This window comes from Ursus arctos, unplaced genomic scaffold, assembly GCF_023065955.2.
Source record: "Ursus arctos isolate Adak ecotype North America unplaced genomic scaffold, UrsArc2.0 scaffold_23, whole genome shotgun sequence".
NCBI lineage: Eukaryota > Metazoa > Chordata > Mammalia > Carnivora > Ursidae > Ursus > Ursus arctos.
The window spans coordinates 39,834,031-39,903,296 of NW_026622908.1; the positions used below are offsets into that span (position 1 = coordinate 39,834,031).

Consider the following 69,266-nt stretch of genomic DNA (forward strand, 5'->3'; position numbering starts at 1 on the left):
AAACCCAGTAAGTTGGCCTTCATCAAGTTTTGTTTCTTTTGCTCTTCAGTGACTTTTTAAAAAAAGATTATTTATTTTTATTATTTATTTGAGAGAGAGAGAGAGAGAGAGAGCACAAGCAGTGGGGAGAGGCAGAGGGAGAGGGAGAAGCAGAATCCCTGTTGAGCAGGGAGCACAACCAGGGGCTCCATCCCACGACCCTAGGATCATGACCTGAGCCAAAGGCAGGCTCTTAACTGCCTAAGTCACCCACGTGACCCAAACTTTTGCTATTCAAAAGTCACTGTTACAAAAACAAAAAAGCAAGCTATAAACTTGGAGAAAATATTTGCAAAACACATATCTGGCAAAGGATTTCTCACTAGAATACATTAAAAAAAACATTTCAACTCAATCATAAGAAATAAAACAAATTAAAATGTGCAAAACTTTTGAAGAGATACTTTACTGAAGAAGAAATCTAAATGGAAATAAGCACATGAAAAGTTGCTTAACATCATTAGTCATTAGAGAAGTGCAAATTAAAACTATAATAATGTACTACTACGCATTCACTTACATTGGCTAAAATTTAAAGTATGGATAATACCAAGTGTTTGCAAAGATGTGGAGCAACTGGAACTCTCCTATATACTGCTGGTGGGAATGTGAAATGTTGTAACCACTTTGGAAAATTGGCTGTTCTTAAAAAACTAAGCAAATACCTTATATACAACCTAACCATTCCATTCCTTGGTATTTGTTCAAGAGAAATGGAAGCCTATGTCCACACAAAGAAGGGGCGTGAGGAAAGTTTGGTGGTGATGGGTATGTTCATTATGTTGATTGTGTTGATAGTTTCACGGGTGTGTGCATCTGTTAAAACTCATCAAATTGTACACTGTAAGTATGAGCAACTGTCTTCTACATTTCAGAAAAGCTGTAAAAATATATTAGTTAAGATGTCTTTAATTGCAGATCACAGAAAAATCAACTCACAATGGCTTAAAGAGGAAGGAGGATTTAAGTTGAAACTCCCACACTTAACAACTAGAGTAGAGGTAGGTGGCTTCAGGATTGGTTAAATCAGTGGCTCAATGACATCATCAAACCTCAGGTTAGTTCCATCTTTCCACTATGTCCCTCTCAGTTGTTGCCTTAATCCTTGCTCTGGTTTCCCTGTTGGGCCACAAGATGGCTGCCACAGTTCCAGACATCCCATCTAGACTCAACATTGTTTACCACCTAAATCTAAACCTTGACCAATTCAGGCACTGACAGGCTGTTTAGTTTCTTCTATGGATGTGGCTCATGGAACTTGCTTCTGGATATAGGCTGCTGTTAGGGAAAAAGTTTAGAAGAAGCAGGAACGGGCCTCACTAGAGCTGGTCAGGGAGACTGAGGCTCAATTTCATCTAGCTTATGATTCCAGCTTTTTGCATAGAGTCAGCCACTGTTCTATGACTACAACATGAGCCACGTGGAGACAGTCACATCTCAGAGAACATCATTAGATGGTTTTCCTAAAAGAAGAGGAACAATGGGGGCAATGGGATCCATCCAGAGTTTCTCGTTTACTTCTTATCACACAGTTTTTAATACATATGAAGGTAAGTTGGGGGTTTAACAAAGAGTAGTCTAGGAGTTCCAAACTTAATGGCTAGAAGGACCATAAGGTAACATACCTGTGTGAATCTGATCAGGTATAAGACAATAGGAAGTGGTGAGGCCTATGGTGATTTAGACAGTAAAACCCTATGCCCACCAAAAAATAGAGCATGGGGAAACAAAACCCCTATGGTCCAGTTTGACACCCCTAGAGGAGTTCGAGAATAAGGGATGTCCATTAGTTTCCAACTGCTGTTGCATCAAATTGTCACAAACTTAGTGGATTAAAACAGCACAAATCAATTTTCTTATAGTTCTAGAGGTCAGAAGTCTAAAAGCAATGTGTCAGCAGGGCTTTGTTTCTTCTGGAGGCTTCAGAGGTGAAGCTGCTTCCTTGCCTTTTTCAGCTTGTATTTCTTGGCTTGTTGTCCCTTCTTGTACCACCCCAAACTCTGGTTTCTGTTGTCACATCTCCTATTACCTACTCTGGTCTCCTGCCTCTGTCCTATATTCACATGAGGCCAACCCAGATTATCCAGGATAATCTTCCCATCTCAAGATCCTTAGATTAATCGCATCTGCAAAGTCCCTTCTACCACGTAAGGTAACAAATTCATGGGTTCCAGGTGTTAGAATATGGACATCTTTGGAGGTCCATTATTCAGCCTCCATGTGATATGAAAGCTGAACTGATTGGACATCTATTCTTTAAGGGGCTGTTAAAACTCTTGGGAAAGGAGAGAAGAGCCCAGTGAAGGGGCTTGGTGTGGACTAAAGCCTGGGTTGTAGGGGTGGGTCCTGGGATACAAGGGTAGAGCCCAGAAACAAAGCTGGCTTCTGGTGAGCTCTCTACCAGGGCCAAGCAGTTGAGAAAGCTCCTGAGTGTGCCATCCTGGCCAGGACGTGCTCAGAGCCACAGGTAGAGAAACTAAGGGTGGCCACAAAGGCCCTACCAATCCTGGCCGAGGATAGGACTTTGTGGTCAAAACTGGTACAGCATCTGAGACCACTGAAGTGAGGCATGACTGTATCAAAACTCAGGCTCAGGGCCAATGTGAGAGGATGGGATGCGAGACAGGTCAGAAGTCGCTTGCTGGTGACTTAAAAATGGGAGGAATGTAGGGTTCCCTTTGGTCAAGAGTACGGGGTGAGCAGAGGAAATCTCTGGCCAGAGCTGAGGAAATGGGTTCTGTGCAGATGGTGTGAGCTGTCTGAGTCAACACCAGCAGTTGGGCCAGTTGGGGGTGTGTGCAGCTGGGGCAGGTCAGGGGCTGTCTCCGGTGGAGGCAGATGCAGAAACTAGGTGATCTAAGCACAGAGATGAGAGGGCCACAGGAGTCAGAGCATGTCAGAGTTGCTGGCAGAGTTTTGAGGCAGGGATAGGACCAAGTCGCTGGTCCCAAGACCTCCAGATCTACAGAAGCAGAGCTGGATGCAGGTGGCCTGCCTCCCAGTCCTGGTCCTGTCTTCCTGCTCAAGGCTGGTGAAGACGCCATCCTAGGTGCCCCTTGTCAGTCATGAGGTCAGTGCTGCCGAGAAATAGTAGCAGAGGGAGGGCTGGTGGCCCTTGACCATCTACTGGATCCTACAATGGCCCAGAAATTCTTGGGGGTGCAGGAGGCATATCTGCACACGGGGAACGCCAAGTCCCCCGATGTTCCAGGAGGTGGAGTGGGTTATCATAATTTCAGCTCTGTCCACTTTGTCCTGGAAATCCTGCTGTCTGAGCTGCTGTGAGCTGTCCCAGGGCTTTGTGGCTTTTTCAGGAGAGCTGTGGGCTACCTACCGTCTCCAGGTTTCCCTGATTCAACTAGAGCCCCAGGGTCCCACCTGGAAGACAATGTGTACACCTTCAGAGTGTGGACCTTACCAGAGGGATGAGGGCCTGGGGGGCTGAGTCAGCCGTAGGGGAAACAGTGATGGGCAGTGTACCAGGAGACAAGCGTGGCCAAGCAAGCACATTTACAGCAGGGCATGGCTGGTGCCCTGACTCCTGCCACCTATGGATGCTAATAGGGCTGTCTTTTCCATGCCCCCCCCCCCCCCAGGCTTCCTTGAAATGAGCTTCCTTGCTGATGCAGTGATTGGATATCCTTGTCTCTTCCTGACTGTGACCCCGAAACTGCTTTCCATCCCTCCTTTCACATGGTTTCTATCAGGATTCTTTTTCTCCTCCCCCTTAGCCTTCTCTCTCTCTTTTCGGGCCAGGAGAGAGAAGAAGTCAGGCCCTGGGGGTGCAAGAGGCCGAAGTCTCAGTGCTTTACAACTCTGGGCAGTGGAGGGTTCAGGTCCATGAATTCCAGAGCCGGATTATCTGCATTCTAACCCTGACTCCACAATCTACTAGCGGTGTGAATTTGGGCAAGTGACTTAACCACTCTGTGCCTTGATTTTCTTGGCTGTGAGATGGGGGATAACAATAGTACTTACCTCTAGAAAGTTACTGGGAAGATTAAATGAATCAGTGATTGCAAAGTGCTTAGGACAGTGCCTGGCACCAAAGTAGCACTCAGTGCTGGTGCTCTCTGGTTGGGTTCTACCCTTCCCTCTCCCTCTTCCCTCTTTCTTTGTCTCCACTAACCCGGGGCCTGCAGGTGGCAGAACAGCAAATAATATCCATGGAGGGCGGTGGGAAGGATTAGGGTAGCTAGTGGGCGGAACCTCCAGCCGGGAAAGCTGGAAGTGGCAAACTGGTTTTGAGTTTGGACCCTGCTGAAATCTAGATGCGCTGGGGCCAGCCTCCTGACGTCACAGCCTCTGTGGTCCTTTTTCTCCCCCTTTGCTGGCTTCTTTCATTCAGTCCCTTGTCAATTTCCAGTCCGATAGGGAAGGGGAGGAGCTAGGATATTTAAAACTCACAGAAATAGTTGAACAGGCTAGAGAGGGAAGGAAGAGGATGGAAAGTAGGCGCAGGAGAGGGGGCCCAGGTAAGAGATTCTTCTCCAATTCTCTGGGATGGTTTATAAAGTCCTGGCGGGTTGAGGGCAGGGGACTGGGCTGTATGAACTTTTGGGCCGCTGGCTGATGCGGAGTGGCTATACATTCGAGACAAGAGAGAGAAAAGGAGACGCTGCACACAAACCTTTTAATGACGCGGTCTTGGTGGAGTCTGTTCAGGGCGGGAGACCCCAGGGAGGTGCTTTCCTGAACCACAGCCTGGACCCTTGGGCCGCCATTTCCCCTTTCCCTTCCCGGAGTGGGTGGCTCAGGACCTGTAGGACCCTCACTCGCTTTCGGGCTCTGTGAGGCCCCTTCTCAGTGCTCAGAGTACATTCTCCCGTGCTGAGGCCTGGAGCGGGACCATCTGCTTCTGCTGCTCTTGCTCCTGCCGCCTTGGTTTTCCTCTTCTCCTGGGGGTAGGAGAGCGGTATCCTGGGTACCAGCCTCAGGCCAGGGCTAGGAGCTGGGGGCTTCCAGGGAGCTCTCCACTCAGCCATGCCCAGCTACCATCTCTCTGCCCCGGCTACTGCTCCCCGGAGCCAGGAGCCCCCGGAAGGACTCTAGGAGATCCCCAGCCAACTGGGAAAGTGGACAAAGAGCCCTGGCCTGAACGAGGAGGCCTGGGTTTGAGCCTCAGTGCCACCCTAGCCTGGGCGTGTGACCCAGGGTAAGTCCCTGCTCCCACCTGCTTTCCATGTCCTGCACTGTGTCTGGCAGTGGCTGGCCCAGGGTCTCTGGCAGGAGGGCAGTGACAGCGCTGGCGGCCACGGGGACCGCGCCGTAGATGAAGAGAGGCACGGAGGGGTAGAGCTCAGCAGTCATGCCCACCAGGGGGCTCATGATGCTGCCCACACGGGCCATGGTGCTGCCCATTCCCATGCCTGTCTGCCTGTGGGGCCCAAGGTGGGGTGGTGTCAGTCACTGCTCTAGCATGAACGCTGAGGTGCTGGCTGAATTTGGGGTCAGGGCAGCTCAGGCCGAGGCCTCCTCTATTCCCCCTTTGATTAGCAAACCAATTTGGCATTTGTTTTGGAGAGTAAAAAAATAAAAAACCAAAAAACCAAAAAACAGGTTGGGAAGGGCTCTGGCCAAAGAATCAGGAGACTGAATTTTGCCTCTGCCCTTAACTTGCTATGTGACCCGAGGAAGAGTCCCTTTTCCTCTCCAGGCCTCAGTTTCCTGAGCTGTTAAATGAGACAGTTAATTTAGGCCGATCGTTCTCAGATCTCCTGCGGGATTTTGTGTTATAGTTGCCCCAGCCCACACAGTCCTATGGGATTAGAATCTCCAGGAGAGAGGACCTGGAAGTTGCATGTTAAGAATATGTTAAGAACATTTTCTGAGAGAGCAGAGGTTAAAAACCTTGACTTGGGAGACAAACTGGGTTCAAATCCAAGCTTCCTCACTTATAAGCTGTGTGATGTTGGGCAAGTCACTTAACCTTTCTGCGGCTCAGTTTTCTCATTTGTAAGATGGGGATTGTCCTAGTACCTACCTTACAGGCTTGTCATGAGGATCCAATGAGTTGATATTTATAAAAGGTTTAAGACGATGCCTGGCGCATAGTAAGTGCTTTATACGGTTACTCTTTCCCCTGAAATCCTGGGAGGGCTCAGGACAGAAACCATGATCCTGCTCAGTCCCAGCAGCCTAGGGATGCCTGGCCTTTCTGTGACATCTCATGTGAATTTTGTGTCCCATTCTTATTAATAGACACGGGTGTCTTGTTTCTCAATGCAAAAATGCCCCCCCCCCAATTTTGGTACTCAAAACGCAGTGCTGTGTTTATCCATACAGCTACTAAGCACCAGCATTATGAAATTTTTGTGATAAGAAATTACTTTCCTGTTTGGTCTTTGGTTTCAGACGTACCACTTGGTTTATGGATAAAATGTAGATTGGGTGGCAGCTTCTAACTTGTTCTTTGGAGATCAAGGTGGGGGGAGGGAGAGTTCGATGAATTGCCTCTGAGATAGGTCTTCTTGGCTCTCTACCCTTCCCCAGCTGGGGCTCCTTTTGAGATCTTTTCCTTGGATGGGGTAAGGGCTTAGCGGGCAGGCGCATCTGTGTTTTAGCCACGAAATGTGTGCTGAGCAGCTGACATACACCTTGCACTGATGGGGGCTGGGAGTGGGCCTTGGGCTACGGCACGCTGGGCGGTGCTCTGGGGTTTGACCTATGGGTAGGGATGTCTTGTCCCAAGACCCCTCCCACTAGGCTCCCACTCACCGGATCACTGTGGGGTACAGCTCCCCAGTATAGAGGAAGATGCAGTTGAAGGAGGCGGCCAGGCAGCCTTTCCCCAGCACAGCAAGAGAGGTTCGGACAATGAACTGATCTAGAGAGAAAGGAGGGGGTCAGTGGGAGATCGGGAGTGGGGGCTGAGAATCTGGGGATAGGGCTAAGGATGAAGGGCCAGGGTACTCGTGGGTGCTCACCCTGGGGTACCACCCCATTGACCAGGATGCAGATGCCTGCCAGCAGCAGTGAGGCCATCTGGGCAGGCCGGCGGCCCAGAGAGTTGATGACAAGGAAGCCCACGAGCTTGGCGGGCAGGTCCACAGCACCCAAAATCACCTGGATTAGGTAGATGCTGACCCCAAAGCCCTGCAGGTCCATGACCAGCCCGTAGTAGGCAAAACTAGTGGCAAACCTAGTGGGGGAGGGGTGATGGGTATGGAGTTGGTTAGGAAGGGTTAAGGGGGGTGCTCATTCAAAATAGGGGTTAGCTACTCTATGACCCTGCTTCAGAAGCTGGAATCTGCCTTGGCTAACCTTTCTTCCGACATTTAGTATGCATTCAGTCTAAGGGTGGGGTAGTCCTCCAATACCCCAAATTTCTCAATCTTCTGGTGTATGAGGGGATTTTCACTTAGTTGTCGTATAAGATTTGTATAGTTTTAGTCTTTATCTTATCTATTGATACTGGGCTGAGGGCGGGTGGATTTTCCAGCCACATCTTTAGAGTCACGGTGTGGGGAAAAGCCAGAGCTTTTCAGACCTGTGCATGGGTCTGGGATGGCTGTTGTGCTTCTTAACAAGTCAGGAGCCCATGAAATGAAGCTCAGGTTATTGGATAGGACCCACAACCTGGAGTAAATCCCAAATTGGAACGAAAAAAATTCATTGGTAGAATTGTTGACCGTGCTTCTCCTAACTGTCATGAAGTTACTCTGGTGATGGGCTCAGGAGGGGAGCACATCAGAAGGGTAATGGGGCATGTTGCAATTGGAAAGGAACATTTTTGGCTGATACCAGCCTTGCCCAATGTGTACTTTTGGAGATGAGTTTTAGGCATCTTATCGCCTGTGCTTGTGTTTCTGGCAGGCCCTGCAAGGCCAGTGAAGTCTCCAAATGTTTTGCAAGCTGGACTGGTCTCTGCCTTCAAGATGTCATTCTACTGACTCTGGGGCTGACCAATCCTGATGAGGTATTTCCATATTGAAACAGAGTTGATAAAAGGAGAAGAAGATGGAGAAGTTGGTGCCCAGTGTAGGGACTGGAAGTGAACTGTGGGGATGTCATCTGGTTCTTCAAGACTGTCCCTGGTGGAGGATTACTGCTGCTCATGGCAGGTCTGCTGACTTTTCCTCCCTTTTGTCTGGCTTCTTCCACCCATTGAATCCACTCTCTCCCCAACCAGCCTTTTGTCTCTTGCTCTGTCTCTGTGTCTGTCTCTCTATCGCTTGGTCTGTCTGGGCCTACCACAGCATGGAGAGGCAGAGGAAGAGGTGGCGAAGGGCGGGGCAGCGCAGCAACTCCAAGGCGGAAGCCTGGCCTTTGTCCATGGTCAGCTCCTTCTGCAGACTGGCCCGGAGCACCTGCCAGGATGGGTGGGGCTCAGGGCCTGGACTCTTCCAGAAGCTCCTCCCAGCCTAACCCCTTACTCAGGGAAGCCCTCTGAGACCTGGGTTCTGAGTTTGAGGGTGGACTCCTCTTAGGGTGTCATGGGAGGTCTTGGGGGGTCTTACCTCCATGTTTAGCTTGGTCCCCTCTTCCCGCTTCCCATTGATCCAGGCCACTCTCTGCAGGGCCCGCAGGGTGAGGTCTAGCCTCCCGGAGGAGGAGTACCAGCGGGCCGACTCGATGAAGAACCTGGGAGCAGGCGGTGGGGGTAGGTGTCAATATGGCTTCAGTTCCAGTCGGCTGGGCTGGGGGCAGGGGGTGGGCTTAACAAGTCAGGAGCCCATGAAATGAAGCTCTGCAGTGGGATTTCATTTAAGGCTGGGAACCCAGAGGTTTTGCCAAATCCCTCTCTCTAGGACCACAAAGCAACATCCAGCTTGGTGATGACCCATTCCCTAACCCAGGAGCTCAGCTTTGGGGTGCTGGGTAAAGGCAGTGGCACAGGCAGGCTGGAGAGTCGGGGGGAGCTGAAGAACTGGATCCCTGGGGGGCAAATCCTTCCTCCCTCAGTTCTCCCATCTGTCCCGTGGAGGCACTGGCCTGGGTTTGACCTCTGGCCTTGACCTTCTCTGAGTCTGTGCAGTGGAGTGTGCAGTGGGATCTGGGGGATGTCTTGTCCCTTGCAGCCCTCTGGGCAGCCCTTGGGCACCCCTGCCCACCCGGGGCCACATACCAGGAGTAGATGAAGAAGGCGAAAAAAGGCACAGAGACCGCGAGCTGCAGGTGGCGCCAGTGGGGCATGGCCAAGGCCATACCGGCCAGGAGAAACTGGCCCAGGCTGTAGACATAGCCAGTCAGGGTGCCCACACAAGCCCGCGTGTGGATGGGCATCCATTCCACATCTGGAAAGAGGGCGGAAACAGAGTGGTGCCACTGACTGGGCTGCCCGGTGGGTGGAGACCCCTGGGCCAGGCAAAGACCCCTCTCTCCACCCAAACTTTGATCTGTCCTGGGGCTCAGTGGAAGACACATCAAATGAGGATGTGTACCATGATGGGGGACATGGGGGACTTTCGGTGGAGGGAGGAATGGGTAGATGGGTTTGGAATCCCTAGAAATTGCCCCCTCCACTTCCCCCGCTGTGTCTTGCTCTTCCCTAACCTACTGTCCTGGCGAGGACCCCTTTTCCCTTTAGAGCTTCTCTGACCACTCAGTGCTGGCTTTTCTCAACCTGGGCCAATTCAGTGGCCAGAGCAGCTCAGAGGAGACACTGGCTTTCCTCTATCCAGGAAAGTCAAGGTGGGAGTGGGACCACCTCTCCGCTGTGGTCTGAAGAGGCCCAGCTTTGTTACTTGTGGGCTCCTGATACGGCTGCTGGGGCAAAGACTTGGACACGTAGGCTGGGTTTTGGGGCTGAATTCTGTAGGTGTCCTGCCCTGGTCCTGGCCCCATCCCAGTTAATTCCTGTAGTCCAGAGAACCCCCAATCCATAGATTCCCTCCTGGGCTTGAGGGATGACCTTGGGTAAATCCTTGCCCTTCTTCCCAGTCTCAGGTCCCACCTCTGAGAACCAGGGGGAAGGGGCTGATTTATCAAAGATGCACGTTGATGGCTCATGGACAGACCATGCTCAGGCCGTAAATGTGCTTTGGTCTACATGATGCTGGCTTGTCCTATGTTAAAGATATTAGAATTAATTTCCAACATTACAAAATTGGGGAATTTTACATTAATAAAGAGGAGGGAGTAAGATCTGACAGCCCTGACCCTTCTGGCTCAAGCAGCTGAGTGGCTATGGCCCCTCTGGATGGGGCTGTGACCCTCCTTTGTCTACAGTCCTCACCGTTCCCTAAGTCCTCTTGTACCTATTTGGCTTCAGTCGTTTATGGGAACCACCTGGCCCTAAAAATGGTATGAGTCCGGGGAAAGGGCTGTAATGTTGGCTGCCCCAAAGAGGGCGGGCAGGACCCGGAGGGGATGGCAAGGAGAGGAAGCTGGAAAGGGGCTGCTGGGTTGGGGGGTCAGAGAGGAGTGGGTAGGGACCCGCCCTGCCCTCCTGGCATCCCTCACTCAGTGTCATGCAGTTGAGGGCGATGCCAGCCAGCGACATGCCGGAGAGGAGCCGGAAGGTGCAGTAGACGGGGAAGTTGGGAGCAAAGGCCGCACAGGTTCCTGACACGGCCGTCTGCAGGTAGTTCAAGATCAGCAGCTTGCGGCGGCCCAGCCTGTGGGGGGAGGGGAGAACAGCAGCAGGGATCCTGAGGGCTGACCGTGCCAGGCCAGGTAGGGAGAGGAGTGCCTGGCCTGGGGGAGGCTCTGGGCTGGGGGTCTTTGGAGGACCTGTGCGGTATCCTGAGGCTGGCCCTGTAGGTCCTCAGACCAGCCCCAGGTGGTCAGGCCAACTTCCCACCTGGTTCCCACGAACCCAGCTGAGGCCCAGGCCCGGCCCAGCCCCATGGCTCTACCCAGGACTGACCTGTCTGCCAGGTAGCCAAACACCATGGCTCCGAGAAGCACCCCTACCATGTACAAGGACTGGGCCAGCTGGCGTAAGGCCCTGTTAGAACACACAAGATCCCACTGTGGGGAGAGGGGGCAAGGGTCAAGCAGAGATGAACCTGGGCCACGGGGCTCCCCTTCCCCTCCCTTGGGCTGGCCCTCTGAGGCCTATGTCACCCTCGTCCCCTAACATTTCCCTTTGCTTTTTGCTTCCCTGGTCCTGGTAGCCAAGAGACTTATCTTGACTCTGATGTCCCCCTTTTCTCTAAAGGCCCCCATCTTGAACCCCTTTCTTCATCTTCCCATCTTGGCCTCTGGAGAATCTGAGATTGTGTGTGGGGGGGGGTGCATGTGTGTGTGTGTCTGCATCTGTCTGTCTGTCTGTCTCAGAGGGGAGGGCATGTCCGTTCGGCCTCTGGAGCAGGGGGCCCAGGGATCCTCACCTCAGTCACGATGGTGGAAGGGAAGGTGCTGTTGTCATAGATCCAGCCATTGGTGCAGGGCTCTGTGGCCCCCGTGCTGTTGGCCTCTGTGCCGTTGGGAAAAGGCGGTCCCTGTTGGGGGACGGTGAAGAGGAGGCAGGACTCGGGCTGCCCCTGCCTGTCCCGGGGCAGCCAGGCCTCCAGCTCTCCATCCTGGCTGAGGTTGGCATCGGCAGGCGGGCGGCAGTGGTGCCTGGGGATGGCAGCGGTGAAGTTCTGTAGGGTGTTGTGGGAGGCCATCAGGAGCAGGGGGAGGACCACCAGAGTGACCTGGATCTGCTGGAAGCGGCCGACACCCCCCACCTGCTGCAGGAGGTCGTTGAAGGCCATGGGGCCAGGCCTGGCCGAGCGGCTGGGGGCTGAGCGCTTCTGTTCGTGTGTCCGTGTGCTGCCGTCCTTAGCGAGAGCAGAGAAGCCGCTGTTGCTTCTGCAGCTGACTTGTTCCTTGAGCTGAATTGGAGCTGGCTCTGTGGGGGGACAGGAGCCTGGCTGGCTGCCCCTCCTTCCTTTGCTCTCTCTGTCTTCTGTCCCTCCCTTTCCCTTGAGCCTCCCCTCACTTGGGGGTGGGGTGCTCAGCTTTCAGGGTCTGTGGTAACCCTGACCCCTACATGGGCAGGATTTAATCCTTGGCCTGGAGGGAATGAGTTAAAGTGTGACTTGGTATCAGAAGGATTAACCCTCTGAGTATCCTTGTGTCAGTGGAAATTCTCCAAGTGGGGATAAAGGGCAGGAGAGTGGACTGGAGTGGGGGTGGTGAGAGGGAAGGTACTGGGAGGGCGTGTCCAGGCATCTGGGGGCCGGAGGGGGCCAGGTGGGACCTTATTGTCTTCTTTTTTGTGAGAAGACTGGGCTCTGGGAAGTGTGGTGGCCTCGTGAGGGGCTTCTGTCCTTTATAGTGGACAAGATCCAAGCAATCTGCCTTTGGGAAGGGTTACGAGAGAAAATACAGAACTCCCAGTATCGGATCAACAAATACATTTTATTGTAGTATAAGTATATCCCTAATATTACATGGGAAATACTTATACTAAAAAATTATTCATTGATCTGAAATTCAGATTTAACTGGGCATCCTGTATTCTTATTTGCTAAAATTGGCAACCCCAGTCTCTGGTCTCCTGGGGACAGCTCATATCTTATGGGACCACAGCTTTGTTCAGTCGGAAGAAATTAAAAAGGTCAGAGGCTACTTTTGAAGGAGAGGGACCTAAGACCAACATCGTACATGACGTAGATTGATTCTTCCAGTGTCTCAGCTTTTCCCTTTTGGCTTATTCTGATTCAGAATTTTCCCTTTGTCTTGTCTCTGTTCACAATTTTTTGTTTTTGTTATTTTTTCAGTGAGCATGAATGTATTTTATTTGTAGCCACAACTCTAAGACAATCACTTGATTTCCTCCAACGGTTTAGCTCCTGAGCCCTGATCGCTCGAGATCAGGGCAGTGCCGAGTTCTGATTGGATGGGCTTCTATGAGCTCTGATTGGTTGGATCCTGGGTCGGGAATGCCAATAGAGCGCGTTGCAACTTCTAGCTTTTATTGAATTTTATTTTATTTTATTTTATTTTATTTTATTTTATTTATTTTTTAAAGTAGGCTCCACACCCAGTGCAGAGATCAGTGTGGGGCTTGAACTTGCGGCCCTAAGATCAAGACCTGAGCTGAAATCAAGATTTTTTTTTTTAATTTGTCAGAGAGAGAGAGAGAGAGAAAGAGAGAGAGAGAGCACAAACAGGGTAAGCAGCAGGCAGAGGGAGAAGCAGGCTCCCAGCTGAGCAGGGAGCCCGATGCCGGGCTCGATCCCAGGACCCCGGGATCACGACCTGAGTGGAAGGCAGATGCTCAACCGACTGAGCCCCCCAGGCGTCCTTGTGAGCTGAAATCGAGATGCTTAATCGACTGAGCCACACAGGCACCCCAACAACGTCTTGCTTTCAATTTGCGTGGTGTATAGTATATAAAACACGGACTCTGGAGTCAGTTTACCTGGGTCTAAATCCTCATTCCACATTTGCTGGTTGTGTAGCCAAGGCAAGTTGCTAAAATCCTGTATCTCTCAGTATTCTTGTTTGTAAGATGGATGTAACAGCCATGTCTGCCTTGTTGGGTGATTAAGGATTAAATAAGTGACTCCTTTAAGTAAAGATCTTAAAGAAGCCAGTGCTTTGAAGCTCAGTGAGTATGAGCTGTTCTTATTATTCGTTTCTGGTAAAAAGGTGACAGTATCATGCGGATTTTAGAGAGAAAATAGGCCTAAGCGCGTCTTACCCTAAGAACAGTGATTCTCTACTGGAGGTGATTCCCCGCAACTCCCTCCAACCTCCAGGAGACATTTGGCAATGTCTGGAGACATTTTTGGTTGGATTTAGATTCGAGTAAACTGACTCCAGAGTCCATGGTTTATATACTATGCACTATGCAAATTAAAAGCAAGACGTTGTTGGGGTGCCTATGTGGCTCAGTCGATTAAGCATCTTGATTTCAGCTCAGGTCTTGATCTCAGGGCTGTGAGTTCAAGCCCTTCACTGGGCTCTGCACTGGGTGTGGAGCCCACTTAAAAAAATAATAAAATCCAATAAAAGCAAGAAGTTCCAGCATGCTCTATTCGCGTTCCCAACCCAAGATCCAAGCAATCAGATCTCATCAGATCACTCAGGTGGTTAGCACTCCTGGCATGAAGTGGGTAGAGTCCAGGGATGCTGCCAGACATCCCACAATGCACAGGACAGCCTCCCATAATCCAGAATTTTCTGGACCCCAAATGTCAATAGTGCTAAGTTTGGGAAACCCTACCCTAAGAGATGTCCCAGACTTTTTTTGAATAGTGATCATTCCCATGCCCACTTGGCCATGGATATTCCAGGCATACAGATGACTCCTACCAGAATATTTGTAAGAATGCCCCTGCTCTTATTGGAGTAGGGAAAATGTTTGCAGGGTGAGGAGGAGAACTCCTCATCCTCCATGTTCTGCTGGAGTACAGCAGAGTAGCCTGGACTCTGAAACATGGTGGCCCTCTCCCTTCCCAGGCATACATAACCAGTTTTGCCACTGGAGGAGCCAAGTCAGGACTCCAACCTTCCTGGGTCCAGGCCAACACTCTTCTCCACCATGTTCTAACTTGGTTGTTGGTTTGAGGTTTCATGCCAGACTCTTCTGTGTTGTGTGTTTCCATTTGGGGTCTCTGGCTGTCCCTCCCTGTTATCTGCCTTCTATTGACTGTCCATCCACCCCACTGCATCAGATACTTTGGCATATGTCTGAACAGCATGGATGGTTAGGGTTCTGGAGTTTTATGGGAGGTAGCCAGGCCCTGTATGAATTAGCTGATGCAAAGGGCCATGAAGGGAGGGGGCATTTCTCAGTTCTTCCAGGCATAAATCTCCAAGTCTTATTGTTGGGGGGAAGCAGTTTTATTCCTGACTTCTCTTGTAAGGACTCAAGATGCCCTGCTATCGTTGGGCAGTTTACACAAACTACACTCTAGTGTATTAAGCTGGGAGGGTGTTTACTGTCTGTTGCGGTGCTGGGATACGTGAAGTCTTACACTGCTTCAGACCTATTAATCTAACTTCAAAGTCAGGTTGTTTCCTGCTGCTTAGATGTGTGCACTGCCCAGCTAAAGAGGTCTTAGGGCTCATCCAGTCTCATCACGTACAGAAGAGAAGAGGGAGGCCCAGAGAGGGATGTAACTCAGCCCAGCCTCCCTCCCACCACCCAGTGTGGGTTCTGGGCTGGGACCCAGTGGGTGTCCAGATGCCTGACAACATTCTCCAGGCCAAGGTATATAAGAGCCTTGTGGCCTGGGGATGTGAAGACAGCTGGACAAACAGCTTGGGGGCTCTGGGGCCAATCTCCTGACAGGACTTGGTGCCCTCATGGGGAGTGGGAGGAGTGCTGAGGGCAGTGGGGGAGATGGTGGCCCCTACAAGCACCCTCCCTTTCTGAGCGTGTGCCCAGCCCTGCCTTTGAGACGAGCCCCTCCCTAGGTCCTGACCAGCTCCAAGACAGGCTAAGCCTGGAAAAGGCTCAACTGGAGACTTCAGGGACTAAACTGTGGTTGGCTCCTGGGGTCATCTGGCTAGCAAGGAGACTTCCCACCAGCCTCCCAGCTCATGGAGAGTTTCTGGATAGAAATGCACCCATAACGGATGATTGGCTGAATGAGAACTATCTTTAGGGACATTCTGGGTCATTGAATACTCAGAGTTGGACTCCCTGGACTGACTGGAATGTGGACTTCAGTTCTGGCCATGCTCACCGAGAAGGGGTCAAATCCTGGACTTCTGATTGGCCAAGAGCCACAGAACCACATACCGTCAGAGACGAATGCTATCCCTCACATGAAAACTTCTCATGGTACAGATAAGGAGACCAAGGCCCAGAGTAGGCAAGGGATTTGTCCTTGATAACACAGCATACCCATCTAGAACTTGGCCCTCTTGATTCCCCATTGCTCTTTCTCTTGTGCTAGCAGCCATCACATATCGCAGATTTTCCGAGACATCCAGGTTTTGTTTTATTCTGTTAAACAAATGGGATTTAAAGTGCACGACACCATGTGATTTTGATTTTGATTGTTTTGTGAGACTTTTCAAATAAATGGTTTACAGGTCAGAGAAAATATTTTTGCTCAGATCACAAGTCCTAAGTGTGAGTTTGAAATGATTGGCCTGGAGAGAGGTCAGGCAAACTCCAATGCCTGCCAGGCACATAGCAACCTTCTGAGCAGGGAGCCAATTGTGAGTTTTAGGTCTCATGGCCTGGTTTCCCTGGCCAATGAACGGTGCAGAAATTAGAAATTCATCCCAAACTGCCACTTAAAGGCTGGACGTGAGGCGAGTAACCAATGAGGTGGCTCGGCATGACGAGTCTGCCCAAGAGAGGGGCTCCATATTGGATGACAAGTCTCTGAGCCAGTCGGAGGCTGAGCTCAGGGACTGAGAGTGGGGAGTAGGGCAAGCAGAAGGAGCTGGAGTTGTAGAGTAACAGCAGAGGTGGAGAAAGGGTGGAATCCAGGCTGGGGACTTGGGAATGGCAAGAGGAATGGGCCATGTACCCCCTGATGGGCATCCCAGTTCACCAGGAGTCCTGACCATGTGACTGGGAAGCACTTTTCTGGGCATGTTCCCTTCACCTTCCTGGGTGTCTTTGCAATAAACACCCTGAAACAGCCCAGGAATGGTTACAGCCAAGACATCCCAGGAACCACCCGGAATTCTGGACAGCTGAAAAATGGGGGGGTGGGGCGGCGAGGCTCGTGTTCCTCACTGAGCCCAATTCTCCTCTCAGGCTGAGACCCAGCCAAGCCACCCGGTGGCCCTCTGAGCCCCAGCCAAGTGCAGTGGGGGAGGGATGGGAAGCAGTCAAGTGCTGGGCATGTACTAAAGGCGGGGGTGAGGGGAGGCTGGTGCAGTCTGGGAACTGACAGGAGTGGAATGAGGCTAGATTTCAGGGTGCAAGGTGGAGGGTGTTGAAACTGAAGCCATCCAGGCAGGTCGGGGCCTGAGCGGACCGGCCTTGTAACAGAGCGTAGACTTCATCTCACTGGGAAGTCATTGAAAAGTTGAAGCAGGGGGTGTAACATGATCTCTTGCATGTTTGTTTGTTTGTTTTTAAAGATTTTATTTATTTATTTGACAGAGAGACAGCCAGCGAGAGAGGGAACACAAGCAGGGGGAGTGGGAGAGGAAGAAGCAGGCTCCCAGCGGAGCAGGGAGCCCAATGCGGGGCTTGGAGCCGAAGGCAGACGCTTAATGACTGAGCCACCCAGGCGCCCATCTCTTGCATGTTTGTTAAGCTCTCTTCCAAACATCGGAATACAGATTTGAGAATAGTGAACTCTGTGGCTGACAATCGCAGCCCTGAGTGTTTCTGAGTTGTCTGATATGGTAGCCATGAGCTCTGCTGAGCACTTGAACTGAGCCAGTCCCAGCTGAGATGTGCTATTAGCGTAAAACACACACCAGATTCTGAAGACTTAATATGAATTAAAGGCTGTAAAATATCTTTTTTTTTTTTAAGGGCAAGAACTTTATTTATTTATTTATTTTTTGATGATGATGGCTTTTTTTTTATTATGTTATGTTAGTCACTATACAGTACATCCTTAGTTTTTGATGTAGTGTTCCATGATTCATTGTTTGCGTATAACACCCAGTGCACCATGCAATACGTGCCCTTCTTAATACCCATCACTGGTCTATCCCATCCCCCTACCCCCTCCCCTCTGAAGCCCTCAGTTTGTTTCCCAGAGTCCATACTCTCTCGTGGTTCATTCCGTCTTCTGTTTACCCCCCCTTCATTCTTCCCTTCCTTCTCCTACTGATCTCCCTGCTATTTATGTTCCATAAATGAGTGAAACCATATGATAATTGGCTTTCTCTGCTTGAGTTATTTCACTTAGCATAATCTCCTCCAGTCCCGTCCGTGTTGCTGCAAATGTTGGGTAATCATTTCTGATGGCTGAGTAATATTCCATTGTATATATGGACCACATCTTCTTTATCCATTCATCTGTTGAAGGACATCTTGGCTCCTTCTACAATTTAGCTATTGTGGACAATGCTGCTATGAACATTGGGGTGCATATGGCCCTTCTCTTCACTACATCTCTATCTTTGGGGTAAATACCTGGTAGTGCAATTGCTGGGTCATAGGGTAGCTCTATTTTTAACTTTTTAAGGGACCTCCATACTGTTTTCCAAAGTGGCTCTACCAACTTGCATTCCCAGAGGGTTCCTCTTTCTCCACATCCTCTCCAACATTTGTTGTTTCTTGCCTTGTCCATTTTTGCCATTCTAACTGGTGTAAGGTGGTATCTCACTGTGGTTTTGATTTGAATTTCCCTGATGGCTAATAATTTTGAACATTTTTCATGTGTCTGTTGCCATTTGTATGTCTTCATTGGAAAAGTGTCTGTTCATATCTTCTGCCCATTTTTTGATTTGATTATTTGTTTCTCGTGTATTGAGTTTGAGAAGTTCTTTATAGATCTTGGATACCAGTCTTTTACCTGTAGTGTCATTTGCAAATATCTTCTCCCATTCTGTGGGCTGCCTCTTAGTTTTTTTTGACTGTTTCCTTTGCTGTGCAGAAGCTTTTTATCTTGATGAAGTCCTACAAGTTCATTTTTTCTTTTGTTTCTCTTGCCTTTGGAGATGTGTCATGAAAAAAGTTGCTGTGGCCGATGTCAAAGAGGTTACAGTAAAGGCTGTAAAATATCTTTATCAATAATTTTTATGTTGATTACTTGTGAAATGGTAATATATGGATACTTTGGGTTAAATAAATATAAAATAAAATATATTACCATATATACACGCTTAAAATTAATTTTACCTCTTTTTAAGAACTAGCTACTAGGAATTTTAAATTCCATAAGTGGCTTGCATTACATTTCCACCAGACAGTGATGGTAAAGAATATTTGAGGAAGGGGTCTTAGGAAAGAACTCTGGGGAACATCAGTGTTTAGGAGACGATAGACGGAGAGGAGCTACTTTTGGAATTGTTTGGTTTGGAAACCCTTGAGTTTAGCTTAAACAAAACAAAAGCTATTCGAGAATTCAGGATATTTTCTCGAGCTCAGGGCCAGAAAGTATATCCAGGGACCTGGGACCTGGAATCCATTAAGAATCAGTGTGAAATTCTCACCGAGTCTCTTTATCTGGGCCCCCGTGTCTTTGGTTCTCTGTTTCTCTGTGCGCTTTGCTTTGTTCTTTCTCTGCAACTGGCTTTCTCTGACCCTCCTGCATCTGGGCCAGCCCATCCTCATGCTAACTTGTCTTCCCAGGACAAGGACCATGGCATGGACTAGCACCTCTGTGACTCAGATCCCCAGCCCAGGAGGGAACACATGATGAACACGATTTGGATCAGGAGGGCCCTCTGGTCCAGTCGGTCATGACCAGAGGTGGAGGTCATGTAACTGTTCAGTTGGCAGGTTCTGGGCATGTTGACCTTTGAGGAAGGGGTGGGAGCAGGACGGGCAAAGCTGCATTTTGTAGCATTTACAGGAAACCCTCCAGGAGACTCTGAAGAAGCAGCCACAGTGTGGGAGGGAGCTGCATGTCCCTGGCATCTCAGAAACTAGGGAAGGAGGGCGTGGCCAATAGAACCCGAGTCTGCTGAGGGGCCAAGTAGCAGGCGGGATGAAAATGACCTGTGGGTTCAGCGCTGGGGGTGCTGAGTGCCATATGCGACAGCTGTCTCGGGGAAAGGGGGAGAGAGCCAGAGTGCAGTTTGAAGATGTACGAGGTTAGAAGGTACAAGCCAGGGAGGCACCCAGCTCCTTTATAAAGTTTAGTTGCAAAGGGGAGAAATTTCGAGATAGTGTGGCCCCTGCAGGGAGATATGGCTCCAAGGAGGGCTGGTTGGTTTGGTTGGTTTTTGTTAAGATAGGAGAGGTGGGAGCTTATCTGACTGGTGATGAGAAGTGAGCCAGGAGAGAGCGAATGGGTGGAGGAGAACTGAGGGGGAAGATGTCCGAAGGCTGCCTTCTAGAGGGGCTGGATGCAGACCCCCAGTGGGAGGACTGACTTTCTGCTGGGATTGGAGGGAACTCAGGGAACATGGGGTGACTTTGGCGGCCTTTGGCTATGGCTGTGGTTTTCTCACTTGAATAGGACACAGAGCTGTCTGGCGGCATGGGCCTGGAACGTGGATCAGAGACCTGGGGCAAGCAGGTGGATCGGATCGGGCCTGGAGGAGCGCAGGCTTCTGTCTGCAGTGGGCTTGTCTCGTCCTCTGCTCACACGCACGCTACATGCACACAGGGTATTTCCAAGCACAGGACTTGCTATGGACTGTATTGCGGCCTTGCCCAAATTTCTATGTTGATGCTCTAACCTCCAGTGTGATGGTAATTGGAGGTGGGGCCTTTGGAGGGTAACTGGGCTAGATGAGGTCATAAGGGTGGGGCATCATGGTGGGATTAGTGTCCTCAGAAGAAGAGACAGCAGAAACCTTGCTTTTCTTGCACTCTCCGTCTTAAGTGAGGACACAATGAGAAGGTGGCCGTCTGCAAGACAGGAAGAGGGCTCCCACCAGGGACTGAGTCTGATAGCACCTTGATCTTGAACTTCCCAGCGTCCAGAACTGGGAGGAAGACACGTTTGTCGTTTAAGTGGTCTGTCTGTGGCATGTTGTTGTTGCAGCCTTGGTGTATATGTAGCTCTGAGCACTCACACGTGTGCACACAGGTTCCCATCAGCCCAGCCTTTACGCATCCATGTGCCTATCCCTGCATGCAACACACATGTCCACGTGGTGGCCTAGCCCCTTCTCCATGCCACCACCATTCCTGAGCAGTGTGGCTTGAGTTCATTGCCATTTATTGAACCCTCCCATCGAAGAAAGAGGTGGGGAGCAAGAAAGGGAAGCCGTCTTTGTTTACGGTTGAGCCAGGGGGCCTGAGGGGACCTCAGGGGAAGGGGGCTGGAATAATGGGGGAAGGTGGCAAGTGGGGGAGGGCCGGACAGGAGAATGGCAAGGCCTGGGCTGAGGGAGGATGAGGACAAGGGTAGGGCATGGGAAGGCCTGTGGCCAAACCTTTGGGCTGGAGCATAGACCAGCTCAGGGCCCCCCAAGGTGCCCTCAGAGCCCAGAGGCAGGCGAAGAATTGGCTAGGATTCCTTTCTGGAGGGCAGGGAAATTTCGTTGCCCTCAGCTGGGGTCCAGGCCTGGTCCACAAGGCTGCAGAGGGATCCTCAGGGATGCTTTTTCCGCTTCTGGTTCCTGCTTTGGTTTCTTTGCCCAGCAGGACCTAGGGAGAGAGATCTCAGGAAAAGCCCCGGGTCTGGACCTGCTTCCCCAATGAGGAGTTCCCCTGGGACCAGAGGCAAGGGACTGACCACGTTTCTATGTCTTCGATAGTCTCTGGCAAGGGCTGATTGAGGGTCTCAGGCAGGAAGTAGGCGGCACTGCCTCCAAGGAGGGTGACGGTCCCAAATATAGCATTGGGGATGAAGGGCTGCAACTCCCCTGTGATTTTCACCAGCGGAGCCATCATGCTTCCTACACGGGTCCACATGTTGCTTATGCCCATACCTGTTTGCCTTGGGAGAGTCCAGAGCAGAGATTGGCAGCCTGTGCGCAGTTCTCAAAGGATAGCTCTGGGACCCCCTGGGCCGGGGCAGGAGGACGCCACAATCCCACCTGACCCCGTATCCTTTGGCTGGGCCAGTCCCAAGCCCAGCACCTACCGGATGACTGTGGGGTACAGCTCGGTCGCGTAGAGGAAGAGGCAGCTGAAGGAGCTGGACAGGCAGCCCTTCCCAAACACAGCCAGGACTGTCCTCAGGGTCGGCAAGTCTGCACCGGGAAGAAAATGCGATGGGCCTTGGGCTCAGGAGCACCTGAGTGTTCTCCCTTCTCAGTGGACTTTGTCTCCCTTTTTGCTTTGGCTGCTGGAAAGCTCAGATCTAAATTTAAAGCTGAGTAATAGTCCCTCTGCTATTTCTAGTGCTTTGCAGGCTGTCCTGCTGCATTTGCGTTTCTCCCTGGCTCTGATTCCCTACTCCCATATTTTGTTGTATATATGCTTGTCCTAAAATAGCTCAAGTTCTTTTGGAAGGATATGGGTGTATCAACACACAAACATCCACATAAAAGTGGCTTTTCCAGGGTCGTGGTGGGCGTAGGTTGTGGGGTCTTCCCCAAGCACTGAGTTCTGTGGTTTTCCCATGCCAGCTTGTCTTCTGTAGCGATGTTACCAGGCCATGCCCAGTTCCTGAGCAATCCTTCACACTGGTCAGACACCACCATACTTTGCCCAGCCTGAGTCAGATCTGGAAAAGAGCTTTGATATCATCCAGCCCAACTGAGTCATTTTCTAGATAAGCCCCAGAAAGCGCAGGGACCAGCTCAAGGTAACACAGAGAATTAGGAGCAGAGCCTCAGAATTGGGGTCCTAGGCACCCCACTTCCCAGCCTGTGGCAGCCTGTGATGCCCACAGACATGCTGGGCCTCTTCCAGAGGGTTCTGGCTTGGCCCTGGCTGCTCACCTGGGGGCACAAAGATGAGAGCCAGGATGAACCCCCCTGCCAGGAGGAGAGTACTGGCCTGGGTGATGTGTCGGCCCAGATGGTTTATGGAGAGGATGGTGATGAACTTGGCGGGGATGTCGATCCCACCAAAGATGAGCTGGAGGATATAGAGGTTCACTCCAAATTCTTCCACACTCATGGCCAGGCTGTAGTAGCCAAAACCAGTGGAAAACCTGAGGGGAGGGGAGTGATTGATTGGCACCTGCAGCCAGACTGGGGTCTCTCCCCAAACTGGTCATTGGGTCATCGGGATGATGACCCAATAGTTTCATTTCTTATCCCAACTGCGGCTAATCGGTAGGGGCTGCTGGAGAGCTGTTTTGAGCTCTCTGAGGTTGTGTCTGGGCTCAGTGCTGGGATGGATTGGTTATGTCTGACACGGGCATGGTCTAGGGTGGCAAAGAAGCCACATAATTGACTCCAGAGAATATCAGAACTGGCGGGACTCTGGGAGACCAAAGGAAGTAGTAAATGATCCCTCTTGGTTGGGTAATAGTTTAACATCTAGAATGGGAGAGGTGAGAGTCAAGTTGTGCCCCTAGGTCAGATGCCTCCCCTTTCCCTCTCAGAATCATGGGATCCCTTTTGAAGTCCCTGGACGTATTGGACCCTATTCATGTACGGATAAAGAAGGGTCTCAGAACCAGGTCACAGAAAGGGCTTTGCAGGAGCTGTAGAATGTCAGACAGAAGAGAAGACTTGGAGAAGCATGCTTTCTGTCTTCAAGCCCTGAGGGCCAGCCTCGCTCTGTGGGGTCCCAGAGGGCAGAGCTGGACCAGTGGGGGAAGTGATGAAGAGGCATAGAATGGGGACACTGCCATGGCAGGGATGTGAGCTGTGAGCTGCGAAGGGGTTTGGAGCATTTGCCTGTGGGTGGGATGGGTGTGACCTGACAAGGAAGCAGACCCTGATGGCCAGAACTAGGTGTGTGGCAGGGACACAGGAGATTTATTTCCAGGGTTGGGGCTGGGTTGGGGCAGCCCAGGGAGGGGATCTCTTGACTCTTCTTGCAAGTGCCCTAGGCCTTCTCTTTAGGAGAACCTGCCAGAAGCCTTGTTCATCACCCCTGTTTGGCAGAGGTGCTAGGATGTGGGCAGCAAGGGGTGGTGGGTTACCAGGCCATAGAAAGACAGAAGGTCACACGGCGCATGTTGGGTGTCCGGAACAGGTCAGCTATGCTGTACTTGGCCTTGGCCAAGGAGATCTCCTTCTGCATACTGATTTTGAGATCCTTGGGGCAGAGGAAGGGGGGGGTGCCATTAGTGATCAGCTGGTGGGCAGGAGGAAGGAAGGAGGGAGGTGCAGGCATCTCTAGGGGACTTTGCTTGGGGCATTGGATGTGATGTTGGCTTGTGAGCAGGGAAACAGAGGCAAGAGGAGGGTTCCTGCTCCAGACTATAATCCCTCTCGGCTCCTACCTCCACACTGAGTTTTTCTCCTTCTTCCTTCTTGCCATTGAGGGCAGCCATCTGCCGGAGTATTTTCAGGGCTTTTGAGAATTTTCCAGATACGACCATCCAGCGTACAGACTCTGGTATCCACCTGGGTGCCAGAACCAAGTCACAGTGACTCCACCCATGCCAGAACCTTTTTGGAGGGGCCGGAAGAACATCAATATCAACAGGGCCCAGGGGTAGGAGGTCCAGAAACCTGAGCTGTTTTACTGCAGATTTCGTGAAATTTGAACTTGGCCAAGCTTTGCACCTGGACTGCCTGCAGCCAGCACAAATTCTAGCATTCTCTTCTTCCCCTTCCAGAAGAGCCTTTCCTCTGCCCCCTACCTGAGCTACTTGTTATCGTTGGGTGTCTTCCTTAGCTAGGAGCCTTGGGCCTAGTCCAAGGCAGGTGGATCCTGGGGAAGGGACGGCATGTTCAAGGCCAGACAGCTGGACGATCCTGTACATTCATTCCCCCAGCCTTCCTTGGACTGCACCCCAGGATGAAGAAGGGGCAGGCCTGTAGTCCTGGGGCCGCTTGAGAAGGTGGCTCAGGTTAGGGTTATGGCCTTGGGGATGGGTTTGAGGCAGAGGACCAATTCTGCTGTAGTAGGGTTGCAGCATGAGGTCCTGGGATTGGCGAGTGGGGAGCTGACCTCCCTTTCCCCACCTCCAGCTGTACTTTTGGGCTTGGTTTGCCCTGAGCAGACCCTGAGCGTCACTAGGCAAAGAGGAACAGAGGAGGAGGAGGTGCGGGGAGAAATGAATGATATTTTTAAAAGTTCTCTCTGCGGGGGTGGGGGGGGTCAGCTGTGGCTGTGCCTCCACAGGGACCCAGGGCTTGAACTCCATCCTCCCCTCCCCGAGATTAGTAACAGTGGCTCCCAATCAGTGAGTCTTCCTGTGGAGCAGGCACTCAGGACCCTGGGTGATGGGTATTATTATCTTCATTTGCTGAGGAAAATCTTGAGGCTAAGACTGGGTGAGGCTTGTCCTAAATCCCAGGGGAAGGGGCCTGAACTCTTGACTGTTCCCTGCTGACCCTCTGCCCTTATTTCCTCCCTACTCACTGCTCCTTGTCGGCTTCCATCCCAGGCTGTGAACATTCACTGGCTCTACCCTGGAACCTCTGACCACCTCTCTTTCTGCAAGATTGTCCATCCCCTTCTAGAAGATTCTATTCTCATTTTCAAATGGAGGCCCATCCCAGTTCTGTCTTTTTGTGTAACCCTGGGAGACAGCTTCACTTCTCTGAGCCTTGTTCCCTCATCTGTCAAGTGAGACAGCGATGCCTCCTTCACACAGAGATGCCGTGAGGATCGGGATTATTTAGGTCGATGCCTAGAACAGGGCCTTGAACATAGTAAGTGCTCAGTAAAGGGTCACTCTCTGTCTGACTCTTGATCTCAGCTCAGCTCTTGATCCCAGGTTCTTGAGTTCAAGCTCTGCGTTGGGCTCCACGTCCAGCATGGAGCCTACTTAAAAAACAAAAAAACAAACTACATTTTGGAGATTCAGTTCCTGTTTTCAATGTGTCCTTAGGTTGGACGTGATGATTGTGAGCTCTTGACCTATTTGGGGTCTCTGACCCAGACACGTCGATTCTCCCAGGTCGCCAGGTTTGGGCTTTCTTTTCCTTTGTATCTCAAATCTAGAAGTCCCCAAACCCTGTGGATTTGTCCTTCAAAATGCCTCTCAGACTTGTCCCCGAGGCTCCTCCTGCCCACACAGTCATGTCCCTTCTCTCTCTCATCCCCACCCACTTGGGTCCGTCCTTGTGTCACAAACAGAAGCTTGGTCAGGTCTTTCCACACTGCAGACACGTTCAGAGGCATTCTTTGTCCCTCCCCAGAAGCAGAGGCTCCTTGGCTTTCTGTGCTCTCCACAGCCTGGCCCCGTGCCCTGCATCTCAACTTAGCCCCTTCCTCCACCGAATGCCCCCCGGACACCTGCTCCTGCAGCACACCTTTGTGTATTAATTCCTCCTCCCTGGAATGCCCTTCCCGACTCTGGGACAGAGGTGTCCTGGGAGAGAGTTCAGCCAGCCTGGTCAGACACGGATTCCCCCTGTTTGGTCCCGGCGGGAGTAAGGAGGAAGATGAAGAGGAGAAGACCACATACCAGGACAACAGGAAGAAGGCCAAGAAGGGAATGGACACGGTTAACTGTAGCCAGCGCCACTGGGGGATGGCATAGGCCAGGCCAGGCAGAATGAACTGGCCACAGGTATAGCAGTAACCCAGTACAGTTGACATGATGGCCCGCATCTGGATGGACACGCACTCGACATCTGCAGGAGGAGCCCGAGGACCAGATTAAGATCGTGCTGGGCCCTGGGCCACCTTCCCATGAAGGGGCACCAGCTCCTACCCACCCCCCATCAGCTACTTAATCTGACCCTGGTCCTAAGGGTTCATTGCCCCCATTTTACAGATGTTGTGACTAAGGCTCAAGAAAGTAGGACTCAAACTTAGGTCTGTCTGACTTCCAAGCCCACACTCTTTTTCTTTTTTAAGATTTTTTTTAAAATTATTTTTAAGTAATCTCTATACCCAACATGGGGCTCAAACTCAACCCCGAGATCGAGTCACGTGCTCTACCACTGAGCCAGCCAGGCACCTCCCCCAAGCCCACACTCTTGACTGTCTCTCCAGAGGCAAATGACTTCCCTTATTTTGCCTCAGTGTCCTTCTCTGTAAAATGAGGACAACAGTGTCGCCTCCTTGTGTGTGTGGACGGAATGGGATCATGTCAGGCCCGGGGTGGGGGAGGGGTCCTCGGTATTGATTACTGTTGTGGTTATGCTCAGAGGGGACCTCTGAGATCCTGAGAAGGGCAGCACCTGATGGGACCAAGGTCCCAGGGATCCTGTGCTGAGCCAGGCTCTTGGCTTCAGGCCGGGGTCCCCCAACTCCTGTTCCTCTGCCCCTTCCCCCTGTGGCTCACTCAAGATCGAGGTGCTCAGGACAATGCCTGAGATGCTCCAGCCACTCAGGAAGCGGAAGACCATGTAGACGGAGAGGCTGGGGCTGAAGGCCGCTCCAGTACCACTGGCCGCCAGCAGCAGGTAACAGCAGGTCAAGATGGGCTTGCGGCCAAACCTGGAGCTCAGAGGAGAGGAAGGACTGGGTTAGCCATGGTGCGCTAGCTGAGACGGTGACTCTGCAGGTCTTGGGGCAAAGGGTCAGACCCTCCACCTTCCAAAGGGCTAGGCAGGGCATGTAACTCCCTCTTTAGACAGAGCCAGACTGGTAATTGCTATTTTGTTGGCAGGTTTGCAGTTAGAGGTTCAAGTTAATGAGTGATAGCCTCTACCCCCAGCTGAGCAGCCTGAGCAGAGGTCAAGGGACTCCCCACCTCCGAACAGTCCAGGCACCCCACCTCCACGGCCGCACAGCCACTACACCGTGTCTAAAAACCTTGAGGCTTTCCCTAGGGTCTGAGGAGGGCTTTGGGGCAGAAAGAAGGCTGTGCCCCAAAAGGGATTAGGATTTGCCTAAGGCCACAGAGTAGGGATGGTACTTCCTGCCTCCCCCCCCCACCCCCAGCTCTTTGCCTCTTGGGAGGGGGATGCATAGATTGTCAGAGTGACATGGGATGTCTCTATAGGTTGTGCCTCCCCTCCGGAGCCCCCATGTCTCACCTGTCCGACAGGTCTCCCAGCACGATCCCCCCAATCAGTGTACCCGCCATGAAGACAGACTGGGCCACCTCCTTCAGTCTGTTAGAGTCACACACCAAGTCCCACTGTACAGGAAAAAGGTCGTGTTAGCCTGTCTCGGTCCAGACCGGTCCTCCCAGCCAGGCTCAGCCTGAGCCCCACAGTGCCCGCCCGCTCCCGGCGGCCTCACCTGACTTCCCGAGCCTGGACCCCACTCCCAAGTGCCAGTTCTGCATTCAGCCTGGCCCGGGTCTCCTTGGGTCTGCCTGTGGCTCTTTGGGTCCCTGACCCGTGGTGCATTAATGACAGTTCCTCTCCGGTGCGCGTGGCTTGTAGAGCCTGCTTAACTGTCACTTCCAGGTCTATTCTCAACTCCTGCCCTCGTCCCTTCCGAGCTTGCCTGCGCCCTGTGCAAGGTCAGGGCTGGCCTGCAGCCTCAGTCTCTCCCTCTCCTCCATGGGGACACCGGTCTATGGTTGACATCTCGCTCCATCCCATATCCTCTGTCTTTGTCTCTCAGGTCTCTCCTTCTTGGAAACTCCGTCGGTCCACATTCACTTTGTTTCTCCCTTCCCTTCAAAGCTGAATCTCTGGAATGAGAAGCTATACTTGCTGTCACCCTAGCCCATCTCCGGCTCATTGCTCAAGGCTGCACCTGCCCCTCCACTGGCTCGCCAAAGCCGCCCGTGATGTCTTTTTCACTAAGCCCTCTGGAACTTTCTGTAGCCTTCCCTGCCCTGACTGTTGGCAGGCCTTGACGTTGCTGATGCTGACCTCTCCCTCCCCCTGGTATTCAAATTTACCAGATTTACCACTCCTCTTCCTCCATGGGCTCCTTTCTCTCTATACCTTAAAGATTCCCCTGGGCTCTTTCTGAATCTTTCTCTCTTTTTATCCACTTTCCTGAGGAAATGTCCCCTGCTCCTATGGCTTCAATTTCTATCTTATGAGGAAGACTCCAATCCATATCTTCAGCCCAACCTCTCTTCTGGCCTTGAGACCAGTCGATTCAGCTGCCTTCTTGAAAATTCTACCTGGATGATGTCTCACGGTCACCTCAGAGTCAACGTGATTTGTCACCCACTCCTTGTGGCGTCTCAATCTCAGTGGTTAGGAGCCCTTCCCTTGCCTCATCCTTCTCCAGTGCACCACCATTTCATCCTCCAGTTTCTAACTTTTGAATATTTCTGGAATCTGGATTCTTCTATTTCCACTACTATCTTGGTGCAAGGTTAAAAATAAAGGCTGATTTTTATGGAGGGCTTCCTATGCACCAGGCACTGATGTAAGGAAGCGCTTCCCAAGCTTTAACTTCTTTAGTCCCCATGACAACCTTATTCTAGGGCATGACTATAATCATCATTATCCCCATTCTACAGATAAGGAGACTGAGACCCACTGATGATTACTGTGGTGATCTTCAGACAGGTCTCCTAGCCTTCGATTTCAGTTCCTCCTATCTGTGCTTCCCTTGCTAACCTGAATGGCTTTCTAAAACTTCACTCAGGTCAGGTTCCTGTCTTGCCTAAATCACTCACTGGCTTCCTCCTGCCCTTTGGGTAAAGAGAAAGCTCTGTTAACACAGATTTATAAAACTCTCATGCTCTGGCCCCTGCCTACCTGTCTGGCCTAATCTCCTGCTAATCCCCAACATGCACCCTTTGTCTATCTGTCCTGAACTACTTGTGTAATGAAGTGGAGAATTTTATTCACTAGAAATGTCTCACAAGAATGTTTTGGAAGTGAAACAGTGTGGGGGAAGAACCATACATCCCAGGGAGCTCTTTCCACTTTCCTCTGCTGGAAGCAAGAGGTGTAGGGTAGATGAAGACTCCAGGTCAGCTGTCTCTGGGTGACCCAGCATGGCCAGCAAACCCAGTGCGTTCTTCTGGCTGAGAAGGGAGTCTGCTCAGTATGTGTGTGGCAAGATGGGAGGGTAAAGGGTGAAGGAGGAAGTGAGGGGATGTGAGGAGGAGTATGCCAGAGGATGTCTAGAGAGACTTCTGGTACCTCGTGGCATGCTGTGAAAAGCTCCTTTAGGAAAATCTAAAGTAAAGACCTACTGTCCACCTAAATTCATTCACGTCCCCTCCCCCTTCCACAGTAAGCAGCATATTTCCGAGGTGACCCATAGCTGAGTGGGGGCCATGTTGTTCTTGACAGTGCAATGCGAGAGGAAGAAATGAATGTTATTTCCACCTCATTTGATTGAGAAGCCTTGGTCTGGACTTGAATGCCTTCTCCCTTCCTTTTGGTGGGAATGGTGACAACTAGAGCAACTCGGGAAGCCATGAGTTGAAGATGGCAAAGCTGCTGTCAGTCTGGGTCCCTGAATGACCCTATAGGGCAGAGTCACCCATCAACCTGAAATTCCCACCTCAGAACTATTGCATGAGGAAGAGATCCACTTCTGTGACCTGCAAGCCATTGAATTATTGTTGACTCTTTTGTTACAGCAGCATAGCCTATCCTGATACATCCCACCAGAAATTGCAAATGGAAATTTGATCCCCCCCTCAACCTCCATGTTACTTAGTGCCTCAAGAATGAATCATTCTGCTTGGATCCTGAGAGGGTCAATGTCAGACCCATTTGGATTAGTTTAAGGCTGTTGCCCTTCTCCACTGTCTGAGACCAGATCTGCCAGGTCTTGGTTTCTACCATGCTACTTGCTGTTAGGTACACATTAGAATAACGGTTCCCAAGCCAGTTTCTACTTGAAAATGGAGCAATGTACAGGAAATACCATTCCTAAAATGGGCTTTGACTCAAGTTTTAAAACATGCCAGATTCTTCTAATGGCCCATAAATCCCTGCAGAATCTGCTCCCAGATTTATCCCTGTTACCTCTCTGCTCTCATTTGCTACTATTATCTCCCCCATGGACTCCACTAGAGTTGGTCTTCTTGCTGTTCCCTAAACATGTCAGGCACCTCAGAGTCTTGGCATACGGTGTTTTCTTGGCCAGGAAAGTTCTTCCCCCAGATAGCCACTTGGCTTGCTCCTTCGCCTCCTTCAGATCTTTGTGCGAACATTATCTTCTCAACAAGAACCTCCTTGACCACTCTATTTAAAATTGTAACTCCCAGCAATCTACATTCCTCCACCCCACTTTATTTTCTCCATAGCATTTGAACCACGAGACATACTACACAGTTCCTTTTTGTGTGTTTGTTCCTCCCTCAAGATTATTATTTTGATGAGGGCATAGTGTTTAGTCTGTTTTGTTCACAAGTCTACTTCTATTGCTTAAAACAGTTCCTGGCACATAATAGGTACTTGGTAAATACTCGTGGGATTGAAGGAGTGAACATTCTACACACAGAACAGAGAAATGGAGAACCTTAGTAGTTCTTAGTGGATACGCTGATGTCTAAATGAGAGGTCATAGGGTCCACACTCCAGATACTACACGGAGGACAGTGTTGCTCTGTCACAATGAGCACCTGTCAGGATGGAGAGTGTCTAGGCGATACACGCAGGAGCTATAACCACATGTTAGCAAGAAGGACTGGAAAAACTTCACTGTCACACTGGAAAAACTTCTATGGCAAACTGTCTACTAGGGAATGGTAAAATGAGGTCTTAAAGCTTGGAAGAAGTGCTTTGTGGTTAGATATTAAAAAAATCTTGAGGGGCGCCTGGGTGGCACAGCGGTTGGACATCTGCCTTCGGCTCAGGGCGTGATCCCGGTGTTATGGGATCGAGCCCCACATCAGGCTCCTCCGCTATGAGCCTGCTTCTTCCTCTCCCACTCCCCCTGCTTGTGTTCCCTCTCTCGCTGGCTGTCTCTATCTCTGTCAAATAAATAAATAAAATCTTTTAAAAAAAATCTTGATTTCAAAGGCACTCTTAGTTGCTCCCAGAGATTTCATGGTTAATAAAACTCACCAGAGCTGATGATAACACTGGGGCCAGGGTTGCCCCGTGGATCAACACAAATCCAGGGGGCTCAGACCTGGGATGTGCAGCTGCTAGGGGTTGAATTGTGTCCCCCAAAAAGATAGATTGAAGTCCTAACCCCTAGTACCTCAGCATGTGATCTTACTTGAACATAGCATTGTGGTAGATATAGTTAGTCAAGATGAGGTCATACTGGGGTAGGTCTGGGCCCTTCCCTCAGTACGACTGGTGCTCTTGTAAGAAGAGAAGATACAGACACATAGGGAGAGCACTGTGGGACAATGGAGGCAGAGACTGGAGGGATGCCTGGCTAAGCCAAGGGACACCAAGGATCACAGACAACCACCAGAAACTGGAAGAGGCAAGAGAGGATTCCTCCCTAGAGCCTTGGGAGAGAGCATCCTTACACTTCGATCTTGGACTTCTAGTCTCCAGAACTGTGAGACAATAGATGTCTGGTGTTTTAAGCCACCCCGTTTGTGGTACTTGGTTATGGAAATTCTAGGAAACAGATACACTGTGTGATCCTGCACGTTTGAAGTAGCTGTGGGCTTGCTAGGTGGTGTTGGAAGGTGACTGGGAATGGGAGAGCCTGGCCATGTGGGAACCGGAAATAGACCTGGAGAGATTTTTAAAGGCATCCTGGAATTCTGGGGGCAGGGAAAGATACCTAGAGACATTTTGGGCATGCTTTTGTGTGGTTAGCTGTACGAAACGCTTGAGAAGGCCTTGTTAAGAAAACCTACAGCTGAAGGCTCGATTAGTCTCAAAGGTGTTGAGAGTGTAGTTTACGTTCCTTTGCTTTGCCTTGACGCAGGCTGGGCCACATGGGGTCTGCAGTTTTAGTCAAGTTACCCTATCGCTAGATTCCGGAACGGCATCATGCTGTGTGTTCCTGTCTGCGTTTGCGCTTGTCGTCACGTCCTTGTTCTCGTCATGGGGCCAGCCCTTCGGGCCCTGGAGACAGGACAGGAAAGCTCAAGGCCCAGAGAGGAATTGCAGGGGCCTTGGGGGAACGGGCCTGCGCATGCAAGCCTGCTTGGACCCTCGGACTGAGCTGGGCACCTGCAGGGCTGAGGTGCTGGGGTGTGGGAGCTGCGGGCTACACAGAGCCCACAATCCATGCTCCCCACACTTTCCAGACTTGAAAGAAAGGCCTTTGTTTCCTCTTAATGTCCTAGTAAAGCTCTTTCCGAAAAATTCCGACCTTATCACTGCTGAACTCCGAGAAAGGAATGTGTGTTCGCCTCTGCCAGGAAAGCTTAGGGGATCAGAGGGGGAGGGAGGCTCCTTCCAGTCCGGCCGGACCCTGTTCTGTGCTCACTCCCATCACTGGCTGGTTCTCCAGGGCTGCCTCCTCGGGAGGGAAGTTCCTTGTAATCCTGTTCTACAGACGTGGGGACTGAAGAGGAGAGGGGGGCTGACACCCCAGCTCACTGGCTGGGACCCACACCCGGGCTTGCCGTTTCCACGAGGGGGCAGCTAGGTGAAGACCGTGGAGTGTGGCAAAGCCTTGGGGCCCGGGTGAGCTGGGAAGCGCCGTGACAGCGGATTCCCCTTTACCTGGGGGTCCCCCTACTCTTCTGGTGGGGATAACCCCTCTAACCTCAGGACATGTCTGTTAGCCGTAATAGTTACAACAGCGGACACTTCGCAGGGGCCTTGTGCTCACGTGGTCCTTGCGGGGTCTCCTGTCGTGTGCACACTTGTCTCTTCCTCCCTTCTACGGATGAGCAAACCAAGACTCCTGGTCTTGTGACATTCCTAGTGAAGGGCAGAGTCAGGTTGTGAACTCTGTTGCGTGACCCTGGCTCGCGATCACACGGTGTTCACCGGCGGGGGTGGAGTCTAGCCTCCACTAACTGGGGTCACCTGGACCGAGCTGGTGGCCAGATGCCACGCACCTTTATTACCACCCTCTGCACCCAGAGCTGGTGCATCTGGACCCTGCCTCTGCTCCAGAGACCCACCTCTAGGTAAGGCCTGGCCACCGTTTAACCCCCGCCCCATGGGAAACTGAACCCTGCTTTCCCCACCCCAAGCAGGTGGAGCCGCACACGGAAAAATTGCCATGCTGGGAACCAGCGCCTCGCTGACTCTGGCCACGGACGCTTTCCTGGCTGGGCAGGAACCCCTTGCGTGGATTCTCGCAGCTGAGAGTTCAGGGAGCCAGGCCCGACCCATGCCTGAGAAAAGGGAACAGCACCCTGAGGACTGGTGAACCCCTGCATTTGTTGGGATGCAGATGCCACCCCCTACCTCCCCATCCCCGCTGGGATGTGTCTGGGAACTTGGCTGGCACAGATGTGAATTGACGCTTGACCAAGTACAAAACCTGCAACCTCTGTTCTCGGCCAGGCTCCCTGGAACTTGGCGTGCACCCTGGAGGGGAAGCCCTTTCCAGCAGTCAGCAGGGTCTGAGTCCCCCTGCCGGCCTCTGACGGGGACGTGGCCTCTGTTCAGCGTCAGCTGAGCACTTACTGTACACCTGGCCCAGGGATGAGAAAGATGGGTTGGAGGGGCGCCTGGGTGGTGCCGTCGGTTCAGCGCCTGACTCTTGGTTTCGGCTCAGGTCGTGATCTCAGTGTCATGAGATCGAGCCCCATGCCGGTCTCTGCACTCAGTGCAGTGTCTGCTTGAGATTCTCTCTCCTTCTCCCTTTGCCCCTCCCAATCAAACTCTCTGTCTTTCAAAATAAAAAAATACGCCTTAAAAAAAAAAAAGAAAAGATGGGCTGGAGAGACACCTTCCCTGTCCTGGAGGAAGCACCGCCAGCAGTGAACAATGGGGCGGGGGGTGCAGGGTGCACGGTCAGAGGGACCGATTGTGAGTGGGGTTATGCAGTCTTACGGAGCCTGATTGCCCGGCTTTAATTCCCGGCTCCACCATTTATGAAACATGGTGGTGCTGTGTGCCAGGCGCCTGGGACCTGTGCGCCAGGGGGCTGGGGACCTGTGCCTTCGTTTCCTCATCTGTACAAATGGGACAATTAAGGTGCCAACCTCAGGGCTGTTGTGAGGATTGAATGAGTTAATAAGGGCCAGGTGCTTAGAGCCGTCAGGCACGGGGCAAGCACACAGTGAGGGGTAGTGATGACAGTTACGTCACCCCTCCCTGCACGACTGTCGTCTCTCCGGCTAGCTTCTGTGTTTTCAGGGGACATGGATGGTGGCTTTCGCTCCTCTCTGATTTCCCAGGGGCCAGGTGTACAGCAAGTCACTCATGCATTTGGAAACTTCTTTATAGGTATTGAGGCATCTTTGACTCCCTCCCTGTCCCTCATCTCCGTGTCCGTTCTGTCCCCAAGTCCCATGGATTCTGACTCCCTCAACTCTGGTATCTATTCCCATTGTCCCTTCCACTTATCCTCATTTCCCTGGATCCCTGTGGCAACCTGCTGATGGTCTCCTTACCCCTGGACTAGAAACTCTCCACCAGCCACTCTCCGCCCCGTAGTCAGAGGCATCTCCCTGGAGGGTGATCTGAACGCACAGCTCTCTGGCTCAACACCCTTCGATGGCTCTCTATTGCCTGGGGACAGAGGCCACACCCTCCCCTTAGCATCCAAGCCAGCCCTCCTCTTCTCCAGCCCCAGGTCCGGCGGCCTCCTCGCTCCATGGCTCCCGCTTCCAGCCTTACCCCGTCTCCCGCAGTCCTGACTGTTTTGTTCTCGTCCTGCTCCCGTGACCATGCATTCGGCACCCCACGCTGTTGCTTTGGCCTGGGACCTGCTTGCCCACTACAGCCTGTCCGCTTTCTCTCTCCCTCGTCACACCCAGTGTGGCATTGCTGACTCCAACTGGCCCTCCTGGGCCCGCCTCCAGGCTGGTTAGATGTCCCGACCCTGGGCTCCCAGGGCACCTATCCATTCACTCCACAAATACTGATTTCACAGAGTGCCTCCTGTGGGCCAGGCACTGTTCTAGCACCTGGAAATCCCTGCCTTAGGAGGCTTGCGTGTTGCCCCCTTGCCAGTGGTCCCCCAGGGGTGGCTCTGTCTCTCACGAGAGGTGGGTTCCTGGAGGGCAGGCCGGGTGCACGTGGACTATGACTCTGTGTTCTCAGTAGGAGGCATGTAGTTGTTAGTAAATGTTTGTTTGCTGCATTTCGGGCACTGAGCTTGGCACGGGGGAGAAAAGGCAACTGTCATAGAATCCAGGGTTATGAGAAGCAGTGAGGTCATAGTTCAGAGCATGGCTCTGCGGCCAGATGACTGTGTTCAGATCTGAATCTGCCCTTTTACTCATGGTGTGAACTTGAACGATCTCCTTAACCCCCATGCTTCCGTTCTTCCCTCCCGTCTGAAAAATGAGCTTATAATAGTAACTACCTTACAGGATTGTCAGCAAGGTTAAAAGTGTTAATATTTCTAAAGGGCCTAGAACAGGGTCTGGTGCATAGTAAGCGCTTTATGTATAAATAAATATTCATGAAATACATGAAAAACAGTTATACAGACTGGGAACATAGAGAGTCTTGGATTTAAATCCCACCTCTGCCAGGTCCTAAGCATAGGTAATGCTGGGAAAGGTCAGGCTCCGCATGCCATGGCCTGGGATTGCAAGAGCCCGCAGCCACAGCACGCTCAGTGCAGGACTGGCGCAGGGTAAACACTTGGAAATGCAGCTCTCCTAATGAGGCAGTGAGGGGCTCATGGTCCCTGAGGGGAGAATGAAAACAGTGGCCTCTCTGTTCACGGCTCAGACGCCATGCCTCCTCCGGGAAGCCTCCCTAGACTCCTGTGGTTGCTCCCTCCTTCCTCCTTTTGACTGCCATAAACAGCTATCGCCCTCCGTGCCTCTCACGAGCGTTCGACTTAAATCCCAGTTCTAAAGCTGACCGGCTGTGTGATATTGGACCCTCACTTCCCTTCTCTGAGTTTTGGTCTTTTTGATCAGTACGATCTGTACGAGGAGCTAAAATCACATTTGGCAGGATATCGCGGTGAGAATCACAATGTCTGCAAAGCACCAAAATGTGCCTGGCGGTTTGCAGATCCTCCCCAAACACCTGTTCCTTATTCCTCCTCCTCCTCCTCCTCCTCCTCCTCCCCTGCCCACCGTGGTCTCCTGACTGGTCTGTCCGTTCATCCGAGGTCGAGGGTCAGACTTACCTCTGTCGGTCCTGGCAGACAGCAGGTGGAAAAACCAGGGAGTAAGTAAAGGGCCGAACGCATGGCAGGTGAACCCATGAGTTACTCTGGGGGTTTTGCGGGAACTGCTCGGGCACTCTTCGACCTTGTGCAGGGTTCCCTCCTCTACACACCCTCCCATCTTGGGACCTTAACACAGGATGGAATTTCCTTCCTTTTCCTTGTTGCCTGGCGAACTCTCGAAGGACATTCTCATTTCAGCTCGAGGGTCACTTCTTCAGGGAACTCTCCTCGGGGCCTGCCCCCCCAACGCCCCCCCCCACCCCCTCCGGTCCCCACGTCCAGCCCTAAGTGGCCCTGGTCTAAGGTCACAGCCCTAAGTACTTTAAAGTTGTAATTTTGCATTTCTTTCTGTGGTCCTCCCATCCGTTGATGTTACCCCACAGGGCTGCGGACCCTGTGGTATTGGGGACAGTGCATTTTTGTGTCCTCAGAGCTTAGCACTGTGCCTGTCATGGAATGGGCTGCGTGTTCAGCCAATGTTGGCCACTCTACACGTGAAGAAACCAAACTTTCTGGTTCGTCTGCGTCTGCACCCAGGTCCTTCCTCTCTGCCTGCCCAGCGCCCTGTCCTCCGGTCCTAGTCCTAGGGAGCCTAGAGCCAGGCCTGTTCACCTGGCCCTGAGCACAGCAGGGTGGGGGTTGTGTGTGGAGGGCGGAGGACGGAGGGCCGCCTCTGGGCCTACCTCAGTCACGATGGAGTCCGTGGTGCTGAGGTCATAGGCCCAGCCGTCCAGGCACGGCTCGGTGGCCCCCTGCGTGTCGTTGGGCAGGCTGGCATTGGGCGGATATATGAAACGGAGGCACATCTCAGGCTTCCCATTCGGGCCCTTGGGGAGCACCCAGGGCCCCGTGGAGGCGTTGGGGGGTGGGCGGCAGTGGTGGGCCGGCGTGGCAGCCGTGAAGATCTGTAGCAAGTAGTGGTTGGCCAGGCCGAAGACTGGGAGGCCGAGCAAGACCATGTTCAGGAACTGGAAGGGGCCCTTGCTGCCCACTCGGTCCATGAGCTCAGAGAAGGCCATGGCGCCGGGCAGGAGGAGCCAGAGCTGCGGGCAAGGCACCTGGCCAGGGAGAGGTAGGTACGCATGTGGGTTCTGTGCTGGGCCAGGGGTACATGCGAGCACAGGTGTGTGGAACAGTGCGTGTATACACGTGTACAGATGTGGGGCTCAGGCGTGTGTGTCCACAGATTTACACGTGGATGCATGAGGACATACCCAGAGGCGTGGCGAGGCATGGGGCCCTAGGTGTGGTGTGTGTCCAGGTGCGTGTGCACAGGGGTGTCTGCTGGGATGTGTGTCTTGAGGCTGGAGTGTAAGGGGCAGCTGTGTGAGCTTGGGCGTGTGCGTGTGTGTGAGTGCGTGAGTCTGCGTGTGCTCCGAGAGGCTGCTCACATGTGCTCGTGCACGGGCTGGTGCAGGGCGCACAGCTGGGACCCAGGAGCCTGGTCGTGGACATTGGCAACAGGGGCCGGATGGTGGCGGGGGGGAGGTGGAGAGGTCCCTGGTCACCCTGAGCTGACACGCAGGCTTAGCGGAGCCCGGGTCGCCTGCTGGGAAGGTCTCCCCAAACCCAGAGCCTCCTGGCTTTTGGCTGTCCTCTGGGGCTGGGTCCACCAGACCGGGGCAGCAGAAAGGGCCCAGGCAGGTCGCAAAGGGCAAAAGAGACTTGGCCAGTCGCAGTAAGGAAGTGAGGCCAGACCTTGGGGGTTTCTCGGGGGCATATAGGGGCGGGGGTTTGGGGGGGTCCCCATTCCTCCTCACCTGGTAGCTGCGCCCGGCTGCCTCTGCTGGGGCTGACGGTGGAATGCGGCCGGAGCCCTCTGTCTGTCCCGGGGCCTGGCAGCAGCTGCTGTTTTTGGGCGGTTCAGTTCCAGGAAGCTGTGTGTGCCTTCCCCGGGGGCACTTATATAAGGCTTAAGTTCCCCAGGCTAATGTTTGACTTTCTTTTGAGAATTAATGGTGCTGGCAAGGGAGGGAGCTGTGGACCCACCAAGTCTGGCTTTCCTCAAAGGGCTGCCTCAGCAAGCGGGGGCGGTGGTGTGGCCGAGCCTAGCAGGGTTGCTGGCCAGACGGAGGGGTAGGTGGTCAGGGCGCGCTCGCCTGGGGAAAGTCTGGGAGGGGGTCTGGTCTGAGTCCTGAGGGCCCAGGGTCATCTCCATGCAGCTGGTCTGGGGCCCGGCTTTCAGAATAGCTCTGATAGGGGTGCTGTGTGTGTGGGTGGAAGACTCCTGCCGGCCATCACTTCCCCTGCCTGGTGCCTCTCGAGAAGGGGCCTAGAGACTTGTCTCTTGGGAAATGGTAGGGCACGTCCAGCAGAAAATCTCACAGGTTTCTGTCCCTGAGGGCTCAGGGCTGTCATCCTCAGGGCTCCTGGGAAGCCAGGGCTCCCCTGTCTGAGTCTCAGGCTCAGGGGAACAGCCCCCATCCATCTCCGCTCTCCAGGGACCCCCTCTTCTGATCAGCTGCATCCCTTTGGGGACAAATCATTGTCCCTAGTGTTTTGTTCTTTTCTCTGAATTATTTTAATTCCCTAATGATGTTTTTCTTGCATAAAACATGGGGGACACAAATAGGCGAAACAAAACAAACTCTTCAGCCTCACCTGAGAGCCAACCCCGTGTACCTTCTGATGTATGTTCTTCCAGACCTTTCCTCCTCAGGGACTTTGGTCCAACCCTCATTCTTTAGCAGCCAACAGGAGGCTCAGGTAACCTCACGGCAGCCCCCGTTACTATTCTAAGCATTGTAAATTAGCAGACGAAGGAACAGAGAGGTTAAGTAACTTGCTCACGGTCTCCCAGCCAGGAAGTGGCAGGGCTGGGCGGTGTGGAGCCAACATCTGCAGAGACCGAGGGGCCACTCTGCTACACCATCTCTCCCTTAACAAGGTCACCTCGGCGGGCTTTCAGCCTCACTCCTGCCTGCCTTTACCTCCCTGGTTCCACCTGCAGGGACTCCGGGGAGTGGCCCCATCCTCTCTGCTCCGGGGGCTAGGGAGGGGCCCACCTAGGGCTCCCCTTCTTGGTTGGGGAGGGGGCTTCCCATTCTCCCCCTCGGCCCCCTTCTCCACCGAGGCAGCGTCCAGCTCCCTGGCCCAGGCTGGCCTCCGCCCCCTGAAGTCTCTCCCAGCCCCTCACCGCCACCCCCTGCAGGGCGGGGTCAGCCGCTGGGGCTCTGCTCCCCACCTGGGCCCAGCAGTAATTGATGTTCTCAGAGTGGCCTGAGGCAGGGCGAGATCCGGAGTCATCAAAGGAAGATTAAATTATGCTCCGAAGCAGCCAAGGGGTTGTTTTAGGAAGGTTTTCGACTGTGAGGCTTGCAGAGAGCTGAGCTGCCGCTTGAGCCCCCCTGTTCTGGGTATTCGCCCCCTGTGAGATTTTCTGGTGCCTAATTGGGCCTGGGTTATCCGTCCGTTCCTGTCCTAGTGGAATGTTGTTTAAAGGAGCCTGGTGACTTCCCGTGGAGGCCACTGGAGGTGAGCCAGGGTATACATGTGCAAGCCCAGCCAGGGGCGGCCCCGGCCCTCAGTGCGTGTGCTTGGATTCACGATATCTGAACAGAGGAGTTCTCTTAGGCCCGCGGGGATTGTGTTATGTACTTGCTGTATGACCTTGGGCAAATCACCTCCCTCTGGGCCTCTCATTTCTCCTCATTAGTTACGTGGCTTACACACACACTCCAGAAATCTTTTATTCAAACAGTATAGTGGGTTCATAACATCGATATATAAAGCTCAGTACAGGAAGATGCGAGAGGAGGTGGTCTGGCTAAAGTGGGAAAGAAGGTGGAGAGAAAGCGGCCCCTTCATCACCCCCCGCCCGCCCCAGCTCGCCCTTTTCTTTGGCATCTCTGTTATTTTAGAGGATCCGTCATTTCTGCCTCGCTGATACTAAATCGAATATGTTGAAATTAACTTTTTTTTTCTTAAAGAAATGATGCATCTGGGAAATCTTACATGCTAATTGCATTTTTAGCTTGGGATATGGAAATGCAGTTTTCTTACTTCTTCCTTCCCTCCCTTCCTTCCCTCTCCCTTCTTTCCTGTTCTCTTCCGTCCCTTCATCTTTCGTCTGAAGCCTTCCCGGTGTCCTTTTCGCTGCACTGGACTCAGTCAGTGGCCCCCTGTCCCTGTTGGGCCCCAGCACAGGCCTGTGTCTTCAGCTGGAAGGGGCCAAGGAATCATCAAGTTCAAGTCCAACATCCTCACCTTACACGCAGGGAGACCAAGGTTCAGGGAAGGAAGCAACACACGTCTGACCCTCAGCTTCCCTGGCATCTCCGCACAGCGCTGTCTTTCTAAATCTTCAATTCGCTGAAGCAGAGGATGAGCCATGACAAGTGAAACAGGGAAATCTTATTTCTCAGGAGCAGGGGGAAGTTTGGGCGTGCTGGTCAATTACGGGGACCATACTGAACTTTCTGTGGGCCATCCACTCTCCTACCCACTCACCTGTTCATTTGTTTGTTCCTCTCTCCGTCCATCCTTCCATCCGTCCGTCCTTCTGTCTGTCTGTCCATCCACCCCTCCATCCTTCCAATGTACCTCATGCCTTGTATGTATGAGGCCCCATGCTAGGAGCTAGGGTGTCTGCTCTACCCTCCTGCCTGCTTCTCAGAGAAAACAGCAGCCCAGAAACGATTACAGCACTAAGGAGATTGGCCTCAACGCCACAGGAGAGGTCCCTGCCGTTTTAGTCCTTTCCAGAGAGGGAAAGAATGACTAGTTCTGATGAATCAGATTACGGTGGGTTTCCCAGAGAAGGTGATGTGTTTTCACGCTGGGTTGGGACGATTGGGAGGTAGAATCAGAGAGGGACCCGCAGACCCAGGGGTGTGAGTGCAGGCATGTTTGGGGAAATGGCGGGTGAGCTGGCTAAACAGTGTGGACAGAACCCTTTTCCCACCCTGGTGGTGGCCTTGGTACATGGGCTGTGACAGTCTCAGAGGGGCTGATGATTCCCTGGGCTTCTCTGTCCCTGTGCAGGTGGGAGTGGGGAAGATCTCGAGGCTTGTGGCTCACCAAAGGGGTCATGCTCAGCGATGCCTAAATTCACTGTGTGCAGTCTGGCTCTCTTGCCCCTCATGAAGGTCCCATCCAGTTGGGTGGGCCATTCGGGGCCCCTACGCATGGCTGCCTCCTCACTACCCCATCCTGGGTTGAAGTCAGAAGCTGAAGCCTGCGTGGGGCTTGTCCTGCCGCTCAAATTATCGCCCTAGGCATGGATGGAGAGATGTTCAGTAAATTCCCAAGGGCCAAGAGCTATTCCTAAGGCCTCATCACTGGCTTAGGGGCCCCAGATTCAGTCCCTGACCTTGGGTGGCTCTTAACAATAAGTGGCCTGTATGGACCTGAGCAAGGGATTGTCCTCTGCTCTCAAACCCTAACCAACCCCTTCTTCCCCTCCATTGATTCTAAAATTTCCTTCACAGGAGCAAGACCATCCTAATTAGAATCTTGCTAGTTGTTTGGCCCTGGGCAGGTTGTGTCCCCTTGGTAAGCTTTAGTTTTCCCACTTGTAAAATGGGGATTAATACCTACCTTATAGGATTCTGGGGATTTTAAATAAAGTATATAAAACCCTGAACACAGTGCCAAGCATGCAGTCCTGAATTTGAGGGCCCTGAGGGAACAGGCTTCAGGAAGCCTGAGCAGTCCTGAAAGAAGAGAAGGGAGAGGAAAGGCTGCTAGGAGAAGGGAGCTCAGGACGGGTGCCCTTTGGCCCTGGGGGTCGCAGGTTGGAAGGGCTTCCAGAAGGCGGTGGAGGGAGGGCCCTTGAGGCTGTCCTTGGGCACCTGGAGTATATCCTGGCCCAGCCAGTCACTGCCGAGCCCATCATGTTGCCAGGCAGGCTGGGTCTCAGCTGTCACCCCAAGTAGGAAAGGTCAGGGACACAGCTCCCAGGATGGCGGAGGGACGGTGCAGTCCAGGAACGGCGCTCCCTGTTGGTGCACATCTGGAACTGCACCTTTCCCCTCCAGGGCGTGGCCTGGAGTTTCGGAGCCCACCCGCCCCCGGATCCCAGCACAGAGAATGGACGCCTGTGGATCTGGAAATCCCCACGCTGGACGACTGCTCCAAGAACCTGAGGGAGGGGACCCCCTGGCTACGGGCTGATGCAGCAGATGTCTCAGTCCCCATGTCCCTGGCATGCTTTCTGCTCATGAAATGTCTTAAACCAGGGCTGGCCTACGGCAGATGCCCACGGGGCCGGGGATGCGAATAAGTGGGGGGGACTAGGTGTTGGCAACGGTGAGCGGCCTCGAGCACGAAGACGTGCAGAGCGCATGTCCAGTCTGAAGGGGGCAGCGGTGCTCCTCACCAGCTGGGGTTGCCATGGGAATATGCAGGCTTGGGGTTGCCAAAGCTTCAGATATTTTAAAAATAGCTTGAAATCTGGACTTTGTGAAATTTTCCAATTGTGTAGGCGACCCCTCCTCCCACCTTCTGGAATCCCTTTGTCTTTTCTGCTTCTACCGCCTCTCGGAGACACAGACTCCATCAAGTGATTCCTTGTAGAACAAGGTAGGGTTTCCTCGGGTTTGTCCTCACACCTACCCCCTGCTGGACCTCAGGATTCGGTGAGCAGGGCCGTCGGGTGTTTGTTCACTCCGCAGACATGTATCCAGCACTGCGTCTCGCTGGGTCTTGTGCAGAAAGGTGCTGAGGATGGGAGAAGTGAAAAAGACACTGAGCGTGGCTTTGGGGGGCTGCAGAGCCCTGGAGGGAGAGTGGGGGGGACAGGCATCCATGGAGCCCGTGCCACGGGTCAGGCACCCTGAGGACACTGGCCCACGTGCTTCCCCGCCGAGGCCTCCTATCAGAGCGGTGCTTCCTGGTCTGCGATCAGCCATGACGGGGGTGGGTGGGTTTGGCTCCAGGCTGCACTTGTGTTCTTCTACCATCGTTGCACTTGCTGTTCTCGAGGACGGCTCCTCCTCAGCTCCTCTGTTGTCACCTCCTCAGGGAGGCCTTCCAGGACTAGCTAGAGTAGCGCCCCCAACTCTGGGAACACCTTCTCTAACAGGCTCCGTTTGTCACTGCCCGGAATTACTTGCTTGTCATCCACCTCTCCTGCCCCCAACCAGGAGGCCGTGAGGGCAGGGCCTAGCTTTGACCTGTTTGCCGCTGACCGGGCTTAGGGTAGGAGCTCACTGAGTTCATGTGCAGCAGGTGCGGTCTATCCACAAGCCCCCTGCCCCCAACCATCTCTTTTCAGGAAGCACTCTCCGCAGGGGCAGGACTAAGCCATGGACCGCACCTGCCCAGCCCTAGGGTCTTCACTTGCAAAATGGGCACAATGATAACAGTTCTAACCTTCCACGGCTGGGAGGAGGGCGGGGGCGCATGGTCTTGGGAGGTGGTAGGTCTGAGCCCTGTCATGGGGGGTGGTGTCCCTGGGCGATGGCTGGGAGCTTGGAGCCCATCTCCCAACTCCCCCTCCCCCAGCAGCGCGTTTTCCCACTTGCCTTGTTTTCTGCCACAGGCCCGCTCTGCAGTGGATCTCCCTGCGCTTGGCAGAAACGATGAGTGAAAAAGATGGGCTGAGGCTCCCGGAGCAGACGGTGTGGGAGAGAAGAAGCCACAGATGCAAGGGGGGGGGGATGTTCGGAGCCTGCGAATTCCCAAAGCCACTGCCTGCTCTTGGTCCCTGGGCTTCCAGTCCTTCCCCCCCCCCCCCCCCCCGGGGAGGGACACTGGCAGATGAATCTTCACAATGGCACAGGCAAGGACTCCTGCCCATAGAGGATGTGGCCTTGGGGATGGGTTTGATGGCCAGAGATGCCAACAAGCAGTTGTGTAGCTGCCTGGACAGGGGAGGGAGCCTGGGGCTGGGGGTTGGGCGGAGGGGTGGGGGTGGGTGGGTAGACCGGTCCTGTGGTTTCCAGTTGGGTTCCACGTATCTGCTGAACCCACGGGGTGTGGGATCACAGACGGCTGTCTGTCTGGGGTACAGGGGCAGTGGTGGCCTACCCTGGGGCTCTGTGGGGTAGCGTCGTCAGTGCTGTGGATGAAATGCAGCCCATGAAGTTTCTCGGGCTTGCAGGGAACGCAAAGCTGAGGTAGAAGGTATCTAAGAAGGAGGACGGACTCAGAATCCAAAGGGGTTGGAGGGGCGAGTGCTGAGCCTGCCACTTTCCAGGTAGGCGCCTTCAGGCAAGTCACATCAACTTGCTGAACCTTGGCTTCCCCATCTGCAAAATGGGGGCAGCATCACCTCTGCGCTGGTGCCCTGAGGGTCAGTGAGACGGCCTGCAGGTGGCGGCCAGCTTGCCATAGATGGCTGCGGCTGTGCCTAGTGACAGTGGGAGCTCCTTAGGGGCAGGGGACTGGGCTTTCAGTGCTGTGTCCCCAGTGCCTGGTACGGCGTGGGCACTGAACAAATGTTTGTCAGATGAACGAACAAGATGAAATTTGACAGGGATAAATGTCAGTTCCTGGACTCGGATCCAAAGACCCAGCTGCACATGGATGCGGTGGGGGGCGGGAGGTGGGGAGAAATGGCTCAGCAGCAACAGCACGTTCGAGAAAAGTCGAAGGATTTAAGCGGACAGACATTTTGGTCAATGTGAGGTGGCTTGCCAAAACCAGGCAGGGTGAACTTGGGTGGCAGAGGCCCAGGGCTCGGGAGGAGGGAGGCCACGGGGGTCAGACCAGCCTCCAGAGCCGCATTCCACTCTGCATTGCCCCAGTGGTGTACTTGAAGAAATCAGGGCCCTGAGGTTGGAGAAGGGAAGGGCACGGGGCCACGGGACAGCGCTCAGAGCTTGCCTCTTCCACTCACTTGGGCAATTCACTCATAGCTCCAAGCCTCAGTTTCCTTGTCTGTAAAATGTGCATGCCACAGGTTGGAGCTCACTTGGCTGCTGGGGAAGGGCAGGAATGGGGGTCCGAGCCTCGTTGGACTCAGTCCTCCACGCCTGCCCCCCTGAGCTCCTCAGCACCAGGGTTGTTCACACGAGAGGACAGTGGGCAGGCAAGCTGTGGGTGGCCAGCACCTGTTTCCTGTGCTGTTGGAGAGGATTACAGAGGCAGCCCCTCCCACCCTGACCTCCCCACTTTCCTCCATTTGAGGCTGATCCTGTAGTCCAGCCGCTTTAGCTGCAGCCAGCTTCCCTCTCGTCTGCATGTTTTGGGTGTAGGATTGTGGGTGCAGAAAGCCTGGGCTCCACGTTCCTCTTCCGCCCACCAACCGCGCTGTGCCTGCAGCGAGCCTGCCTGGGGGGCCCTGTGCGCCCTCTGGTGGCCGCAGAGGTACTGCGCTGGGCTCCGGGGAAGGTCTTGGAGCAGAGCCCACCAGAATCACGTTGAAATTCGGACAACCTGGTAAAAATGCTGGACCCCATCAGCAGATGAATGGATACATACAATGTGGCATACACACACAACGGAATATTATTCAGCCTTAAAAAGGAATGGAATTCTGATACATGCTGCAACATGAGTGAGCCTTGAAAATATGCTTAGTGAAATCAGACACAAAACAACAAATACTGTATGATTTCATCAATAGGAGGTATTTAGAACACGCAGATTCATACATATAAAAAGTAGAGTAGAGGTAACCAGGGACTGAGTTCGGGCAACGGGGAGCTACTGTTAATGGATCTAGAACTTTTGTGTGCAATGAAGAGAAAGTTCTGGAAATGGAGGGTGGTGAAGGTCACACAACATCGGGAATGTACTTAATGCCACTGAATTGTACACGTAAAAACGGTTAGAATGGTAAATTTATGTTATATATATTTTGCCACAATTAAAAAAGTACCCAGAAAAATCCTGGACCTGCCTCTTAAAAGCTGCATGACCTTGGTTAAGTCACTTTGCTTCTCTGATCCTCAGTGTCCTCATCTTTAAAATGGATGGGGGGGGCAATACTGCCTATGTCATGGCCACCACCCTCGTCCAAGCCACCACCTCCCTCGCCTGGAGGATTGCAAACAGCCTCTGTGATGATTTCCAGGCTTCCCTCTGGGGCCTCCTACCCAAGTCTTTTTCAACTAAGCTGCAGAGTGTCTAATACTATAAACCACATCAAGTTGCCTGCTTGCTTAAAATTCTCCCCAGACTCCTCCCCTTGGCTGACAAGGTCTGGGAGGTGACCCCTATTCCTCTCTCAGTACTTCCTGTCGCCCCTTGTCCCCGAGCTGTCACTCCATGCTCCTTCCTGCCTCCAGGCCTCTGGCCTTGCCGATTATTCTGCTGTGAACACGGATCTCCCGACTGTCTTGTTTTGCTGACTTCTTGTCGCTGGGGTCTCGGCTCACATGTGGCATCGCTATGTACCACCCACTCCTAGTCTTATCCCATGTATCCTGTTTTATTTCCTTTTTCCCTAACAGCAGCCCTTATCTGAAATTGTCTTATCTTTTTTATGGAACTTGTTTATTCAACTGGCTGGACTTTGTAGAGCGTAAGCGGGGAAATAGTTCAATTTTTTTCACCTAGCTCTCTTTTCTCTTCCCCCTCCTTGAAAAAATTTCAGGGGCGCCTGGCTGGCTCGGTCGGTAGAGCATGGGACTCCTGATCTCGGGGTCGTGAGTTTGGTCCCTACGGTGGGTGGAGAGATGACTTAAAAATAACATCTTTAAAAAGAAGAAAGAAAATATTTCAGCTAAGTGTAACTTTATCCATTTCCTTCTGATATTAGATCAATTTCTTTTTTTTTTAAAGATTTTATTTATTTATTTGACACAGAGACAGCCAGCGAGAGAGGGAGCACAGCAGGGGGAGTGGGAGAGGAAGAATCAGGCTCATAGCGGAGGAGCCTGATGTGGGGCTTGATCCCATAACGCCGGGATCACACCCTGAGCCGAAGGCAGACGCTTAACCGCTGTGCCACCCAGGCGCCCCCGGATATTAGATCAATTTCAATTTCCGGCATCGAAAAGCCTGATTCCTTCAGGGGGGTTGAAGGATTTAGAAGTGAAGTGCCGTGATGTCTGAAGCTTGCTTTCAGATGGATCCGCTAAACCACGCGCGGGCGCACGCGCGCACACACACACACGTCAACAATTTTTGGGTGAGCATCTGGGTGTTTATTGCACTATTCTTTCAACTTTTCTGTGTGTTTGAAAATTTTTGCAAAAAAAAAAAGTTGAGTAAAAAAGAAACTCTTTTTGCCAAGTTAAAAAATAAGCCTCGTCCTATCTCAATAGAAGTATTTATTCTGCATCCAGTATCAACTTCTCCGACACAAGCTGACCAGGGTTCTCAGCCGTGGGGAAGGCGGGCGGTGGGCGTGGGGTCACTGAGGGTCGGCTTTCTCTGATTCACCTCCTTCCTCCGGGGAAGGCAGCTGAATTCTGGCTCTGGCAGAGGGGTCCAGAGGGGAGGAAGGATGCCAGGAAAAGAGTAGTGCTCCTTCATTACTCTGTTGTCACACAAGGAAGGTGGACTGGTGGGCTTACCCCTGGGGGGCCGCTGGGCTCGCACCGATCCCGATGCAGAGAACACCGGGGCCTGCCCAGTGCTCCTGACAAAACCTCTTTCTGTGCCCACAGGCAGCCCTCTTGGGGAGGTCCTGCTGAGAGCGCTCTAGTCCGGGTCTCTTCTGGATGTCCACTCTGGCCACGGTGGGGGGCAGGTCTTCCCACTGCAGCCCTCTCCCCTCTGTTCTGCCAGGCTGGAGACTGTTCCAGGTTTTTCTGGTCTCCATTTCCTCCCAACTTCTCTCCCTTGGTTTTGCCCTGGTGGCTGCCAGGCCCAGGGGCTCAGTGGCTCATCCAGCGCCCAGGATGACAGTGTGGGGGTGATGTACCAGGGTCCTCTCTGGCAGCCTCCGCCCTCCACGGTGGCGCTCCTGAGTCCCCCTCATCTGGGTGGAGGGGTGGTGGTTTTTTTGGGGTGTGTGTGTCAGCTCTCTCTTCCTCCTCCAGGGCCGACCACTTTCTTTGGAAGAAATTCTAACTCAGACCCGTCCCGCTTGAACTTCTCAACCTCGTTGGCATAGGCGGGGGGAGGTGGGGGGCTAGGGGGAGGCCTTGCTTTGGTCACCGCTCAGTGAGCCAGGCTAGAGGGCGCTCTGGGCCCCGGGGCCTCAGCAGAGAGCCCTGAGGGCAGGCGAGGACCCACTCGAGGTGCTGCTCTTCCCTCTAGTTACTTCTTGCAGTCTCGGCAGAAGACCCGCACCGACCAGGGAGCCTTATTACTATGGTCTGTTGGTTGAAGGGGAAGGCAGACAGAGGCCAGGCTGTGGTAGGTCAGGAGGCAGGAGGCACAAACCAAGAGTTCACAGCGAAGAAGCCGGGTGGTCACAGATCCCTGGCCCTGCCCCAGTCTCAGCCTCACTCCCACCCCTGCTGAACCAGCCAGACCCGGTCTTTATTATTATTATTATTATTATTAAAAATACGTGGTGGAGGGAATGCCATGTTATCTGTCTTCGTTCATTCCCAGCCCACACCTAACTGAGATGCTAGTGTCCCTTAGCTCCCTGTGACATTAAACTTCACAGGCAGCCTCTCCTCTCAGCTCCTGCTTGGGAGGACAGCACTGCTGAGATGCTGCGCTGCTTTCTTCAGTGGTTCCCCGTAGTCTTCACTGGTTCGGGGGTGTCCTCTGGCTGGGGGCACGCTCTGCCACTCACTCGCCTTGCACGCTCACAGGCACCCCCCTTCAGTTTGGCACCAGTCTGTGTGATGGCGATGTCCCGGTTACTGTTTGCCCTGACCCCTTGGGACCCGTTTACCTGGCAGCCTCCTGGGGATGCTGAGAAATCCAAGACGGGGGCTGCATCTAGCATTTATCTACTAGTGGCCACTTTTGACACATACACACACACATTTTAAAGATTTATTTATTTATTTTAGAGAAAGAGAGAGAGGGAGAGAAGAGGGGCAGAGGGAGAGAGTGAGGGAGAGAATCTCAAGCAGACTCCCCACTCAGCGCAGAGCCTGACGCGGGGCTCCGTCTCACGACCCTGAGATCATGACCTGAGCCGAAATCCACAGTCAGGCGGTTAACTCCCTGAGCCACCTGCGCGCCCCTGGCTTTTGACTTCTGGATGACAGGAGGTGTTTGGTCACATTGCTGTTCTGGACACCTCCTCTACTCCTCACCTTCTTGTCCTGGCTGAGTGCTTAGGAGTCCCTGGGCCCATGGTCAACCAAGTGAGCCAGAGAGGTGCCAGGAGGGTTGAGGGCAGAAGCCGAGGTTGCAAAGCCAACCGTGGAGTGGTGTCTGGCGGGTCACTCGCTGTACCAGCTCTACCCAGGGTAGGGACTGAAAGGTCAAGCGATTTCTCCTGGCGGTGCTGTGCGTGGGTGTGTACACGTTTGTGCACAAATATGTGTGTGTGGGTGTGCGCGCATGCACGCGCACATCGGGAGGGGCTGATTTCCATGCTGCTGGATCCTGAACTGCAAATCAGGCGCTGAAAAAGAAATCAAGGTTTATCGTATTGGTCAGTTATTTCCTAAAACTCAGGGGCTTACAACAGCAATGATTTATTTTTGCTTCCACCTCTGTGGTTTGCCCGGGGGGCAGGCAAAGTCTTGATGGGTTTAGTCAGCTCAGCTTGGAAAAGAAAATGGTCCAGAAAAACAAAGGACGAGCAGAGAGGGGGTCAGAGTCCGTGTGCACGCACGGTTGTGCGCGTGTGCGTGTGTGCGCATGCGCGCGCGTGGTGGCGGTGGTGCGTGCACGCGCCTATGTGTGACAGGTGGCTAGGTTCCAGGGTCTGGGGTGGGGGCAGGCAGAGGTGGTGGCTTTGAGGGGGAACGAGTGTTTGCCACGGCGGTGTAAGGGCAAATACAAATTAAACATGACAAAACGAGTTTGATTCTCCCTCTTGAAAAAAAAAGGGAAGAGATTTCCTCCCTCTTCTTAGAGCATTCAGCTTAGAAACCTTGCAATTCTAAGTTCTGCCTCTTTGAAATGTAGGTAAATCTTTTCATTGGCGAAGCCTCTTGCCAGCTTTACATCCCAGGAATGTTTCCTGAAGGACCTGGAGGCCATCTCTGGGAAATGGAATCACGGAGGAAGAAGGCGCCAGTCTCCCCCTTTCTGTGGGAGAGTAGCGGCCTGACTTCAGCGGGTGCGAGGTTCCCCGTTGCAAACCTGCCTCCTGTCACAGAGAGAGGAGGAAGGTATTTTCCTTCTGCATGAAGGCAATTAGCAAACCCAGGTGACCACCCTAATTAGTGGGTACATTTAGCATGAACAGTGTGTGATTTGCTGTCGAGTCCTCTTGCTGGAGGGCTGGCTGTCGCTTATCTTGAGAACATGTCCTGTATGTTCTGGACCATCTGCCTGACCCTAGAAAAGGAGAGAAGTTTTCCTTTGCCATCTCTTTGCCGGTTGTGTGATGTTCAAGCACATTCTGCTTGAAGGCTTATTTAATAATAAAGCTGTGTTCTTTCCCTTCTACTTTTGCGGAGAGGTGTTCTGGGTTGGCAGGAAGTTGTCTTTAATTTGTATTTTTCCCAGTCAGTGTCTGGGCGCCCTCCAGCGATTTTTTCTGTGCGTCTTTTCCAGAGGGAGAGAGAGAGGAGGCAGCAAGTCTCCCAGCCTCCAGGGCCACCTGGACACCGGGGCCTCTTCGGCCAGCCTTCCTGGAGGCAGCCTCTTCCAAAAGGTGGAGAGGGGCTCCTCGTCCAGGGAAGGGGGGGCGCCTTCTGAAGGATCGCAGCGGCGGCTGCGGCCCACGAGGCGGGAGACCCCAGCCGGGGCCCAGGACAGCAGCCCGGGGCGGGATCGGGGCTGCTGAGCGGTGGGAGGCGCCCGCGGCCGCGCGGCCCCACAGCCCTGCGGGCTCCGGATCGGCCGGGACGGCTCGACAGCGACGCCGTGTGGCCGCGAGGGGAGCGGCGGCGAGACTGCCGCTTCTCTCCCTGCCAGCTCCAGGAAGCCGGACTGACCTCCGCCCTACGGACAGCTTCAGCTGGGGGCAAAGGACGATAATAAGGCAGCTGGGGCCTTGATCAACAGATGGGGACAAATAGTCGCTTTCATCTAACATTTCCTAACCACCAACGAGTTATAACGCAACAGGCATCCCTGATCCCCACCTGGGTTGGGGGGTGGGGTAGAGAGGGGTTGAGTTTGGCATCAAGGTGTCTGTTTCCCACATTGCTTGATAATAAAGCACCGCTGTTCAGTGACGTGTGTTGTAGACTGTGTCAGAATGTCCCTGAAACAAAATGGCAGCACCAAAGCAGCCTCAGCAAAGCGTGTCACACCCAAACGGCGACATCGGGAGGTCAGGCACGGGAGGGGTCCCAGGGCCACCGGGCGTCATTCCTGGAGTTTTCCGTGTTGTGCTCCAGGGAGCATCTTTCACACAGAGAGTCAGGGAAGTGGTGGCCCTCATTGACAATGTGCCACCAACACAGGCCAGTGAGGGCTGGACCCTCACTAGTGAGGGAAGGGAGAGGGAGGCTCCGATGTCTCCCAAGAGTCTGGATCTAGGGGGCAGGCGTTCCTTGCACAAGGGGGGGGTACATGGATAATTCCTAGTGTACTAATTCCTGTCGATGGGCATATGTTGGGAAGCATTCTGTGACTGCCTGGGTCGGGTGGGAAGGAGTGGATGATTGATTACTGTATGGGTTTGCTATGACATCGTGAATTTCCATAAACTTACAAAAGCAACACAAATTTATCCTGCTCTAGTTCTGGAGGTAGCAGTCTAAAAGAGTCTCCCTGGGCTTAAATCAAGGTGCCAGCAGGGCTTCATTCCTTCTAGAGGCTCTAGAGGAGACTGTTTCCTTGCCTTTTCCAGCTTCTAGAGGCTGCCCACATTCCTTGGCTTGTGGCCCCTTCCAGCAACCACATTGCTCCAACTTCTGCTCCCATCATCGCATCTTCTCTGACTCAACCATTGGTCCCACCCAGATAATCCAGGATTACTTTGATCTTGCAATTGTCTTGCAATCTCAAGACTGGCAAAATCCCTTTTGCCCTGTAAGGTAACATATTCGCAGGTTCAGGGATTAGGATGTGGATACTACTGGGGGGATGTTATTCTGTCTACCACAATTTCTGATGTCTGTTTCTTAGTTCGGGCTCTCTCATAAGCATACTGAGCCTGAGACATGAGCAAATGGTTTATTTAGGAGGTCGTCCCAGGATACACAGTAGGGCAGTGGGGAAGCGGGACAGGGAAGGGAGCGGGACCAATAGAGGGTGTGTCATCAAGCCGGATACCCCTGTGAGACCTGGAGCTGAATCCCACTGGGGAACTGCTGGAGACCACGTGGAGCGTGTGTCTCTGAGTTATTCCTGCACCCAGTCTGAGGGAGCTGGGCTATTTGACATGAACTCTGGTGAGCCATGGGTCACGGAATGTTGTGCAAATAGTTAATTCCGCTGCACTTGTAGGCTGCCCTGCTTGAGGAAAGCAGGCTCCAGGGGCCAGACAAAGCCAGTTGGTAAGGCAATAGGTAGTCAGCCATCAATAACTAAAATGGCCAAGGCCAGTGGGCTGTGGTCCAGGTGCCAACAGTCTCTGCCAGTCAGCTGTGGGTATGGGAGGAGGGTGCGGTGGCAGCATAGAAAAGTCCTGTCCACTGATGTATTCACAGGACTCGTAGGAGGGGCACGTGGCCAGGCCCAGGAGTCAGTCCACCTGCTTTGCTCAGCAGGTGGGAGGGGAGGCAGGAGTAGACGCCATCCCCTCCCACAGCCTGTTCACAGCCACCATCTCATCTGACCTTCCCTGAAATAGAGATCCCTAATGTGACTTTTGCTCACTTGGAAGTCAGGGTGCAAAGTTTCTGGCACCCAGTGGAGAAAGGAAGGAGTGGGGGGGATACTGCAGGAGAAGCGTGAAGTGGGGGCGGAGGGGCACTCACTGAGTGTCTCCTACCGCAACTAAGCCCTCTGTCTGCACTCACGGACTTTTCCCAGCCACTGTTCTTCCCCATCTTCTCCTTCTCCTCCCCCCTCCTCCTTTTCCTCCTTCGCTAGTTTTGTTTTTGAGAATTGCCATTTTTTGCCACTTTAGAATTAAACTACCTACAAAACACAGGCCCAAACACCAGCTCCGACTTGTCCCATCATTTACTAAAACACTTTCTTATGGAATTATTCAAACGTATACTAAGATCACTCAGCTTCAACATTTATCAACACTTGGCAAATTTTGTTTCACCTGTATCTTCCCCTGCCCCATTTTCTTCTCATTATTTAAAAGGACAATATAACATTACCAGCACAGGGAGGATATGATCTGAAACTAAAGAGGTGTCCTTTAAATGGAAGAATTTTAGATGAAATCGGAATATATACAGTCTTATTTTTTTCTTATTTTACTGCACACAGATGCAAACTATGTCAGAAATCAGTGTTTGAGAACCGCTTATCAAACCCATTGTCCTAAGTGCATAGGTGAGAAGACCAAGACCCAGAGAGAGAGGGATGTGGCCAAGGTCACTCAGGGAGGAATGGCAGGGTCGACTGGAAGTCTTCTTAGAGCATAGGCCCATCTGAAGCAAGATTGTGCAAATTATTTTTCTCCCCAGAAAATAAGAAAGATCAGGAAGTGGCCCGTGATATCCCCTTCCTGAACGCAGAGCTTGACCCTCTGGATATCAACCTTTATTACCGGATTGAGGTGATCTGGAGGAGCTCTATCGACTAGCTATTGCTGTGTAACAAACCACTCCACAATGTAGTTGCTTAGGGGCTCGGTTGGTTAAGCATCTGCCCTTGGCTCAGGTCATGATCTCAGGGTCCTGGGATCGTGCCCTGCATGGGGCTCCCTGCTCATCGGGGAGTCTTCTTCTCCCTCTGCCTGCTGCTTCTCCCCCCTTCATTTGTGCTTTCCCTCTTTCTCTAATAAATAAATAAAATCTTTAAAAAAACCTCACAAGAAATCCCCCAAAATGTCGTTTTTTAAAGCAATGATCATTTATTTGGCTCATGAATTTGTGGGTTCTTCTGGTCTGGGCCAGCTCAGCTGATCTCTCCCTGGCTTTCTCATGTGTATGCGGTCAGCTGGTGGGTTGGTTGGCAGGCCGGTTGGTTTGGTCTGATGCGAGGCTCGTTTTTAGCTCCAGGAGCCTCTCATTCTCACTGGAAGCAAGCTAGCCTGGACAGCCAAAGAGCAGCAAGAGAGGAAAGCCCTGCGAGCAAGTACTTTCCAAGCTTCTACTTGCATCGTGATTGGTAATATCTCTTTGACCAACGCAAGTCACATGGTCATGGGGTGGAGCAATAGACTCCCCTCTCTTCATCCTCCCCCTTCTCCCCTTGGCCTCCTCCTTCTTCCTCTCCTTCTCCCACTTCTTCTCCCCTTTCGTTCTCCTCTCCTCCTCCTTCTTCACCTCCTTCCTCTTCTCCTCTCCTCCTCTTCCTTCTTTTCCTTCCTCCTTTTCCTCCTCCTCCTCTTCTTCCTCTCCTTCCCCTTCCTCCTCCTCTCCTCCTTCCTTCCCCCCTCCTCTTTTTCCCCTTCTCCTCCCCCTCCCTTCCCTCTCCTTCTCTTCCTTCTCCCTCCCCTTCTTCTCCTCCTTCTCCCCCCCTCCTTCTTCTCCTTCTTCTTCTTCTCCTTCTCCTCCTCCTTCTTCTCTGATTACCCATTTATTTCAAAGGATAATAAAAGATACAAACTAACAGCCAAATGAAGAGATACAAAGGGCAAGGTGCAACAAAGGAGCGTCTGTCTTCATGGAGTTAGGGGTTTGGTATGGCGGCATGTGGAAACGTTCTGGTTCCCCAACCTGGAAGTCAGACTCTGCTTCGTGACAGGAAGATCACATCACATTACAAAGCTATAGTTGCAAAGAAAGTGGGGGTAAAGAATTGTGACCATATTCAATCTACCACAGTGTTTTAGTTGGCTTGGACCGCTGTACCAACATACCATAGACAGGGTGGCTTAAATAACAGGAATTTATTTCTCACAGTTTTGGAGGCTGGGAAGTCCAATGTCAAGGTGCTGGCAGATTCACTGTCTGGTGAGGACCCACTTGCTGGCTTGCAGACAGCGGCCTTCTCGCTGTGGGCTTACATGGCCTTTTTTCAGTGTGTGCACAGAGAGAGACAGATAGCCCTACCTTCCTATAAGGGCACCAATCGGGGTGGGACCCACATGACCCCAACTAAACCTAATTATCTCCTGAAGGTCTCACCTACAAATACCATCATAATGGGAGTTAGGGCTTCAAACATAGGAGTTTTGGGAGGATTCAAGCATTGGCTTATATGTACAGGAACCAAAAGAGACGTCTATACGTGGAAATAGAGTGGTGTATTAGTTTCCAGAGGCTGCTGTAACAATTACCGCAAACTGCATGGCCTAAAACAATAGAAATGAATTCTCTTACAGTTTTGAAGGTCGGAAGTCTGAAATCAAGGGCCACACTGCCTCTGGAGGCTCTAGGGCAGACCGAGGTCTTTGCCTCTTTCAGCTGCTGGTGGCTCCTGGAGCTCCCTGACTCGCGGCGACGTCACTCCGTTCTCGGCCTCATGGTGGCATTGCGTCCTCCTCTGCTGTCAGTGAAATCCCCCGTGTCACTTGTATAAGGACACTTGTCATTGAATTTAGGGCTCACCTGGATAGTCTAGATAAGCCCTTCCTCTCAAAACCCTTGACTGAATCATATCTTTTGCTGTTTGAGGGAACAGTCACTCCTACCGTATGAGACAATAGTCACAGTTTTCAAGGATTAGGGTGTAGACCTATCTTCCCGGGAGTCATTCAGGTCACAACAAGTGGGTTTTGGAAAACTGGATTTATCTCATTCAGTTTTGTAAAGGTGGAAAGAGAGGGTATGGGTGAGTGAGTGAGCAGGCTCTAGGAGATTTCACGGGGGAGAAGGTTTGTCAAGAAGCCACTGGAAGGCTGTTATGAATGTGGTTCTGGAACTTTCCTTAGTGGAAGAAAGCACACAGACTCAAAATGCATGTTTTGTCATTTTACTGAAAGTGGCCCTGATGCTCAGTACATCCTACATCATGAGAAAAAAGGTCTGAACTTCAGTCTCCAAAATACACGTTCCAGATCCTTCCGCAAACCCAGATTCCCATGGAACCTACTCTAGTCGTCACTTACTACTGTGTAACAAATTGCCCCCACACTTAGTGGCTTAAAACATGTTTATTAGCTCACAGTTTCTGTGGGTCAGGATTCTGGACCTGGCTTAGCTGGGTGCCTTGGGCTCAAGGTCTGTTGTGAAGAGGCAGTCGAGCTGCTGGCTAGGGATAGGGTCTTATCCGAAGGCTCTGCTGGGGGCGGGGGATCCGATCCCATGTGGCTGTTGTCAGGCTTCCGTCTCTCACCATGTAGGACTCTCCCCATAGCTACCTCACAATATGGCAGCTGGCTTCCTCCAGAGAGAGTGATGAGGGGGAGAGAGAGAGAGACTCAAGACGGAATCCATAGCCTTTTTAGTACTTATTTATAAATATTTTATTTATTTGTTTGAGAGAGAGAGAGTATGAGTGGGGGGCAGAGGGAGACACAGACTCCCCACCAAGCCTGACACGGGGCTTGATCCAGGACCCCGAGATCAGGACCTGAGCCAAAGTCAGACCCTGAACCAAAAGAACCACCCAGCCACCCTCCATAACCTCTTTATAACTTAATCTCAGAAATGACAGCTTATCACATTTGCTGCTTTCTGTTTAACCCAAACATTTAAAAACTCATGTTTATGCTCCCGAATCATCAATTACACTGACATCAAATGTAGCAAGATCTTCAGTTAGACTGACTTATCCTCTCCTTCCTTTGTATTTGTAGACGAGGAAGGGCTTCAAGTAGTTAAAACCGTTTCTCAAGTAAATGTAGCTGGCAAGCCAGCATTCAAACTCAATCTGCTCAGTTCCATTCCCTAGATGTGCCCTTTCTACTGGGCCATGATGCTTCTTGAGGGGAGAGTGGATTTTATGAGAGGCCCTCAATGGCCTGTTGGTCGTCAGCTTCTCTTCCACTCAGTTGACTGGTATCAGATTCCTGGGGCTCTTGTAACAAAGTACCACAAGTTGTGTGGGTGGAAACAACAGAAATTGTCTCACAACGCTGGAAGCTACGCGTCCAAAATGGAGGTGTTAGCGGGGTTGGTTGCTTCTGATGGCTCTTAGAGAGTCTGTGCTATGCGCCTCTCTTAGCTTGTGGTGGCTCCCAGCATTCCTTGGCTTTCAGATGCGTCACCCCAATCCTCCATTCTCATGTGACATTCTCCCTGTTGTGTCTGTGTCTTCTTGTGAGGACGTCACTGGGGCTGGGTGACCCCCCCCCAATTCCAGTATGACCTCATCTCGACTCAATACATCTGCAGTGACTCTCTTTCCAAATAAAGTCACATTCTGAGGTAATGGGGGCTGGGACTTCCACATATCTTTTTTGGGGAGACACAATTCAACCCATAACAGACTCTGAACAGGACTGGAAAAAGTAGATTTAGGACATTTGGACTAGTTGGGAAATTACTTTCATTTTACCTAATGAAAGGACGTATTTGAAGTTGTTCATGCAGCTTGATGTTTCTAAAAACTTTTGACTCCAGGGTTTGCCTGACAGGGTAAAAGCGGTTCCAGTTTTAGTCACGGGAGACATTGAATTAGGCTCCACGTGTGACGGTCATTCCACCTGGACTCTTCTTTGTCCTCAGGTGTGGGACAAGGGTCCAGAGGCTGGAGGGGTATCTCCTTCAGCAAGCGTTCCTGTCACAGAATCCCGAGCTGTTGACCAGGGCTGGGAGGAGAGATGTCCTTAGGACACCTGCGGAGGGCTTATTCCAAGGCATCTCTAAAGCCGCTTGGGCAGTGGCCTTTTCAGATGAGGGACAGAGGGCCCCCATAGGGGTGGAGGGCGCGGGAACGCTGTAGAAGCTGGGGCGCCTTACGCCGCTCCGGGCCACGCACCATAGAAGCTTGCGCAGCAGGGATAATCCAGTTCCAGAAGAAGGCTTCTTACCAGGCTTTGCACACTCTTGGATCAGCAATTATCTCGGTGTTAGGCAGGATCCCGTCTAGTCGCCTGGGGAGTTCTTTAAATTGGGAGTTTGTTAAGAAAACAAGAGGATATACTGAGAGTGAGGAGGGCTGTGGTCTGAAATGAGAGGTAGGTAAAAATCCTGGATTTCTCCCCCTTTCCCTCAACCCCTGCCCCTCATCTAATCCATCAACAATGCTGTTGGTTTCATCTCCCCAGTAGAGTCTGGTCCTTCCGCTTCTCTGGTCCTTTACTGCTTCCTGCCTAAGGCAAGCTGCCTTCCTCCCTCCTCGGGACCTCTGCAGGAATCTTCCGACCGGTCCTCCTCCTTCCATCCTTGTTCCCCACAGTCCATTTTCCACCAGCAGCCAGAGTGGTGTTTTAGTAACCCGATTCCAAGCATGTGACCTCTGCATTAAAACCTCTCCTCACTTCCCTTGGTGTTTAAAGTCTTACACAGTCTGGTCCCTGTTTACCTTCATCTGACACCATTTGTATGAATTCATTTCTTACTCGTGTCGACGCACAATGAACAAAACTTTTAGAATTTCTGAAAAAACAAAAAGGAAGAGAGTTTTCTTCCAGCCCCAGTGAGGACAGCTTCCCGGGATACACAATCTTCACAAAGAAGAGAGTGCTATGGAGAAGGAACGTGTAATTCAGGGTTACACGCGGTTTTTCTTGTTACTTCAAGAGTTACAAATCATCGTGATGAAGGACATTTCAGACAGTGACAAACTTTATCTTATGCTATTAGCATGTGCACAATTGCAGACCTTGGAGGTGCAGAATGGAACTCGGGGAGCTTTTTACCCTTATCTTTCGTCTGAAATGTTTGTTTTAGGTCATTTGCTAACGAGACAGATGTACAATGTGTGCTCAGGGCAGAAAGAGAGCCCACGTTTTGAAGTTTGGTGAAGTCATACTGACCTGGGTACAAAAATAGCTTCCCTGGGGCCCAGGAGCAGGGCTGCAAACATTAATAGTTGGCAGTTTCCTTTGTCACTTGTTAGCGCCTGTTCCTTCCCCTGTCCCTGTCCCCTCCTCCTCCCATTTGAATGTAAATCTTTGAGAGCAAGCGTCGTATCTGTGTGCTGATCGCGAGACACAGAACCGTGCCTGGCACCCAGTGGGTGCTCAGCCAACGTGTTTACAATGATGACATAGATGAATTGAGGCGAGGAACCTCGGTAATTCTGTGCCCAGTTCTGACATCGACTTTCCACCGAAGAAATGTTGAGTCCCGAGCCAGGCGGTAGAAGGCATGATCAGGATTCTTCTAGGTTCTGCTGATACCCTTTTAGGCACCCGGACAATGTTCTTGTTCCACCCCGATCCCTGGTGCCCCGGGACGTTTTCACACACTGCCCTGCTGGCCAGAGCAGTTCCTCAACCATTACGTCAAGTACCAGATCTTTCCACTAGAGGGCATGAGAGCACAGTGTTAAGAGTTTGGGATCTGAAGGCCGTTCTTGTTCGCATCTCTTCCCTTCCAGGTGAGGTTCTAGAATGCAGACAGAGGAATGGATTATAACATGATGGTTCAGAAATAGGGGTTTTTCTGTTTTGTTTTGTTTTGTTTTGTTTTGTTTTGTTTTGTTTTGGAGGTGGGCTTCCTAGGTTCAAAACTGGAAGGAGAAGAGAGGGCGTATCTCTTCTCTTTGAAGACAGTTTAGAGGTTATGCACATTATTTCTACTCACATCCCATTGTCCAGGAAACACCAATGCTAAGGATTCACATGGCCACACTTCTGCAAGACAGGCTGTGAAATATAGCCTTTTTTTCCGGGTGGCCAAAATTCTGTAATATGGAAGAAGGGGAAAGTGGATGTGGGAGGCTTACTGGCAGTTTTGACCACAAATCAAACCAGCTGAGGCTAAAGCAGCAATCTGGGTTACAAATGAGCTGATTTGTAGCTAGAGGTGGGGACCCCCGAGGTGAGTCAGATCCAAGCCACTAGGGGCGCCTGGGTGGCTCAGTTGGTTAAGCGTCTGCCTTCGGCTCAGGTGGTGATCCCAGGGTCCTGGGATGTTTGCCCTCTTAGTATCCTATTATATGTTAGTGGAGACACATGGAAGTTTCATCTCCTAGGGCATGAGGTGTGAAGCCTGAGCGGTCAGTTCTCTTCTTTTTACATTTGGCTGATTCATCACCTTGGAACGCTGTTGACCCGCGCCTTGCAGTTGGCTGTTTGTGGGACCGCTGGCGGCGGTTCACTGGTGGAGCTCCAAACTGCCTGATTGACCACTGATGCCGATTAGACTGTCCTGTTCTTCATACACTGCATACTCTTTCCAGATTATTTGACTTATTTCCTTCTCTACTTACACAAATGAGAAAAATGCATATTAATTACTTACAGACAGGCATATACTTACCCTGGAAGAAACAAAAGGCTCAAATATGTAAATACTCTTCTACTTGTTAAAATCAACAAAAACTAATCATGCCCCTTTTTTGGTATTTTTATCCCGGCACCTCTCTCCCTCTTTGTATTAACCTTTCTCTTTTGAATGTTATTTATATATATGAACGTTATTTTAATTCTTGGAATTTTACACTCGTGCATTCAAAAGTTGAACTTTTTTCAATTAACCATCCTTCCCCTTTATTCTTTCCATCCCATCCCTTCTTCCCCTCTTCCTTCTTACGCGTCTTGAGCCAAAATTATTTCAGCACTGCAAAAGGGAGCCCTTATAAACTGGTTTCTTGATTCTTTAAACATTGCCCTAGGGGCACCTGTGTGGCTCAGTCAGCTGAACGTCTGACTCTCGATTTTGGCTCAGGTCATGATCTCATGGTTGTGAGATCTGGCCCGTGTTGGGCTCTGTGCTGGGTGTAGAGCCTGCTTGGGAATTCACTCTTTGACTCCCTCTGCCCCTTCCTCCTTCCCCTCTCCAAGCAAAAGAAAAGAGAAGAAAAGAAGAGAAAAGAAAGTAAAACATGGCCCTAGTATTTTGACAGCATCATTGCTTTCTGGAAACAGCGTGTTTTTTCTGGATTTTTCCTGTTTCCTTAATGTAAACTTTTTTCAATAAGCCGTGGTTCCTTTCAGTGGAGACCAGCATTCTTTTTTTTTTTTTTAAAGATTTTATTTATTTATGTGACAGAGAGACAGCCAGCGAGAGAGGGAACACAGCAGGGGGAGTGGGAGAGGAAGAAGCAGGCTCACAGCGGAGGAGCCCGATGTGGGACTCGATCCCATAACGCCAGGATCACGCCCTGAGCCGAAGGCAGACGCTTTGACGACTGCGCTACCCAGGTGCCCCATGAGACCAGCATTCTTGATTAAAATCCGGGGTTAGGAAGTTTGCACGAGTGTTTGTGGTGGGCAAAAGGGCCATTGTTGCAGGGCTACTCTTAGTGATAAAGCTAGAAAAGATATTCCTTTTTTAAGTTTAGGAACTCATGTAGCATTTATGTTTTGTGATATGCCCATCAGTTGTTCAAAAATATTCAATGGACACTTAGGTTGTTTCCATGTTTTGTTATTGTAAATAACACTGCAATGAACAAGAGAGTCCGTATATCTCTTCAATATCTGATAGCGATTTCATTTCCTTGGGATTGCTGGATTATGTGGCAGTTTCGTTTTTAATGTTTTGAAAAACCTTTACTCTGTCTTCTGTGACTGTGCCAAGTTACATTTCTACCAAGAGTGCACAAGGGTTACCTTTGCTCCATGTCCTTGCCAACAATTACTTCTTGCCTTCTGATTAGAGCGTTCCTAACAGGGGTGAAGTGATACCTCATTGTGGTTTGGAATCACTTTTCCATGATAATGAGTGATGTTGAGCATCTTTTCATGTGACCGTGGCCATCTGGATATCTTCTTTGGAAAAATGTCTATTCTTCTGCCAATTTTTTAATTGGATTTTTCTTCTTTTTGCTATCGAGTTTTATGAGTTCCTTATATATTTTGGAAATTAACCCCTTATCAGATACATGACTTGCAAATATTTTCTCTTAGTCTGTAGGTTGCCTTTTCATTTTGTTGACTTTTTTTCACTTCACAGAAGCTTTTTAGATTGAAATAGTCTCACCACATAGTGATGATGGTCACACGACTTCGTGAATGTACTTTGTGCCACTGAATGTCCACTTTTAAATGATTAACGTGGTTAATTTTATGTTATACATATTTCACTACAGTTAAAAATAATTACTAAACATGCAAATACATATTCACAAATCACATTATAGGAACCTAGTAACTGAGTTTGGCTTAAGAAATTTATCCTCTCTCAACAAAATGAGATCTAAAAATATTCAGATGTTGGAATTTATCAGACGCACGAGAAGAACAATTATCTTTACTATATCTAACAAAGTAAAAACAAGATTAAAAATATTCGCAGGGATAAGAAAACTATAAAACAGCATAATCGTGAAAAAAGTAGGGCTTTTAGAAATGAAAAGTACAAATGATGTATTTGGTAGCAAATTGGATTCAATTTTCTCTGCGATCTTAGAGGAAAATAATGAGCCATCTGAAGGATACAAGAAGAAAACTGTGTTAGTTTAGTTGACTCCAGCAGTTCTAGCAAAAAACTTTCAAGTTTAAGAGATTTCATATTATCTAAAATTTTCTTGCTCACTCAAAAAGTAAGAGCTGTAAGTTAGGCAGCTTTCCTTGGCAGCTATTCTCAAGTAAAAGATCAGGACGTCTTTCTATGAATGACTTTGACATCTTTGAGTCTTTTTCTTTCTTCCAGACCTGTGTGTGTGTGTGCGTGTGTGTGCACAAGCAAATGCAGTTTTTCAATAAGTAAACTAAAAAATAGTCTGGGCTTGTGATATTATTAATATAATTTATAATTAATTTCATTTTATACATTTATTTAAATAGGTTTTGGGGCATCCAAGCTGGACATAAAGATTTCAAAAATGATGTCTGACATTTTTGCTTTGTAACACTAGAAAAATCACTTGGCTGATATTAATAGTAAAAAAAATCATCTCTAGATGATGGAAAGAAAGAAAGTTTCAAGATGCTCTTTTCTCTTCGTTGCAGGTGTGGGTAGAATTAATTCTCAGCCAATGAAAAGACAAATTGGATGTAATCATTTTAGATTTTGTCTTTCTTAGCATTGGTTTTCAGAATACTTGGGACATCTGGCTATGTGCTATGTAAGAATTTTGTTTAGATAATTCCCATGAAGATCTAGTTAAAATCTTGAAACGAATTTGCAAAATTACTATCATTATCATGCTACTTATTAACTTGTGTTTCAACATCAGTTTCTCCAACGCTTTCCGTACTTGACCATCAATCAATTATGTGTATAAATTAAAATAATGTATGATTAAGGACAAACAAATTAAAATTCCAAACAGTCCAGGGGCGCCTGGGTAGCGCAGTCGTTAAAGCGTCTGCCTTCGGCTCAGGGCGTGATCCCGGCGTTCCGGGATCGAGTCCCACATCGGGCTCCTCCGCTAGGGGCCTGCTTCTTCCTCTCTCACTCGCCTGCTGTGTTCCCTCTCTCGCTGGCTGTCTCTCTGTCACATAAATAAATAAAATCTTAAAAAAAAAATAATAAAAAAATAAAATTCCAAACAGTCCAAACCATCACCATCGCCGGCAATTCAGCTGAGTGAGAAATCCACTAAGTCGTGAGCTCACCCATCGGATCTTGACCAACTTCTCTACTTTATCATCCAGAATTCTTTTTGTTCCATTTAAAAAAGACAAATACTTTAAAGCTTTTGTGTTAATTGAGACAGAGGAAAATTAAAGCAGGCTTCCAGTTTTAAATAAGATTTGAAACTACCATGTCCTATTGGTATCGTTCCTCAAGCCCAGCCCCAGAAGTGCCAGAGAAGAGAGAGAGATTCATGGATGAACTCCAATAAAACCTGGGAGAAACCCTTGAGAAGGCAGAGGTGTTTGGATCACAGACTGTGTTGTATAAACTAGCAGGCAGGTGCATGAATAGGCTCTCTCCTATTGTGAGATTGAAATTGTGAGAAAAGAAGACACGTCAGATATGTTATTCCTCACCCTCATGTAACTTAGGGTGGATCACTTCCTTATGTCCTGCTATCTTACCCTCCCCACTAGATTTATTGAGATATAATTCACATATGACATTGTGTAAGTTTAAGGTGTACGATGTGATGATTGGATATATGTATATGTTGTTAAATGTTTACCACAATAAGGTTGATTAACATATTCTTCACGTAATTACTGTTGTGTAATTACTCTTATTCTGATGAGAACATTAAAGCTGTACTCTGACAGCCATTTTGAAGTATGTAATACAGTACCGGTAACTATGGTCACAAGTGGGATTGCTGGATCATATAGTTCTTCTGTTTTACGTTTCTTGAGGAACGTTCATACTGTTTTCTATAGTGGCCACAATTTACTCTCTCACCAATAGTGCATAAGTGGTCCCGTTTCTCCACGTCCTGACCGGCTTTTATTATGTCTTGTCTTTTTGAAAATAGCCATCCCAGCAGGTGTGAGTGACAACTCATTGTGACTTTGGTTTGAGTTTCCCTGATGATGAGTGTCGTTGAGCATTATTTTTCATATGCTTGTCCACATACGTTTTTTTCATTGGAAAAATGTCTATTTGGGTCCTCTGCCCATTTTTTAAACAGATTGTTGTGGTTGTTTGCTACGTGAATTGTATGAGTTCCTTATGTATTTTGGACATCCACCCCTTGGATGTATGGTTTTCAAATATCTTCTTCCAGCCTATAGGTTGCCTTTTCATTTCGTCGATTGTTTCTTTTTCTGTTCAGAAGCTTTATAGTTTGATAGAAGCCCACTTGTTGATTTTTTTCTTTTGTTACTTGTGTTTTGGTATCACATCCAAAGGCTGTTGTCAAGGAGTTTTTCTCCTGTTTTCTTCTGGCTAATGTAATCAAGTCGAGATAGGGTAGACCCTAATCCAGTAACTGGTGTCCTTATGAGAAGAGAGACATTTGGGACACAGAAGCACATAGGGAGGGGCGCCTGGGTAGCGCAGTCATTAAGCGTCTGCCTTCGGCTCAGGGCGTGATCCCGGCGTTCCGGGATCGAGTCCCACATCGGGCTCCTCCGCTATGAGCCTGCTTCTTCCTCTCCCACTCCCCCTGCTTGTGTTCCCTCTCTCGCTGACTGTCTCTCTGTCAAATAAATAAATAAAATCTTAAAAAAAAAAAAAAAAGAAGGGGCGCCTGGGTGGCACAGCGGTTAAGCGTCTGCCTTCGGCTCAGGGCGTGATCCCGGAGTTCTGGGATCGAGCCCCACATCAGGCTCCTCCGCTATGAGCCTGCTTCTTCCTCTCCCACTCCCCCTGCTTGTGTTCCCTCTCTCACTGGCTGTCTCTATCTCTGTCGAATAAATAAAATCTTTAAAAAAAAAAAAAAAAAAAAAAAAAAGAAGCACATAGGGAAAATGCCATGTGATGACGGTCGTAGAGACTGATGGGTCTACAAACCATAGAAATCCAAGAATTGCCGGCAACAACCAGAGACAATGGACGGTTCTCCCTTAGAGCCTTCGGCCCTGCTGATACCTTGATTTGGACTTCCAGTCTCTAAAATTGTGAGAGAATAAATGTCTATGGTTTTTAAGCCACCAAGTTTGTAGTACTTTATTACGACAGTTGTAGGAAACGGACACAACCTCTTCTCTTTCCCTAGCTCCAACTCCAGTCACTCTCTTGGCATCCCACACTCTAAACATACTGACTTGTGCCAGCTCTTCAAATGCCCCGGCTATCTCCCACCTGTGACTCTTAAAACAATGTGCTTCTCTTAGCTGAGTAACATTTCCATTAATTACTACCCTACCAACTCTCAATACTTCAGTAACTGACAAATATCTTTCAAGTGTCAGCTTAAACATACGTCTTCGCAGGGAGCCATCCCAGTCTCTGTAGATTGTATTAGGAACCCTGCTACATTTTCATTTTACATTCTATTTGTCATGTAGCACAATGATTCTTAACTTTGGCATATTTCAATTTCCCGGGTAAATTTCAAAAATCCAAATCCTTGAGTCCATGCCCAGTTTCTTATTTAACTGATCTCTCTTGTTGATGTTTGTGAAGATCCCATTCAGATGAAGGAGTTGCCAACGGAGGTGGAGGAGATGGTGATGCTTCCTCAGAAGCAAGGGAAACAAAAGCACACATGCGCTCTTGGGACTTCATTAAGATAAAAAAAACCCTCTGCACAGCAAAGGAAACAGTCCACAAAACTAAAAGGCAGCCTATGGAATGGGAGAAGATATTTGCCAATGACGTATCTGATAAAAAGTGAGATCCAAAATATATAAGGAACTTATCAAACTCAACGCCCCCAAAACAAATACTGCAGTTAAGAAACGCGCGGAAGAGGGGCACCTGGGTGGCTCAGTCGGTTAAGCATCTGCCTTCGGCTCAGGTCATGCTCCCAGAGTCCAGGGATTGAACCCTGCATTGGGCTCCCTGCTCAGTGGGGAGTCTGCTTCTCCTTCTCCCTCTGCACCTCCCCCTGCTTGTGCTCTCTCTCTCTGTCAAATAAATAAATAAAATCTTAAAATAAACACAAGAGTTTAAAAAAATCAATAAAAGAATTGAACTTTATCATGCTTATCAGAAGCTCTCGTTCCTTAGTTTCATAATAGTCACCTGTGGGACAAGTTGTAAAGAAGATTTTGTTCAGTTAATTATTCTGAAGTAGAAGTTTCAAAGCTCAAAGTTGAAGTGTCACTTGCTCTAGACTATGGGTTGGCAAATGTCTCTTGTAAGGTGTAGCAAGTATACCTTTACATAGTAACTGGTTTAGGATTTATAGGCCAAGAGGCAAAATTGAAAATATTATATAGGTACTTATATACCAAGGGATAAAACAAATTTCCAAATTTTTTGATTGACAAAGTTCAAAATATAATAGTAATTGAGTACGAGTGTTTGCAAAACAAGTCTACTCATGAGAATAAGATTCTCTCTTTTTTTGAGATAACATTTTATTTAATTAGAGCTCAAAGTCAGTTTTAGCTATCATTAAAATCATTGCAAATGTTATTTATTAACCATGATTTGTAATGAGATTTTATATATTTCATCTCAAAATATGCTGCTAAATACTAACATTAATCCATGAGCATATGATTTTAGTTGAACGTAAATTGCTTGAAAGGCATTTGCAGAATTCTATTCAAGTGTTTTCTTGGTATTAGGTTGGATGGGAACTCCTCAACCACACAGTTAAGTGGATATTTAAACATAAATGGGGCTTCTGAGTGGCTCAGTCGGTTGTGTCTGACTCTTGATTTCAGCTCAGGTCATGATGTCTGGGTTATGAGATTGAGCTCCGTGTTGGGTTCCACACTGGGCGTGGAGCCTGCTTAAGACCCTTTCTCTCCCTCTCCCTCTTCCCCCGGCCCCGTGTGTGTGTGTGTGTGTGTGTGTGTCTGTGTGTGTGTGTGTGTCTGTGTGTGTGTGTGCTCTCTCCCAAAATAAATAAATAAATCAGCAGAAATTTCCTCAGCACTTTCAATGAGGTGTGAAAAATGTCACTAAACTATAGTTTGAACTCAGAAAATACATTTGCTGCAAATTTATGTGGAAATATGGTTCTTGCTTCTTGCTTTACTGTTTGACAACACAGGAAGTGTCTAAAGTAGATTGACATATGATTTGACCAATGTTAGCTGTCATTAGAGTGATTCCACATTTTTTACAGTATAAAATCTGCCTGTAAGGTAAATTTGTAAATTGTAAATTTATCATTTCACCTTGTAATTTCAGGTTGAACTAATTAAGAATCATTATCAAGTCTGTAACACTTTCTAAGTTAATTTCTAAGGCCACTTGGTGTTTGAGAATAAAAGATGTTTTTTTTTTCATTCAGAAAAGATCTAAGAGAATCGAACTACTTCTTAGTAGCTGAGGCATATCCCAGAATAGTTGGAGACTGTCTGTAGGAACGAGAAGCAACATCAAGCATCTAAGTGAATAAAATCATGGTAGGTTTTACATAATTATTTATATAATTACCAGGCAAACAAAGAAGCAGGAGTAGATGCCCCTTAATGAGGAGAAAAATCACTGAAGAAGAAATAGTTCATGTGTCTCCGAAAGATGTAAAATTTGGAGTAAAAAGCTCCTTTTATCCTCTTAACAATATAAGACAAAACAGGGGTTCAGGGTGGCTCAGTCAGTTAAGCATCTGACTCTAGATCTCAGCTCAGGTCTTGATCTCAGGGTTGTGAGTCTGATCCCCACACTGGGCTCCACGCTGGGCATGGAGCCTACTTAAGAAAAAAAAAAGAGACAAAACAAAACATAACAAAGCAACTCTATGGGGCCAGATATATTCACGGGTGAATTTTACAAAAAAAAAAAAATTTAAAGAAGGAATAATTTCAATTCTATATAAAGTCTCACAGAGGGAAAAACACTTTGAAACTAATTCTATGAAGCCAGAATTACTCCGATACAAAAACGAGATGAAAATATTGCAAGAAAAGGAAGCTGCAGAGAAATACCCTCATGAATGTTGATGCAGAATGATCTCTATAGAACTTAAGAAAACAATATCCAGCATTGTGCAAAAATAATGCATCATGACCGAATGGGGGTTATCCCAGAATTACAAAGGCGCTTTAACGTTTGAAAATGAATCACTATTATTTTCCATATTAAGACTATTTTCCATGTTAAGACTCTAAAAAAGAAAAAAAAAGATCATCTTAACATATCTGGCAAATTACATCTGTTCCTGATAAAAACTTTCAGCGTGGTAGGGGTAAAAGGGAATTCTTCAAACTGATAGAGGGAACCTAGAGAAAATTTACAAATATCATAGTAAATACCGAATGCTTTCCCCCCGAAGATCAGGAATAAGG

At 50.5% G+C, this 69,266-nt stretch overlaps 2 protein-coding genes across 8 annotated transcripts; both read right to left on the bottom strand.

Moving 5' to 3' along the window:
* Positions 1–4,659: 4,659 nt before the first annotated feature.
* Positions 4,660–11,955, bottom strand: SLC22A6 (solute carrier family 22 member 6). Of its 2 annotated transcripts, XM_057317327.1 has the most exons (10): positions 11,316–11,955; positions 10,850–10,953; positions 10,444–10,598; positions 9,107–9,275; positions 8,499–8,622; positions 8,233–8,348; positions 6,966–7,180; positions 6,757–6,865; positions 5,213–5,416; positions 4,660–4,937 (listed from the first exon to the last, which is right to left on the bottom strand). In XM_057317327.1, exons 1-10 carry the CDS (start codon positions 11,682–11,684, stop codon positions 4,850–4,852), a joined length of 1,653 nt encoding a protein of 550 aa, XP_057173310.1. In that variant the 5' UTR covers positions 11,685–11,955; the 3' UTR covers positions 4,660–4,849. The 2 variants fall into 2 exon arrangements, with proteins under 2 accessions (XP_057173310.1, XP_057173311.1); XM_057317328.1 differs by lacking the exon at positions 5,213–5,416.
* An 8,715-nt stretch (positions 11,956–20,670) lies between these two features.
* SLC22A8 (solute carrier family 22 member 8) lies at positions 20,671–38,600 on the bottom strand. Of its 6 annotated transcripts, none has more exons than XM_026487738.4 (11): positions 38,317–38,600; positions 37,240–37,614; positions 27,481–27,584; positions 26,784–26,938; positions 25,959–26,127; positions 23,820–23,943; positions 23,517–23,632; positions 22,360–22,574; positions 21,558–21,666; positions 21,207–21,410; positions 20,671–21,118 (listed from the first exon to the last, which is right to left on the bottom strand). In XM_026487738.4, exons 2-11 carry the CDS (start codon positions 37,573–37,575, stop codon positions 21,019–21,021), a joined length of 1,632 nt encoding a protein of 543 aa, XP_026343523.3. In that variant the 5' UTR covers positions 37,576–37,614; positions 38,317–38,600; the 3' UTR covers positions 20,671–21,018. The 6 variants fall into 6 exon arrangements, with proteins under 6 accessions (XP_026343523.3, XP_044235848.3, XP_044235846.3 ...); XM_044379913.3 differs by having other exon boundaries at positions 37,240–37,493; positions 38,317–38,439; XM_044379911.3 differs by lacking the exon at positions 23,517–23,632 and having other exon boundaries at positions 22,418–22,574; positions 38,317–38,440.
* Between the last annotated feature and the right edge of the window lie 30,666 nt (positions 38,601–69,266).

What these genes read in the sequence shown, in the direction of transcription:
- SLC22A6 (XM_057317327.1), bottom strand. Translation starts at nt 11,684, where the DNA reads ATGGCCTTCAACGACCTCCTGCAGCAGGTGGGGGGTGTCGGCCGCTTC. An exon ending in TTTGGCTACCTGGCAGACAG is followed by an intron (nt 10,599 to 10,849) that starts GTCAGTCCTGGG and finishes CTCCCCCCACAG; the next exon opens with GCTGGGCCGCCGCAAGCTGC. An exon ending in CCTCAACTGCATGACACTGA is followed by an intron (nt 9,276 to 10,443) that starts GTGAGGGATGCC and finishes CCCTCTTTCCAG; the next exon opens with ATGTGGAATGGATGCCCATC.
- SLC22A8 (XM_026487738.4), bottom strand. Translation starts at nt 37,575, where the DNA reads ATGGCCTTCTCTGAGCTCATGGACCGAGTGGGCAGCAAGGGCCCCTTC. An exon ending in CGGACTCCATCGTGACTGAG is followed by an intron (nt 27,585 to 37,239) that starts GTAGGCCCAGAG and finishes TTTCCTGTACAG; the next exon opens with TGGGACTTGGTGTGTGACTC. An exon ending in ATCGAAGACATAGAAACGTG is followed by an intron (nt 21,119 to 21,206) that starts GTCAGTCCCTTG and finishes CTCTCTCCCTAG; the next exon opens with GTCCTGCTGGGCAAAGAAAC.